This window comes from Lactuca serriola, chromosome 1, assembly GCF_051521515.1.
Source record: "Lactuca serriola cultivar US96UC23 chromosome 1, Lser_US96UC23_V15, whole genome shotgun sequence".
Classification (NCBI taxonomy): domain Eukaryota; kingdom Viridiplantae; phylum Streptophyta; class Magnoliopsida; order Asterales; family Asteraceae; genus Lactuca; species Lactuca serriola.
Window position 1 is genome coordinate 234,636,783 of NC_136408.1, and position 72,089 is coordinate 234,708,871.

General features: G+C 36.6%; 1 protein-coding gene and 3 long non-coding RNA genes across 6 annotated transcripts; 1 reads left to right on the plus strand and 3 right to left on the minus strand.

Moving 5' to 3' along the window:
• Positions 1–8,586: 8,586 nt before the first annotated feature.
• On the minus strand, positions 8,587–12,579 carry LOC145049884 (uncharacterized). Of its 2 annotated transcripts, XR_013683350.1 has the most exons (5): positions 11,822–12,579; positions 11,540–11,646; positions 11,381–11,463; positions 10,641–11,082; positions 8,587–10,422 (listed from the first exon to the last, which is right to left on the minus strand). It is a non-coding gene; the product is annotated as an uncharacterized LOC145049884 (long non-coding RNA). The 2 variants fall into 2 exon arrangements; XR_013683349.1 differs by having other exon boundaries at positions 11,540–12,579.
• A 1,153-nt stretch (positions 12,580–13,732) lies between these two features.
• LOC145072796 (uncharacterized) lies at positions 13,733–15,418 on the plus strand. Its single transcript, XR_013691151.1, has 4 exons — positions 13,733–14,468; positions 14,544–14,617; positions 14,822–14,907; positions 15,104–15,418. It is a non-coding gene; the product is annotated as an uncharacterized LOC145072796 (long non-coding RNA).
• A 38,118-nt stretch (positions 15,419–53,536) lies between these two features.
• Positions 53,537–55,792, minus strand: LOC145049887 (uncharacterized). 2 transcript variants are annotated; one of them, XR_013683352.1, is made up of 5 exons: positions 55,465–55,792; positions 55,319–55,386; positions 55,062–55,135; positions 54,488–54,572; positions 53,537–53,736 (listed from the first exon to the last, which is right to left on the minus strand). It is a non-coding gene; the product is annotated as an uncharacterized LOC145049887 (long non-coding RNA). The 2 variants fall into 2 exon arrangements; XR_013683351.1 differs by having other exon boundaries at positions 53,537–54,572.
• Positions 55,793–56,677: 885 nt separating this feature from the next.
• LOC145049894 (putative disease resistance protein At4g19050) lies at positions 56,678–67,370 on the minus strand. The gene is made up of 4 exons (XM_078998237.1): positions 67,333–67,370; positions 67,089–67,136; positions 57,060–61,254; positions 56,678–56,985 (listed from the first exon to the last, which is right to left on the minus strand). Exons 2-3 carry the CDS (start codon positions 67,107–67,109, stop codon positions 57,082–57,084), a joined length of 4,194 nt encoding a protein of 1,397 aa, XP_078854363.1. The 5' UTR covers positions 67,110–67,136; positions 67,333–67,370; the 3' UTR covers positions 56,678–56,985; positions 57,060–57,081.
• Between the last annotated feature and the right edge of the window lie 4,719 nt (positions 67,371–72,089).

Below are 72,089 nucleotides of genomic sequence, written 5' to 3' on the forward strand. Positions count from 1 at the left end.
TCGGAGAAAGTGATGACTTGAAGGTACGAGGGTATAGTGACGCCAGTTTTCAAACCGACAGGGACAACTACCGTTCGCAGTCAGGCTGGGTCTTTACCCTAAATGGAGGAGCAGTGACATGGAAAAGTTCCAAGCAGGAAACAGTAGCTGATTCAACGTGCGAATCAGAGTACATTGCAGCGAGCGAAGCGTCGAAGGAGGCAATATGGCTAAAGAACTTCATCGGTGATCTTGGAGTCGTACCTGCCATAAAGGAGCCAATGGAGATTTTCTGTGATAACGAAGGTGCGGTTGCCTTAACCAAGGAACCGAGGGATCATGGTAGATCAAGACATATCGACAGAAAGTATCACTTCATTAGACATCGTGTAGAAGAAGGACAACTCGTAGTTAAGAGGATATCATCAGAAGATAACCCAGCAGATCCGCTTACGAAGGGACTGAGTAGGGTTAAGCACTTGCAGCATGCTAGGAGTATTGGGCTGAAGGATGATATTAGCATAGATTAGATAGTATTAGAAACGTGTAATAGATAAATGTAATTGACATTTGATGATTAAATAAAGGAGTTTTATTTATGAGTAATGTTACTATCTTATGTTAATTATTTAGCTATTGTTTCACTTTGCATGTTTTGACTTCCAGAATAATTGAGGTTATTAGGAATAATCGAATTATTCAAATGGTCCACAATCGTTCATATGTTGGAAGTAGATATGAAAGAAGATTGTCGTGAATTGGTGTGTAGAATGTCTAAATGATGTTAGACATAGCAAAGGATTGCTGCAACGTTCATGAGTGCTTATGAACTAGTTTTGAGCATTGGAATAAACCCGCGCTTGCTGGAATCACTTTATGGAATAAGATATAAAAGGTGATCGCAAGACGATAATATCATATAGTCTTAAAACCTAGATATATGATTTATTATTTGTTAATTGATTGTACATTGATAATACGAAAACGCATCAGTAACTTGGTGTTATAAAACGTATTGTTGTGTATAGTTGGTAAATGAATAAGTAAATGCATATAAGTCGAAGTTTATCTGTAACTTTTATCTAAGAAGGTAAAAGCGATATCTCGGCCGCTCGATGATTTGACTTGACTTATGTGCCGGGCCCGGTCAGAACTAAATTGATGTGTTCGATTAAGTTCTATGTCAAATAAATCAGAGATCGAGAAATCTAAATGCTTGACTAACCATTCCATAGGATTGTCAGCATGATATCTAACAGAGGACTGTACGTTCCCTTATCTAAAGGACAAGATTGATTAGATCAGAGTTGACAGCGTCTTTGAGAGCTACGATTGCAAACCAAATTGTACTTGTATAGTTACTAGACTTATCCAAGTGGGAGACTGTTGGATTAGTGTCTAAGGCTGTAACTATATCCGGTTGTGCATGGTCCTTTTGGGTTGCCTTCACCATAGCAACTTGATAGGATGATTTATTGAGAGAGAATAAATATTATTAATATATTATGGGAATAATATAATGAATAATATATTTGTTATTTGATTAATATAAGTCATAGAATTAATTAGAATTAATTTGGTGACTTAAAGAGATTAATTAAATAAAGGGGTATAAACTGTCAATTGTTTGATAGTTAAGCTTTAAACTATAAATCCATTTGGATATACTATGGACGAATTCTAAGAGGATTAGGATAGCTAAAATCGTCCATTAGAGTTATCTAGGAATGGATTTGGATAGCCTTAAGAGAAGATTATCTGATAGGGACTTATCTGTAATCATTAAGGAATCTACAAGTATAAATAGACCCCATGGCATAGGGAATTCGACACTTCTGATTAAGTAAGAGAATTCTGGTCGAATTCCTTCCCTCTCCTCTCTCCTAAATCATCTTGGTTGCTTTTGGTGTTTGTAAGCCATTAGAGGAGTGACATTTGTGACTCTAGAAGCTCCAAGACCTCAAGATCAACAAGGAACTCAAAGGTATGATTCTAGATCTGTTTCAATGTTCTTGTTTAACCTAATTAGTAATTAGAAGTCTTGGATTCAAAGCATGTTTATTAGAAAGCCTAGATCCGAGCATTAGGGTTTTGCATGCGCACATAGGAAAGTTCTTATGGCAAAAACCCAACACTTTAGTGATATTGAACCTTTCAATTCTTCGATCTTTGGGATGGGGAGAACAATAGGAGGAGGAGGAGGAAGTGAAGCATGATTTCTCGTTCCTCGATTGAATCGTGGAATACCATCTTCATGTGGAATGCTTGTTCCACAGGATTTGGGAAGACCATAGTTGTCGAACTTTGACATCTACAAAACGGGAGAAAAAACAAATTCAAGTTAGTTGATTGATTGAGTCCTTAGTAAATCACCCAAATGAAACACGAAGGCTAGGACCCAACACAATATTCTACAACTCGGGAGAGGGATGCCGTAACCCAAATTGCAGAACATTTGAAGGTAAGTGAATGACGATTCACTAATTTCCACCATGAAAAACGAAAAGAAATTTAAGTTTTAAATCTATGAAAACTCTTGGATCCTTTGAGATTCATTGAACTTTCAATGGCATGTTTAAATCTCGATATGCCCCTCTAGTTTGTGACTGGGATGCCGAGGATCACAAAGCGGGTGTGAATAACCATGCAAACTTACATGGTGCCCTCACATGTTACAGTCACCTATTCGATGTGCCGGTAAACCACACACGCTCCACCGAACTATGACAAACATTGAGTCACCCTTTGCTACCTTTTCTTAGAACCAATTAGTGTGCCGGTAAACCACACACGCTCCACTAACGTCTTCGCAAGGGCACAAAGTGTAATTTCATGGAATTGCATCAATTCACTTTTGCCTAAGTAACTAAGATTGGGAATTTTATGAAAGCATTTAGTTACTTTTATACTTTATCATACTTATAATGGAAGGTTTCGTCATATCCTACCCGTTCGGCTAACGACCCTCCACTAGTCAAGAGTGCGGTGGGTAAGAGTGGATACCCATTCAATCGCCATTTTATAGGCAATTTCCTTAAACACCCCTTATAGACTAGCTTCGTGAATGAGGCCTACTAACGGTAAGACTGACTTTTACTCATACATATATATAATGTTAGACTTTTAATGTTATATATAGTATAGGGTGTATTTTATACTTTCAAAATACTAGGTGGTCTAATTTAACAATTATACCTTTAATTCAATTAAATTGTAAACCTAAACTTTTATGGATTTATTAAATCTCTTTTAATTATACACCTTAATTAATTAATAAAACCATAAGGGTGTGATTTGAACTTTTTCAAAACTATACTAGAGTTTTAGAATTTAACATTCCTAATTAAACTTTTAATCAACTTTTAAATTCCAAAACTTGAGGGCAAGTTTTGAAACATTTCAACACATTAGGGTTTAGAATTTAAATATGCATCAAAATTAAACTATTTAATCAAAATTTAAATTCCAAAACTTGAGGGCAAGTTTTGAAACCTTTTTCAAAACATTAGGGTTTCAACTATTTAAATTTCAAAACAACAAAACTTTTGGGGTTCAAATTTAAACTATAAAACCTAAAGGGCCAAATATGAAACTTTTCACAACAACAAGGATCAAATAACAAATAATTCAAATTAACATTTAATCACATAATTATCCATATTTGATGATTTCTTGCAACATAATTTATCAATTTACTTAAAATAATTAATCAATTATCTTATAAGGAAACTATTATCTTATTAATTGATAAATATCTTCAATTAGATTAAAAATATAGTCAAATATATCATATAATCGGATTAATATTAATCTAACATGATAAGGTAATTATCCCAATGCAAAAACAACAAGAAATCCCGAGATAAGCACTATCTGACGCACCGACTCGCCGAGTCACCCTCTGGAACTCGCCGAGTAGGGCTGACTCGCCAAGTCCAAGAGTGACTCGCCGAGTCAGGTCGAACAGTGAGGTCAAAACACGATTTTCAGTTACATCAAGCATCAATACAATAGAAACCAATCACGGCTCTGATACCACTGATGGGTTTTGGTCATAAGACATCCTATGTGCTCATACAAACCCTAAAGCTTGGATCTAGGTTTCTCTATTGTACATACTTTGAATCCAAGACTTTGAACCCTAATTCTAGCATATGGAAATCAAAATTCACATGTAATTAGGTTTAAGAACATACCTTGATTGTTATATAGCAATAACAATCCAATTCCTCCTTGAATTGACCTTGGAAAGCTGAGAGTCACAAGTGTCACTCCTCTAATGGCTTACAAACACCATAAGCAAGTGGAGAAGGTATAAAGAGAGAGGAGGGAGGTTAGAATTCGTCCTTAGGACCTCTTGGGAAGGGTTAGACGAATTCCTATGCCCTTGGGGATTTATATAGGTGTAAAGATTAAGGTTTTAGTCCTTATCCTTATCTAGTTGCTTGTCCACCAAGCAACCATAAGATAAGTCCTAGAAACCCTTATCGTAGTCGAATTCTAAGGGATTTACACCTCAAATTCGTTCACCATATATATAAGATAATCCTTACCTTATTTTGTAACTATCACATAATTACAATTCAGCCCCTCTAGTTTAATTAATTACACTTGATCACAAAATTAATTCTTAATTAATTATTGACCAATATTAATTAAACAAATATGATTTCTCCTTTAATATATTATTCTTATAACATATTAATAAATCATAATAACCTCTCTCTCTTTATTTATTTCTCCAATCAAGTTGCTTTGGTGAAGGCAACCCAAAAGGGCCATGCACCATCGGGTCAAGTACATACCAAAATAGTTATGGACTTAGACACTAATCCAATAGTATACTCTCGGAAACCTTGAGCAATATCAGGAGATAATGCCATGGTTAGAGTGGCTAAAGCCCTTTCCTGTTCTTCCACCTTTTCAAACTCTTCATCTGTGTAGTTTTAAACAGCTTTGTCAATCACTTGTCCTCCAAACGTCATAGTGATTCTAACAGGACCTCTGATGATGCTTCTACAGAATTTAAAGTCTTTCATTTTAATTTACTTTTCAATCCTGTATTTCCACTCAGGAAAACCATCTACAGACATTAGTCTTGGAATACGCGTAGTTGTGCCCATGACAGTATCAAGTTCGTGAAAGTGGGTTTGCCTTTAAGATTCCATTAGAAATTAAAGAAAAATAATGTCAGAAAGGAGTTTACGGTTGATGTGATTACGACCGTAAACTGCATTTACGGTTGATGAGTTTACGACCGTAAACCGTGTTTACAGTTGATGTGTTTAGGACCGTAAACTGTGTTTATGGTTGATACGTTTACGGATTGGATGTTTACGGTTTAAGTCTTTATGGTTATTGAAGCTTAGTTTACGTTTAACGAAGTTGCTCTGTTTACAGTCCAAGAACACAGTTTATGGTTGACTAATGTTCTTGAGTTTACAGCCGTAAATTGAGTTTACGATCGGCAGTAAACTCCCAGAAGTTCTTCGAAAACACGATTTTGGAGTAGATTAAATCCTTTTAACCACAAAAACACCAAAACCAATCTCGAACAGTAAAGAATGTCAGTCTAAACAACCGAAAACTCGATTGAATGAAGCATTGCACCGGTTTCGCTCTGATACCAATTGTAAGGTCCTAAAACGGATCTTTACCAATGATCAAGCAACAAATAATCAATAGCAATCACAATAACAGTAGAAGAAGAAAAGAAATCAAGCTTGCACATGTTTATTACATAAAACGTCTGGTACAACCCGACAGAATGGACTGTGAACTCTATAGCATCAACAACTAGACAAAGACCTACAACTCCTCTATTTATACAATACTTGGGCCGCAAACTGGGTTTATGACTGTAAACAGGTTTACGGCTGTAAACAGGTTTACGGCCGTAAACTCACTCTTGGCCGTAAACTGCTAAACAACTCCCAAAACACACTAAAAACTCATAATGAACTACTACAATGAAAGCCTAGACCAAACCATTAACTGGTCCCTTCAAAATCTATGTTGGGGTCCACATAGAATTTGTCCAAGGGGTCTTTTGGAAGGATCCTATGGGCTGCTTAAGGACTAAGCAAATGGATCAGGGTTTTGACTGAAACCCTAGTTGCTCGGCTATATAAAGACCCCATGGGACTCCTAAAATCGACACATGTACCCTAAGAAGAGTACCAATCGATTTTGTGATCCCTCCCTCTATCTCTCTCTCTCTCTCTCTCTCTCTCATCCTTCCAACTTGCGCTTGGTGTTTGTGATCTATTAGAATCTTACCTTTCAATTGTAGCTAGCTTGATCTTCAACTTTTGAGAACTTCGCACCTCAAATGTGATGCCACTAATAGATCACAAACACCAAGAGCAATGGAAGAATATTGGAGAGAGGCTAGGGATCACAAAAATTGGTTGGTAATCTTCTTAGGGTTTAAGTGGAGAAAATAAGAGTCCCAAGGGTTCATTATATAGTTGAGCTGCTACGGTTTCAGTCAAAACCCTAATCTGATTGCTTACAATTTAAGCAGTCCACATAATCCTTCCAGAAGGCCCCTATGAATGATTTCTACGTGGGATTCGTCATAGAATTCGTCCATCCATTCTTTAGGGATCCTAAGCCCAACTTTGTAACTATCTTATAATGACATTATCAGTCCCCTTAATTTAATTAATCTCTTTTAACCACAAAATTAATTATTGACCAATATTATTTAAATAATATGATTTCTCTTTTAATATATTATTCCTATAATATATTAATATATCATAATTAACCTCTTTCTCCATAATTCATCCAGTCAAGTTACTTTGGTGAAGGAAACCCAAAAGGACCATGCTACTATCAGGTCAAGTACATACCAAATATAGTTATGGGCTTAGACACTAATCCAACAGTCTCCCACTTAGATAAGTCTAATAACTATAAATGCAAGTACAACATCAAAATCCAATTGGCAATCATAGCTCTCAAAAGCCGTTGTCGACTCTGACACCTCCTATAGATAAGAGATCATGTAGTCCTCCGTTCTCAAGATATCATGCGGAAAAATACATGGAACATAGTCATACTTATTTTCCAGCAGTTTGTTCCCAATTTCTGATTTGTCGGACATAGAACTTAATTGAACACATCAACCCAGTCCTGACCATCCCGACACATAAGTCAACACAAAATCATCAAGGGGCCCAAGATATCGCTTTTAACCTCTTAGGATAAAAGGAACAGATAAACTTCGACTTATATGCTTGTACAATTTACCCATTAAATTGTACACAACAATACGTTTTATAACATCAATTTACTGATGAATTTACATTTTATCAGTGCATAACCAACTCATATATCTCAGTTTCAATACTATATGATATTATTAATCACAATCACTCGTGATTAATTCCATGAAGTGTTTTATGTGAGCGTGGGTTTAATCCAATATTCAAATGTTATTTCAAGAGCACTAATGAACGTTGCGGCAAACCGTTGCTATGTCTAAACGCTTAGACAATCTAGAAGCCAATTCATGACAGTCTTGTCTCAATACCTACTTCCAAAGTATGACCGACTGTGGATAATTTTGAATAATCTTATTATTATGGAAGTCAAAACATGCAAAATGAAACAATAGTAAACAGTTGACACAAAACAATACCTTTATTCATACATAAAACTCCTTCATTTAATTATCAAATGTCAATTAGATTTTATCTATTACAAGTTTCTAAATAGCTATCTAATCAGTAAAACTAATATCGTCCTTCAGCCCAATACTCCTACCATGCTGCAAGTGCTGACGCTACCCTCTTCACTACGAGGATTCCCTCTTCTACCCGATGTTTGATGAAGTGGTATTTTCTGTCAATGTGCCTGGATCTACCATGATCTCGCGGTTCCTTGGTTAAGGCGACCACACCTTCATTATCACAGAAAATATCCATAGGCTCGTTTATAGAAGGTACCACTGCAAGGTCTCCGATGAAGTTCTTTATCCATATTGCCTCCTTCGACGATTCGCTCGTTGCTATGTGTCACAACTATCATTTTAGCTAGGAAATTCTATTCCTGTGTAACCATTCAACTATTATAAAATTTATATTCTAAGTAAATCTCACTCAATGCACATTTAGATTCACCATTCAAGTTTATCAAAGAGTCTGAAGCCCTAAGATCCATGGTGTAAGCCCATATTTGACTAGGAGTTCCTTATTGGTCCTAATGGACCAATAAGCACCCAAATTCAACTTCAATGGACTTAGAATCCCTAATTGGATTCTAATTGGACCCAATTCATTAATTTAAAAAATTTTGGACCATTTTGGGTCTAGAATGATCCATTCTAACCCTAATGGGCCTTATTGGGCCATAACTAATCCAACTAACCTTAGTGAGCCATAAGCCCATTCTTTTACTCGAATTGGGCCGTGAATGCTTCCAAGAGCCCAATGGGTCAGGAAAAACCTTGTGTTTAGGATCCAAATGTACTAGCTAAAGTTAATGGGCCCAAATTACTCCATCATTTCTTCTTTTCCCAAAATGTCGGCCCATGTATGAAACCAAAAAAAGGGGGCAAGAAGAGATTGGGCGGGGGGGGGGGGGGGGGGGGAAGGGTTGACTTTGGAGTGCCACCTCCATAATATCCAACATATATCAAGGTGAAGACCACCCATGCATCCATGCTTGTCACCTCATCTCTCTCTCTCTCTCTCCCATCTCTTCTTCTTCTTGGCCGAATGCAACACACACACACACTACACCAAATTCTGTCCATTCTCTCAAGGATCATCCATCTTCTTCTTCCAAAATTCTCAAGATCTAGCTTAGGTTTCAAGAGGATTTTCTCAAGATAATCATCATTCTTGGTAAGCCTTTACACACTCAAGTTTTATAACTCCATCTTCATGATAGATCACTCTTTTAAACAAAGGTTTTTGGTGATCACACTCCTAGAAATCTTCTTAAGTTCGAGATCCACTCAAGGGAGTTGCTAGGGCCGAAAATCACTTCATCCTTCCACTTCTTCTTCCAAAAACCGAAATATCAAGCAAAGGTGAGTTCATACCCCCTTGTTTCCGGTTTTCATATGATTTTTCAGGGAAAATGCAAGTAAAATGTGTAGATCTATGTGTTATATGCATGTTTTGTGTGAATTCTTAGTTTATTTGGTGAAAATAAGTTAGATCTTAGTGAATCTAGAAATTTTAAGTATGATGTAGCATAGATCTAAAAACTACAACACTATATACATCATATTATCAAGCCAAAAGTAAACACATGTTTAAGATGCAAAAGAATTCAACAAAAAGCTTGTTAAAGGTCAAAATTGTCAAGAAAACAAAAGATAAGGGTAAAAAGTGAAAATTTTGTTTTTAAAAGGGCCAAAAAGGTCCTACATGTAATAAAAGGTATTTTTATGCTAAACATGCTTTTAAAATGGTCAAAAATGAAATTTTAAGCTTACTGGGCAAAACTTTTGGGCCTCACGGCCTTTGGGCCCAATTTGCGAAAAAAATGAATATTTAAGGTTTAAAAATGTTATTTGGCTAAATTTTGAGTCATAAACGTAAATAAACCAAATTTAGAGGTGAAAATATCAATTATTTTCAAATTGGACCAAAAATATAAAGTTTTCCAAAATTGGGCTGAAAGTGTAAACTTTTACCAATAAGGGGCTGAAAATGTATTTTTCTGCGAAACAAGGTTTTAAATGTGAAAATATAACATTTTTGGTTAAAACCGTAAATTTATAGATATTTGGGACAAAATTGCAAACTTTTATAAATTATGTACTAAAGTGTCATTTTTACAAAACTTTGGGCCTAATTTAAAACTTGAGAATTGTTGGCCAAAAATGTCGTTTTTACAAAAAGAGGGTTTTTATCAACCATCTATTGAACTTCAAGTCAAAACAAACAACAGAATAAAACAAAACGAACGAAATACGGCAATAACTATTTATTGGGCCTAATATACACGGTACTTGGCCATTAGACCCTAAGGGTCCAATTAAGTGTATATTGAACCCAATGCTTTCCATGATGTGTTTATTGGGTCTTGCGACCCATTTACATGTTAATTTGGGCCCAAGGTATTAGATTACATGTTATTGGGCTTTTGTCGCCCATTTACATGTCTATTAGGCCTAAATTACCCTCTTACATGTTATTGGGCCTTTGTGGTCCAACTACATGCTAATAGGGCTTTGAATGGAAATTTCACATGTTAATATGGTTGTAACTATACCTTTGAGAAATCATTAAATGTCGAATACTTCTATATGTACCTTTCGAATACAAAAACATACTACATATACGTAAACGTTAAACATAGAACTTTAAGCTATAGATATTATTCAGTTTAAGAGTAAAGTAATTAACTTCACCTGTTCAATGCAATTGATGATGTCGTCGTCTGTTAATTTGTTTCCACCCAAATCAGTCACATCCAAGACTACAGAAAGTAAGATTCAAGATGTTCAATCAACAAACAATTTTAAAAAGAAAAAAAAAATCATTGATTCATATACATAAGTATTAAAGGGTAAGTCAAAAGGCGTCATTTGTAAAAGCATTTCTGCATATATGAAAACCAAAAGAGTACAAAAGTCAAATTGCAATGAAGTTATCTTGTTAAGATTATAAAAAAATGTGTAAATAGTAAATACATACATGCTTTTAGAATAGCTATCCTTGTCTAATATCTTCACTAAAACTTTTGTTTCATACTTCCATTCCATTTACCAACTGGATAGGTTCCCTGTTAAAATGACCAAAATGTCCATATAGTATCATTAATATGATGAAAAGATATAAACTTTGAACTAAATATAAAGCACAAATCACAATCTTGCCTTTGAGATGCCATCACTTTTGCCAAATTGAAGCTCTAGGGGATTGAGTTCCTACTCTGGAACTTCTCTAGGGTTTGCAAGAGTCATTGGGGTCTTTCAAGTTTTCTAGCCGAATTTTAATGTATTAATTATATGATCTCACATTAGAAATTTTCAATATATAAAAGAATTTTAATGGGAAATATCGGAACTTTGGCTCCTCTACCCTTCAATATATTGTAAGTTTCAACGTTTCCATAGTACTTTGCATTAGCACATGCCTGTCATTATGGAAAGTTCTTGAACAAATCAGTAAACAATCATGAAAAAAACTTATTGTTTTAGGGTAGAAAGTAGAAGGAATAGACATATCATATGTGGGAAAAAGAGGAACATGATTTGTCTAACATTTAACCTAATAGATGTCAAATTTCAAACTTTCACCAAACTAATTGGACAAAATTGATGATCGAAAACAAAAATGGAGAGGGAAATTGGTGATTATTTTGATCAGATTGTTATTATTTGAAATGAGTCGAACATGATAACATGATTTCAGTGATGAAAGCATGGATATACCGTGCTTCCCCACCGATCATGGTCATCAATGTTGGCCTTAGGATTCAACAGAAGCTAAACAACCTCAACCTGCCCTTCATAAGCTGCAATTTATGGGCATTCGTTCATCAAATAAAAATTATAAATTGAAATCTGTAGAAGATAGGGGTGAATACATACCTCTGGTATATGAATCATAGAGAATAATCCAACCGAAGTAAAGAGGCCGAAAATCATCGTCCGACTGGTTGATGCTTCTGGATACAAATAAGTGAGGCGGTGATTATCTAGATTACATAAACAAATGGAAAGCTTTAGTAGGGATGGACTAAAATCGAAATCCCCAAAATAAAATCCTTACCTACCTAACTCTGATATCAGCAAACAAAACCCAAGAATAGAAACAAACAAATCACATAAATCAAAACTACATAATGAAAACAGAGGAATTCAGAAACTAACACAACTCGTTCTTTATACTCTCTAGTTGTCAAGAATCGTCCATCTTCGATATCTCCTCTGTTTCGAACTGGGTTACAGAGGAAGCCGACAGAGCAAGTTGGTTGGAGGGCTTCTACGGTGAGGATTGGTGGGTGCAATGAAATTTCTGAACAACTAATTGGGAGGTCGAGAAGGCAGAAGTATATGAAGCATGAAAAATGAAGAGTGATTGAAAGAGGAAAAGGGGGTACCGGCACCTGAGATGTTTTTCAAAAACCATAATCGAGCCCTAATCTGACACGAACTGAAGCAGACGTAGCGATGGCGGTGCTCAATCGCTTCTTACAAACTCTCGGAACGACAAATGGTGGTAGCGGCGCTGATCGATGCTTTTTAGGAACATCGACATGCTGAAGAGGTTGGAGGTGGCAGAATTGAGCCTTAATCTGACACGAACTAAAGCAGACGTGGCGATGGCGGTGCTTAATCACTTCTTACAAAGTCTCGGAACAACAGATGGTGGTAACGGCGTCGATCGATGCTTTTTAGGAACATCGAAATGCTCAAGAAGTTGGAGGTGGCTCATCCCACCAAAGGTTAGTGGAGTTTCGATCGTGTGTGGTTGATGGCAAGAAAGGTACGAAGATAAAAAAATATGAGAAGAATCCAGAACATATCGATCTGATCTATTGAATACAGTGAGGGAAGAAAAAGATGTGGTGGATTGCTAACACGTATACTCAAAGAATATACCTAATGTCAAAATATGCACCCCTTAAAAAAATATACATAAGGGACCACTTTTGCCAAACTGTTCACCAGTTTACTATTCATGTTGGAAGCCAAATTTAATATATATATATATATATATATATATATATATATATATATATATATATATATATAATGATTAGTGATTCTTAAAGAATAAAATTTGTATTCTTTAGAAAATGTTATTATTGATAATATGTTGTATAGTTCTTTAAGCATTTAATTTTAAAAAATATATTGAATGTAACTATATTTAGCAAGAATAATTTAAAAAATATATATTTACTAGCTTATGGTAGCTTTTTTATCATTCTGACAGAATAAAATCGGTTATTATTAAAAATTATATATTAATTAAATTTGAATTAATTTAAAATATTTAGATTTTTAAAAATAAAGAAAATAATTATCCCTAAAAATCCGAATATTTTCTTTTTTAATATAGGTTAATTGACTAAAATGCCCTTATGCTAAAATTTGTGTGATTATATGGTACATGTTATCCTATTGTAATATCATAGACCCTCAGATCATGACCTTTGATTTTATTCTATTTGGTGGTCCAGATCTGTACATTCTGGCACACAATAGTTAGTAAAAACAAAATAACCTAAGCCTATATATATATATATATATATATATATATATATATATATATATATATATATATATATATATATATATATATATATATATATATTAAAAAAGAATACTAATAAATAAAAGGATGATGCCATTTTTAGAAAAATTTAACACTACTTATAAAATAAAAGATAAAAATATTGTATTTGGAATACTTTTTATCCTATTAATATATATATATATATATATATATATATATATATATATATATATATATATATATATATATATATATATATATATATATATATATATATATTAAAGTTGTGAACAAAAAGAATAGTAAACTTGACACATTTTGTCCAGGTTTAGTCCCTTCATTTACATATTTGGCCCCTGTAATTTTGTTTGTCTTCCATTCGATGTGTTAATCCGTCACTAGGGTCAATTTTTTTCTGCTTTTGGTGGTCTTTTGTCATAAGGGATTAGCATAATTGGTCCTCTGTTTATGTCTATATTGTCAATTCGGTTTTCTCTTTACAATGGGTCCTTTTATGTAATTATATTGGACCTCCTCGTAAATGGTCGGTCAATGATGGATACATGTCAAGTTTCTCCTCTAATTTCGTCTTCATCGTCAACACACGTTTCAATTTTTTGTTTCACCGTTTTTCGGCCCAATGAAATCCTTCCAAAGCATCGCCTCCACCACTTCTCTACCGACTTATACTCTAGGATGTTTAACAATCGACCCCCGTTTCTTCTTCCTCAAATATCATCGTTGATTTCATCCTCTTCTCCAGCCCTAGAGTACTTCATCGTTCCTTTCCCTTTACCGCTTCCTCTTCCACCGCTACGTTTACCAATACTTTTTTATCCACCGCTCTGCATGTATACAAAATCGCCTTTGCTTGTCTCAAGCTCCGGAATCGCTAGCCACCGTGGAATCGTCGAAGCTCCAGACACCCTTCCGCCTGTCCATGCCCTTCCGTCAGTCTTTACAACCTTCGTTTTGCTGAAAATCGTCGACTGTTCTTCGACTTCGTGTATACTCGAGTGTGTAAAATCGACCGGCGGTCGCATCCCTTCTCTAAAATCGAACCACAACGCCCAGGTAAGTGGTAATTTATCGTTTTTCTGCCCTAATTTGTCATACTCTATCCAATATTCTGCCATAATTCGTCATTTGTGATTTGCTGACAAAATAAGTAAGAAAATTACTTATTTACCCTTTTGTTCTGAGCATTGCCAAGTAAATCGGGTCCATTAGACCCTGGTGACAAGCATGTCGGCTATTTGGATCCAAGACAACCAGGTTAGGTTTGTTTCTTTCTTTTTAAAAGAATTATTAATGTAGTAATTATGCTAATGACGTCTTTATTATAAATAGTTCATGTAACAATTGCTGACCCATCAAAGGATTTGACTTCATATGGGCTTGGGAATGTGGACTGGAAGATGGAGGTAAAATTAGACATGTCTGCTTTGGTGATTGGGATTGCCTCAAGTAAAATGAGGCCTAAGTTTATGTTAACCAATTATCCTTAATATATCTGCATCGTTACTTCATTACATATGTGGGTCATAATAATGTGGTATTTTTTATGCTAATGAATTGTTGCACCTATGCGAGCATTAAGAAGATCCATGTGCTCTTTTGATTCACAGGAGAATATTAGATTACACCTATCCATTCTAAAGGCACCCAGAAATATGTCCACAAGTGATGTCTCGACAATTGGAGGTCAACTAGGGTAAGTTTTTAAAATATAGTATATGATATTCTAGATTATATGATGAAAATAATCTTGATTATGTAATCAGACTAAAAAAAAAAAAGATTATGTGTATTTGGTTAATATTCCAATGAAGATGACTTTATAAAACGTTATCTTCATGAGTTGTGTAAGGTAATTTTAGTTTCAATAATGAAAGTTTGTCCTTTTGTAGGGTTGATAGTGAAGGATAGCCTTCGCAATTGGCACCTATAGATGTTTTTGTGTGTATAGTGGATCCACTAAAAGAGCCTCCTCTCATCACTTACAAACACAATGCGGAGCATGGGTTCCTTACTATTACAAACACAATGCGGAGCATGGGTTCCTTACTATTTTAAAGTATTAAGAAGAGTAACAAAAATATTAGAAAAGAATTTAGTACATTTCATCTTAAATATAAGATTTTTTTTTTATATAAATGTACCGTTCAAAAACTAAATATTATACAATTTCAAATGTGGTAAAGGCAATATATTTTGTATTTTAATATATATAGTAATTCACTAATATATATATATATATATATATATATATATATATATATATATATATATATAACTTTATTTTTATTAAAGAAAAACTAGTAGAAAGGGATTAGTGATAAAACGAATGATGTTGTATTTAAATAATGTTATAAATGTTTTAAAGCGTAAGAAAGTAATAAAAATACCAAGGAACTAAAATACAATTAAACAAATTCATAAACTTATGTAAATTGATTTAATAAAAAAATATTATATAATTATAAATAATTTATAATTAATAATTAAAGGTGAAATATGTTATAAGGGAAACCATAATGAAAGTAAAGTAATAAAGATTAATTTAATGTTAAAAGTATAACTATTCAAGGGGATGAATTGACATTTAGAAAGTATGAAACATATAAAAGGAACGAACGTTTGGGTGTAAAATGACGATTGCTGAAAGTACAAGGACCATAAATTCAAAATGGTACGTTATATGCAAAAGATAAAAAAACAGCGAGTGGGTGAAAAGAAATAAAAGAAGCACGTGATTAAGGTTTTTTTATGGGGTAATTTTTTGTGTAAACTAGATGAGGAGCCCCGCGTTGCGGGGCATGAAGCTAAACAGATATGATCAAAAGTTTACAGGAAAGACTTTCAATAAAAACAGGAAAGATTTTTTAAATTTGAAGTACAGTGCTATTCACTACATCTATAACCTAAAAATGGAAAACTCACAGTCTCACGGTGTCGTCAATAAGTACTTCAACCTTATATCACGTTGCCGATTGTAGACTTGGAATGTCCCTTGCATTCATCCAAAGTTCAGATGTCTCTGCATGGAATGGAATCAGTCTTTGCATTCCATTGTAAGAATGGGATGAGTTTTTTGTATTAAATATATTAATAGCAATGAGCTTTACCTAAGGATTAGGGACATAAACATTCCCATCTTTGTACATAAGCCAGGCGGAATCATCAATTCTGGAGGCTTGCTGCTGTTGTTTTTGTTGCTGTTGTATCATGGGAATTGTCTTTATAGGAATGGTGTTAGCCATATGAGAACTAAATCCCTGTATGGAAAAAAAAACACACAAATGATCAATTATCAAATCAATCATTTTTTAATCAAACCATCTACATTTTTTATTTTACCCATAAATCCAATAAAATACATTTTGGTGAATTTCGCTTCACGCTGTCAGCGACTTTAATGAAGGCGATGAACAGACACTGGAGATTTGGGAGGAGTTCTGTCATTACTCCTCCCGCCACCCTAATGGAAAATCGAGGGTTGCATTGGCAGCAAACTCGATATCCCAATTTGGCGAAATTTCATCCTCCCTAATAAATAAATTTTCTGCTACTTGTCAATTTCTTAGATTTTTTGTTCGGTTTATTCTCTATAAATATTCTTTCATAAACTATTTGTTTATACTTTGAACACGACATCAGGTTAAAGAGGGTGTTTTTGTTTGAGCATCGTTCTTGAAGGAGATTTTTGATGATTTTGTCCTTAGTCATTTGTGCCCACCCAAATAATGGACCATTCATCTTGTTAGTACTTTAGTTGCACGATCGAAGAACACATCGGTTAGCACACACATACATCACACATCACACAACACACAAACAACAGACAAATAAAAAATACCAATGTACTTTGGATATTATAAATAAGGTGCGGTGGTTTGTAGTTTTGAGTATATACCCATATATAGCACTATACTTTTATTTTTCAATATTTGACAAAATAGAAAATGAAAGTATGGCGTTATATTGAACAAAAAAATGAAAGTAAATTGATATTGGTAAAATAGGAAATAAAAGTAGGTTGCTATTTATTCCTGATCTTGTTCCTATTTTTTGATGTGATTCTCATTGGAAAAAGACAATCTTGGGCTTCTACCACGGTTTTCACCTTATGCAAATAAAGCACAAGAGATGTTCTAAACAGTCCAAAATGGAAACTTTTTTTTATCACTATTATTAAAAAAGAGGGGAAAAATGTTATACTTTTGGGTTAATAGATCATTTGGATTTGATCTAGAGTTGCATAACTTTCAAATTAAAAACTAATTGAACTTGGTAATAGGTCCTAAGAAAATATTAAATAAGAACGTATATAACTACAAAATTGAAAAATGGTAAAGAGCTATGAAACTGTGTAATATGTAATCAAATTTTCCAACCTTGAAATAAACAGACAAATATTGAAAAGCAAATATAAAATCAATGAAATCAAGGAATAGAAAAAGTAAGTTGCTATGTGAGCAATGTGAGCAGATGTACCCTCTTCTTTACAACATGAACAAAACATGAATATTAAATTTGGAAACTCCAATTAAACATAAAACTGATTCATAATCTCTTATTAAAAAAAAGGCTTTTGGTAGTATACCTTACTGTAATGATAAAAGTTATGGAAAGCAGCATCAACTGCCATTCGTGGCAATCATATATTGGAGTCCTGTAGTGTACGAGTGAAGAAGGATCTGATTGAAAATTTGTTCCAAAAGAAGAAGATGATGAAGTCGAAAACATTAAGCTTTCAATCCAGGTAATTACAATGTCATCATACATTCATATTTAATCTAGACTAGAAAGGTGCTTACCTGTTCAACATAGGAAAAACTGGAACCTACGAAATCAATAAATAAGACTCGAACCTGGGAAAGAAGAATAACATAATGGTATGAAATCAAAAGAAAATAAATATCAATTGGTAGATAGAAATCATGAAAAGAAGAACCTGACATGATCCATCTTTGGGTATTGACCCTAAAGAAAGATAGTGCAATAATTCAATAAAGGAAAAGATTAATCCATTTTGAGTCACTCCTTTTCGCTTTCCCTCTTTCTGATTGATTTATGTCTATTGAAAAAAATGGTGAACCCCAGAAAAGTGTCTTTTTCGGCTCCTCGCTCATCGCCGTCACCAATCAATGTCGAAGAGTGCTATCTGTTAATTGTTAAAGTACCGGCTTGAATAAGTGAAAGTTTTCAGCAAGAGCAGTAGAAAGTTGGAAGGGTGATCCTCATTGAATCTGAAAAAAAGTAGTCTTTAAAGTAGTTTACAATAATAATAAGAATTAAATCGGTCCTTCATTTCAGAGTTCTTCCTTTTAGTCGGCTCTGATTCGGATTCGTTTAAGTGAAAGAGTAAAGGCAAGCTGGTGAATATGAGACGGGTGTTCCACGTCCGATCTGGAACTACACACATGCAGAAGGAAGGAGGAGCGAGTTGAACCTGCGTAGAACTCTATTGACTCAATGAGAAATAAAATTTTGAATCACCGAAAGGAGAGACGTAAAAAGTTTACCTAAAGATCCACTTGATCCTGGTTCTTAATAGGGCTCACAATTCCAAGTATCCTCCAATCTTGGTGCACGCTGTATAATATTTGTCAATTCTTTGCAAAGGAAACATGTTATGAAATTTACTTTTAGGAGTAATAATCATTCATTAGTGACCTCATTTCAATAATTTGGCTAAATTGTTAGACTTTTCCTTATTAATAGTATCCTTATACATAAAACCCAAGTTTATCAAAGAAAAGTAACCAACCAAATCTGTTATTTGCACCTCTATCACCTTATCCGTTGGTAAAATCCCAACCAAAAAAAGTAACTTTCCAAGAATCCGAGCTACCATAGTTTTACCTATATACAATGCAATTTGGAAATTACAATTTTGCCCCCACAATCCCAAATTACAAATAGAAGGTTGTTGATGGTATATAAGTAATTTTACCTGTTCCTGTTCATGTTGTTGGATTACCAAGGAGGGACATATGAGGTGGTCTACGGGTCCCAACTTTTAAACCAAGGGCTCCTCGCCTTTCATCTAAAAGCATCCCTTTAGCCCATTTTCTAAGTTGTAATTTAAGCTCATGACGCCCTACTAAATTGGATAATTCATTTTCAAGTACATCCATTTTACCTTTTGTTTGACTGCATATGGATGATAAAGATTAATTTTTTTAATCAAGCTTAGATTATATTAAAATTATAATGCTCAATAAATGACATAAACAAAGTACATACATTTGCTTTAGCTTCAGTAGAAGCTCCATGAGTGTCACACCCCAAAACCGGAACGGCGGAAACGTTCTGGGGTGGATGACGTCATGTCAAGTATCACAACACATGCATTATAGTAATCAAAGTACAACAAAACATTGCATTAATAGTAATAATTTTACATGGTTACATTACAATACATCGAAGTAATACAAGTAAATATAAGTAAGTACGGCATGGCACTAAGCAATCTTCATCAACTGCTCCGGGGATCTACCTGTCTAATGCTCACCTGAGAATACAAGTTATTTGAAAAGCGAGTATCAGCATTTTTACAAATGGTGGTGAGTTCATAAGTATTTAGTGACTTTTATTCAAATAACTTTATAGAGTAGTAGTTTAAGTGTTTACTGTGTATTAGAGTTCTTTCCAGAAAATCCTATATTTTCTTTAATAAAGCAGCCTTCTACCAAGACTGGTCAGTGTTATGTGGTAAAAAGTCATTTTCCCTAAATTGTCATCATTATCAAAATACCGAATTTGATTATTGAGGAAAGCAAACGACATCAGGGAATAACATATGCCTCAGCAGTGAGGACTGCTGACTAAGGCAAGGAATCATAGACTCCAGGAAAGTATCGAACGAACGACACGCCCGGTTCAGTCTAACAATGGAGGCACAGACCCCAGAAGGTACCAAATGAAAGGTACAACTGGTAAGGACTGAAACAGTGAATACAGACCCCAGACAGTATCAAATGAAAGATACGTCTTGTAAGGTCAAAACAGTGAATACAGACCCCTAACAGTATCAAATGAAAGATACGTCTTGTAAGGTCAAAAACAGTGAATACAGACCCCAGACAGTATCAAATCAAAGATACATCTTGTAAGGTCAAAACAGTGCGACTCTGAAAATGAGTTACCAACATACAGTGTAAATTGCTGGTGAAATACCGTTACCTTAAGGCCAATGAATTATAAGGTAACCTGGGATACTCGTAACCATACTGACTCGAGTACCAGACGCCCTACAAGCGTCTAAAATGTGACATTTGTCACCCGTTGGCTTGGTAGGCCGGGACTGTAGCTAGCAGTCTGGATGCGGGGTTGTCAATCCCATATAGATCTATACACACAATGTCCGCTCTCCCTACAGGAGACTCTGGTTACCAACTAGACGACGGAGAAGGCCGTGTGCTGAAGATGCATCCCAAATAGTGGGTAGAGACTTCCAAATAGTGGGTTTCTAATGTAAGTGTTGAACTAGAGGTAGAGACTCATAACTGAACTGGCTGAAGTAAACCCATATGTCTATGCTTGTGTAGATAATATATAACTAATGAATCAAACGACCTTCGGATTGACATCCGATCCCACCAGACCACATATTAACGAAGAAAAGGAAATAGGGCGGACAAGCCTTCCTAAGTACTTCAATCATTATTTATATGCATCTATACAAGCACAAACATACATCTAACTACGCTTGAGTGTGTATCAAGTGGAATCATACAGTGGGGAATAACCGACTTGTGAAGTATAAGCGTACAGTGAAATATCCGAGTCGTGAAGTATACGCGTACGGTGAAATATCCGAGTCGTGAAGTATAAGCGTACAGAGTGGGATAATCGAATCGTGAAGTATAAGTGTACCCAGTATAAGTGTATCACGAAGTGGAAACGACAATAAGTGAAGTAAGAGCGTCTATCAGGTATAAGCGACTACAAGTATAAGTGAAATAGAGACAATAACAGGTATAAACGCATCACGAAGTGAAAGCATTACCGAGTAGGAGTTTAAAATACATGAAAGCGAAGCAGCGATAACTAACAAGTAAAAATATACAACGTGCAATGGAACTTTGATGAAAACCTTGGAAAAACCTTTATACTCAGGAAAACTCGCATTTGGTATTCTTTGGTAAAATAAGTGTGAAAACCTTTAGAAATCTTTGGAATCTTTCATAAACCAGTTTAAAATGAATTTAGGTAAAACAGTATAAGTCAGAGTTTTGAAACGATTGAAATCCCTTTTGAAAACCATTATAGTGTCCTACTCGGTTAAACAGTGTACAATGTGGTAAAATCTTGTGCATGCGGGTTATCAATCACATGTGATTGATATGATAAATGGCATGTTTAACTTGTATTCCCCCCTATAAAAACATGTAAAAACATTTAAAACGTTCATTCAGGGATATGAACTCACCTGGTGTAAGTAGGTCCGACGAAGGTGTCGTTTGGGCGTTCGGTGTCACGTAAAGACTTGAACACACTCAATGACCTATTTAACCTATGATAACATATGTTCACATACAATTAGTATATTTAATACTAATTAAACAAATATACGCACTCAAAGGAGCGGAAAACACTTTGGTTAAGTGTTTGGGTGTCCCGGGTAGCGTCTAAAGGTGTGTATGGCTAAGGAATGGAGTTTACTCTCCGAGAGTAAACTCTCAAAGCTATGTTTACGGCCCAGGGACATCTCACCATGAGTTTACGGCCATGAACTCATGGTGAGGGGTTCTAGTGTGTTTCAAAGCTTAATCTTGTTAGTGGGATTTTTCTAAGTCCAATTCCAAAAAGGCATGAGTGGGTTTAAGGCTCCTACGAGCTTCTTTAGGGAGTTTACGGCCCAGGGACAACTCCTAAGGGAGTTTACGGCCGTAAACTCTCATTCTTTGAGTTTTGTGAAGTTTTAAGCCCCTAATACCTTGCTAGTAATTTATAATGAAGTGTGATGCCATTTTGGGGGATTAAAACTATCATTTGGGTGTGTTTAGGGGTGTTTACGGCCCTGGTACATGCCTGGGCCATAAACCCCTTTTGTCCCTCCATTTTGATTTGTTTAAATGGTTTAAACCCTGTTAGGGTGCAAAGTCATGCTTGGATGTATTGTTTTAGGCTTTCCTCTTTGTATGTGTAAATGGGTTGAGTATTTCCTATAAATAGGAAGTGAGTGACTCCCATTATGTAAGGAACCATTTGGAGTGTGAGACTAGAGAGAGAATTTGTATACAAACCCATTTGTATAATCTTTCTAGATCTAATATGAGCTTACACAGATTTATTTACTCCTTGTGTTCTTGATTTGTATGATGAATCACTAGATCTTTCTAATTTCGCACATGCCATCATAATCAACACCACAACAATTGGTATCAGAGCGGGTGTTCTTGAATCTCATCAAGAATTGATCCTTGATGGCTATTTTGATTTGGTGATTCTTTTTATTCATTGATCTTCGTGTTTAGAGAGTGTTTTTGTGTTCTAGAAGTCAAATTTTTCTTTGATTTGATCCATAATTCGACTTTTTCTCTCTAGAATACTTGTTTGTATCACTTTATCTCTCTAGAAAACCCATTCATAATCAATTTCTCTCTCTAGAAAATTTCAAGTTCTTGTAATCATGGAGAAATGGATGATACGTAGGGATGATTTTCAAAGTGAATACTCATTTGAATATCTTCTTTATAGCTTAACTGTTGGATTGATAAGTGAATGTGATATTGTTGTAAATGGAGAAAAGAATGAAATTGGAGAATTAATTAGTTGTCCAATTTTTCGAACCAAACATTTGTTTGATCGTTTGATTACAACATATCAAAAGAGACGAAGAAATAGAAGAGATGGAGAAGTCATAAAAGGAATTTCTCGTGCTGATTGCAAATATGGAAGCAATAAACTTGAATATTATGCAAATTGTCGTGAAGCTCGGGATGGTGTTCTTGATGATGATGATGTTCAAGAAAAAGGAGTTCAATGTGATGTTCTTGATGTTCAAGAAAAATGAGTTCAAGTTGATTCTCAAGATGAAAAAGTTTTTTGCTCAATTGGAGTTCAAACCGATGATATTTTGTGTTCTTGTGATTCGTTTGAAGGAATGATTCCTTATCGGAAGCCGGTGGTTCAAGAAATTCACAAATATCAAACTCCAAAAGATTTGATTCAAACTCAAAATGTTAATGTTGTTGAAAGTGGGTTTGTTCATGAAGTCAAGTCTTCAAGATGCAAAAAGATGAGAAAGAAAAAAGAAGAAGAAGATGAATCGGAAGAACAAGCGGGTTTACTCACAAAAATCGTCATATGTTGTGAAGCCAAAATCCGTGAAGCAAATTTGGGTTCCAAAGCAACAATCTCCAAAGGTTAGATTGAATTTGAAGTCAAAACCCAAAAGTGTTGGTTGTTCTTTTGAAGATGTTCTTGGATCGTTGAAGAACACGAAGAACACGAAGAACGAGTTGTACATCTCGCATGGTAGGTGGTACAATGTTCAATTTGGAGATTTTCTCATTCCGACAAAAGAACCAAGATCTTCCAAAATTGATTCGTTCGTTGAAAACGGAACTCGATTCGTCAAAAAGATATCTCAAATTCTCAAATGGATTCCAAAACGTCCATGATTTCGATTCATGCTTTGCGTTTTTCAAATTTTGATCAATTTGACTCATTGGATCAAATTTTTCTTGAAAAACCTCATTGTTGATCCAATATTTTTTTTAAAAGATCATATCCAATAAAAATAATGATGTACTGTTCATTTCCGATTTATTCAAATATTAAATTGTTGGAATAGTGTCTAAGGCTGCAACTATATTAGGCAAGTATTTGACCCGGTTGTGCATGGTCCTTTTGGGTTGCCTTCACCATAGCAACTTGATAGGATAATTTATTACGAGAGAGTAAATATTATTAATATATTATGAGAATAATATAATGAATAATATATTTGTTATTTGATTAATATAAGTCATAGAATTAATTTGGTGACTTAAAGAGGTTAATTAAATAAAGGGGTATAAACTGTCAATTGTTTGATAGTTAAGCTTTAGACTGTAAATCCTTATGGATATGCTAGGAACGAATTCTAGAAGCTAAAGGATAGCTTAAATCGTTCAAGGCTTATCTATGGAAAGGATTTGGATAGCCTTAAGAGAAGATTATCCAATTAGGGTTTAGGTTGTAACCCTTAAGGAGTCTACAAGTATAAATAGACCCCATGGCATAGGGAATTCGGCACCTCTCCTAAAGCAAGAGAACCCTGGACGATTTCCTCCCCTCTCCTCTCTCCTAAATCATCTTCCTTGCTATTGGTGTTTGTAAGCCATTAGAGGAGTGACATTTGTGACTCTAGAAGCTCCAAGACCTCAAGATCAACAAGGAACTCAAAGGTATGATTCTAGATCTGTTTCAATGTTGTTATTTAACCTAATTAGTCATTAGAAGTCTTGGATTCAAAGCATGTTTATTAGAAAGCCTAGATCCAAGCAATAGGGTTTTGCATGCGCACATAGGAAAGTTCTTATGGCTAAAACCCATCACAAATCTCATTATAAGCCAAAATTTGTTTGAATCATGTTACTGTTCATGATTTGTTTTTTGGCCCATAAAAATTTCCAATACTATTCATCTAAAGCCCAATTCGTGAAATGGTGCTCCGATTTTTCTTTTGTTCAAACATCTCGATTATTCTTGATCTGTTTGTCTATCTTCTCGTTCGATTCAAGAAAAATACTCACAAAACCGAAATTCAAAATTGATTCATGTTCTTTTTCATATCCTTATTCATCTCGTTTTCTTGATTTGTATTCTTTGAATCGAAATTGATTCATGTCGTCGATTTAGAACTCTCTTTGGAAATGATTTGAAAGAAAAATTAACATTTTGATTTTGATGTTTGGAGTCGATATTCACTGAGTTTGTTATTTGAATACCAAAAGTGAATATATGAGATTTGAATTGTCGATTGCTTTCACAGTTTTTAAATCCATGATTTAACAAATTGATGAAATCAAATTGTTAATGTCTATGATTTTTCGGAGGCTGATTTAGAATCGATTTTGACTAAGTTTGCAAATCGTTGGCCTCTAATCTAAAGTGGGTATCAATTTTTGTATTGTCGACTGGGAATGAGTCTTGATTTGGGAAAGTGATTTTGAGAAACGAAGTATGGAAATCGATGATTTTGAGTTAACACAGATTTAGAATTGGAAGGATTTGATTTTGGAGTTATGGCCTCATTAATGAATTAAGTGATTGAAAAATCGAAGTATTGTGGCTCATAGTTGGAACGACTTGGGAATCCGTATTCTATAGATTGATTGTCACACCCCCAAACCAGGCGGCGGAAACGTTCGGGGGCTGCCGTGACTCAATTGAATACCATAACATTGTATATATATGAAACGTAACAACATTCGTCACCATGCATTAATACAGTACAACCAGTACAGTTTACATGAAGTACATTGTTTAAACATTACATTCCCAAAATAAATTGTTCGATTCGTACATAAATAAACGGCAAGCCATCACTGAATACGATTTCCTTTGATTCACTGGTTCCCTGAGAATACAAGTATTTTGAAAAACGTCAACATATGAAATGTTGGTGAGTTCATAAGTTGTATTTGAAAAACAATGTTTCGTATCGTTTGAAAACCGCCAGAAAATCCGATATTTTCTGAAAAGAGAAGCTTTTGAAAACGTTTGTGAAAATCTATAAGTATGCTTGTTTGTTTCTATACTTGTAAAAATTGTTTATTGAAGTTGTATGTATTTCGAATCTGTATGTATTGAAAAACCCTAGGAAAACCCGATGTTTTCCTAATTCTTTGAATTCCATGAATTTACATTGAAACCATTGCAACGCATGAAGTTATCATTACCAGACGACATTGGATTATGATTATTTGCTACAGACACGCGTTACACAAACGACTCGTCTATAGCAATACTAACGATCCCGTAGGCGTCGTCCGTACTAATCACGATATCCAACCGCCCTGACTACATGTAGTCCCACATCCGAAGAGAAAGAGGACACGAAGGCCTCGATGACTCCATTAGTCGGTTGGGGATAAAAAGGTACGAGGGGTCCCAGACCCGCCTCGCATAAAAGGCAGACTCTACTAGCGACACTAAAGGACCCTTGGGGACCAGTAGTCTACAAGCCATTGAAAGTCCGGTTACGTCGTGTCGGATCGGTAAAACCCAACACTTCGTAAGATTGAAGTCTTCGGGCCTTAAGATCAGGTCGTTGGGCTAGCTAGGCTCGACGAACAAGATTTTACACTTGTGGGGCCCGAAGATAGTGCGTAGACGTCTGTGCACATTCGCATGTATAATGAATTCCAATCGTTATTTGTATGAATCATAGTGTTGTAGTATCATAGTATCGTCGTGTTAGTAGTTTCAGATTTTTATTGGTTCGAGACCGAACCAATTCGTTTAACAACGACTTTTGGTGTTGTAATGTATTGTATTTTGTCGATAGTCGTGGTACCATTATTTGGTCAAATTGCATGTATTGAATTAGTCTTGAAAACTTTCTGTTTTCAGCCCCTCCTTGTTTGTAGAATTTACTTTTTCAACCCTTTATTTAAATATTTTTCGGTTTGGTCCTTAAATCAATTTTCTTGACATTTTAACACCAAAAATTATTGAAATAAATATTTTCCAGCATATTTTTCATAGAAAACAGCTTAAGTCCCTGAAATTTCAGTTTTCTCGGTTATAACCCTTCTTTTCGCAATTTTGACAATTTTGGCCCAAATTGTAAAATTTTTGCAACTTTGGTCCTTTTTAAATTTAAAAATCATTTTAAACCTTTGAAAAGGACTTGGATCACTTATGGTCCACTGTTTTACAGAAAATCACAGTTTTGGCCCTCCAAAACAGAAAAATTCGCATAATGGGCCTCATTGGGCCGAAATTGTCATTTTTAGCCCATTAAGCTTGAAATTTATGTTTTTAATCCTCTAAATGAGTATATTTCCAGAAATTGTTTTATTGAAACTGTTTTGACACAGTTCATCCATCAGAATTAGTGAAATGTCAATTTGGGCCCTTAATTTTGTATTTTTCACATTTTAGGCCCAAAATTTGTGTTTTAAGCCTAAAGAAAGTTGTTACTAAACCACTTAGCTATTTTTCTTGAAACACTTTGTATGTAGAAATACATTTGATGCTAAAATCATTTAACATAAGATATATCTCGGTTTTGAGGGGTTTTATGGCTAGATCCAACATTATAGCACACAAAAGCACACATGTAAGCATGGAAATCATACAAGGCATACAAACACATATAGATCTACACTTTCACTTGTATTCCCCCCCCCCCACAAAACTCATAAAAACAGAAAATAGGGGGTATGAAGCTCACCTTGGGTGTGGGGGCTCGGTTTTGCAAAGAAAATGTAAGGAAAATGAAGTGATTTTCGGCCTTAGCACCCTTCCTTGGTAGATCTCGAGTTTGGTGTCTTCTAAGGTGTATGATCACAATTTGGAATAGATTTAGAAGAGGTTTTTGATGGAATGAAATAGCTAGATCATATATATAAGTAAATACTTACCTAAGATGGTGATTAGCTTGAATGATCCCCTTGAAAGCTTCTAAAAATCTCGAAATTATGAGGAGGAAAGGAGAGAGTTTTCTTGTATGTTCTTTGAGAGAATTTTGTGAAATGTGTGTGTGTTTGAGATGTGGCCGAGAGTGAGAGAGATAGGAAGAAGAGATGATTTTGAAGTGATGTGCATGGAGGTATGTGAGATATTTTGCATGGAAGTCCTTTGGTTAATTATGAGGTGTCACTTGAAAGTCAACCCTTCCTTTTTCCTTGGGCTTGGGCCGAAAATCTTGAAGGAAAAGGAAAATTTTGGGCTTTTTGCCCCTAAGCCCAATATTAGAGTTTGTTTGGGTATGTTTTAAGCCTAAAAGAATGTGGTAGGATTTTCATATTTTTATTGGACTAGTTTAGGTTATTCATGTATCAAGGCTTTTAATTTATTTCATTCTAGGCCCAATATGGCCCATAATATTGAAATAAATGAATGTGGGTCCAATTAGAGCCCAATTAGGGTTCTAAGCCCATGATAGTCTAATTGGAAGCTTATTAGTCCATGTGGATCCAATATGGGAGTCCTAGTCCAAAATGGACTTAAACAAGGACTTCTAGGGTTTCCAATTGTTTGATGACTATTTGTAGTACTTGTATGATGTATTTACTTGAAGTTTTTGAAGTCATAATCATAGGTGTTACACATGTTCTTAAGTTTTTGATTCACATTAGCTTGAATGAATAGATTACACGACACAAAATTTCCAGTTGTGACATCATTCCCCCGTTAGAGGTAATTTCGTCCCGAAATTCTGTTTGAAAGCTAGATTTGAGAATGCTAGAATAGGTGAGGGTACTTTTGTTTCATTTGATCTTCGCGTTCCCAAGTGAATTCTAGCCCACGCTTCGCGTTCCACCGTACCTTCACGATTGGGATGCGGCTCTGTTTAGTACGCTTCACCTCCCTGTCCATGATTTCGATTGGTTCTTCGACGAACAGGAGATTCTCATTGATTTCGATTTCGTCAAGAGGAATGACAAGGGTTTCGTCTGATAGGCACTTCTTTAGGTTTGAGACATGAAACACGGGGTGTACACCGTTTAGCTCCGCGGGTAGTTGTAGTCTGTAGGCTACCGGACCTATTCGGGCGACGATTTCGAAAGGTCCAATGTATCGCGGGTTCAGCTTTCCCCGTTTTCCAAAACGTATAACCCCTTTCCAGGGTGAGACCTTCAACAATACTCGATCACCGACCTGGAATTCCAAGGGCTTTCGCCGTTTATCAGCGTAGCTCTTTTGTCGGTCACGCGACGCTTGTAATCGAGCTTTGATCTGGACAATCTTTTCTGTGGTCTTGCGAATGATTTCCGGTCCCGTTAGTGCCCTGTTTGACGTATGCGTTTTTGCTAGCTGGGTGTCACCTACTTCCGCCCAACATAACGGTGATCTACATTTACGCCCGTACAGTGCTTCGAAAGGAGCCACCTTGATGCTCGAGTGGTAACTATTGTTATATGAAAACTCGATCAACGGTAGGTGGGTATCCCAAGACTTTCCAAAGTCTATCACACATGCACGAAGCATGTCTTCAAGCGTTTGAATGGTTCGTTCGCTTTGACCGTCCGTTTGTGGGTGATATGCGGTGCTCATATCGAGATGAGTACCCATTGCCTTGTGGAGTGACTGCCAAAAGCGCGACGTGAATCTACTGTCTCTATCCGAGATGATAGATTTTGGCACTCCATGAAGTCTTACGATTTCTCGTAGGTACAAACGCGTCAGTCTCTCCATCTTGTAGGACTCTTTGATTGGTAGGAAATGGGCAGATTTCGTCAGTCGGTCGATTATTACCCATATGGTGTCCAGTCCGTCCGACGTCTTGGGCAGCTTGGTCACGAAGTCCATAGAAATCCCCTCCCATTTCCACTCAGGGATTGTCGGTTGCTGTAACAATCCTGAAGGCTTCTGGTACTCCACCTTTACTTTGGCGCACGTAAGGCACTTACTAACATAGGTCGCGATTTCCGCCTTCATGTTAGGCCACCAATAGTGTTGCTTAATGTCCAAATACATCTTGTCCGATCCAGGATGAATGGAGTATCGTGTCTTGTGGGCTTCCTTCATAACGGTCTCCCTAAATCCTCCGATTTTTGGGACCCAAATACGGTTCATGAAGTAGTATACCCCATTCTCTCTTGCTTCTAGGTTCTTTTCCATCCCGCGCAACGCCTCGCTAGTTCTGTTTTCCGCTTTCATAGCCTCCGGCTGGACTGATGCAATTTGAGTGGCCAGATGAGATTGAATGGTTATCGAGTGCGTTTTCGTACGGCGATTAGTGTACTCCTTCCGACTTAATGCATCAGCTACCACGTTGGCCTTACCTGGATGGTACTTGATCTCGCATTCGTAGTCGTTTAGCAATTCCACCCATCTTCGCTGTCTCATGTTCAGCTCCTTCTGATTCAAGATGTGCTGGAGGCTCTTGTGGTCTGTGAAGATGGTGCACTTTGTACCGTACAGGTAGTGCCTCCAAATTTTTAGAGCAAAGACCACGGCTCCCAGTTCTAGGTCATGAGTCGTGTAATTTATCTCGTGCGTCTTTAGTTGGCGGGACGCATATGCTATCACTCTTCCACGTTGCATGAGAACGCAACCTAAGCCCTGATTCGACGCGTCACAGTAGACTACAAAATCTTCCGTTCCTTCAGGTAGTGATAGTACAGGAGCGCTACAGAGAGCTTGCTTCAAGGTTCGAAACGCAATCTCTTGTCGGTCTGTCCACTTGAATGGCACGCCCTTTTGTGTAAGCAAGGTAAGCGGCTTGGCAATCTTAGAGAAGTTTTGGATGAATCTCCTATAGTAGCCTGCTAGGCCTAAGAACTGACGAATTTCTGTGGGCGTAGTCGGAGTTGTCCATCCTTCCACAGCTTTGACCTTAGAGGGGTCCACATGAATTCCGTCTTGGCTAACCACGTGGCCTAGGAAATTCACACTCCGAAGCCAGAACTCACACTTGGAGAGTTTGGCGTAAAGCTTTTCCGATCGCAGAGTGTCTAGAATTTGTCGTAGATGTTGGCCATGCTCCTCTTTGCTTCGAGAATAGACGAGGATGTCATCGATAAATACAATGACGAAGTTGTCAAGGAACGGTCGACAGATTCGATTCATTAGGTCCATAAATGCGGCAGGTGCATTTGTTAGACCGAAGGGCATTACGACGAATTCATAATGTCCATAGCGGGTTCGGAAAGCGGTTTTGGGAATATCCTCTTCTCGGACCTTGAGTTGGTGGTATCCAGACCGTAGATCTATTTTGGAGAAATAACTAGCTCCTTGGAGCTGGTCGAATAGATCATCGATTCGTGGGAGTGGGTAACGGTTTTTAACAATGAGTTTATTCAACTCTCTGTAATCGATGCACATTCTGAAAGATCCATCCTTCTTTTTGACAAAGAGCACCGGGGCTCCCCACGGCGAGTAGCTAGGTCGGATAAATCCCTTGTCCAGAAGCTCACTGAGTTGGCTGGACAATTCCTGCATTTCAGCAGGAGCCAACCGATATGGTGATTTAGCGAGAGGAGTCGCTCCTGGAACAAGATTGATTCGGAACTCAACCTGTCTCTCTGGGGGTACTCCTGGAAGATCTTCAGGAAACACGTCCGGGAATTCACACGCTACCGGAATATCTTGGATGTTAGTTTCTTCTTTGGTCCTGTCCACTATGTGAGCCAAGAACGCCAAATTGTTCTTTCGCAGATGTTTTTGTGCTTTGATGCACAAGATGAGGCGAAGATTCGTACTGGGTTTGTCTCCGTAAATCACTAGGGTTTCGTGATTCGGAAGACGAAGGCGAACGACCTTCTCGTGGCACAAAATCTCAGCATGGTGGGGGCTTAACCAATCCATGCCGATAATTACATCGAAACTCCTAATTGATACTGTCATTAGGTCTATTCGGAAAACGTGCTGGTTAAGGGTTAGGGTACATCCGGTGTAGATATCCTCAGTGGATTCGGTTTTCCCATTGGCCATTTCCACCGTATATGTTTCATTTAGCTTCTGGGGTTGTTGTTTTAATAAATGTTTAAACTTCTCGCTCACGAAACTTCGTTCCACTCCGGTATCAAATAAGATGCATGCATAAGTGTGGTTTAGGAGGAACGTACCGGTCACAACTGCGGGATCCTGAACTGCATCACTCTGACCCATAGTCAGCATTCTTCCTGCTCCTCTGTTTCCTGAGTTGTTGTTAGGGCAATCTCGGTGGAAATGCCCCGTCCTTCCACACCCGAAGCAGGTGTGGCTAGGCCCTGCATTATTACCGCCGGCATTGGTGTTGTTGTTATTGCGGTAGTTATTGTTGTTGTTGTTGTTCTGGTTGTTTCCCTGACTCTGGTTCCTAGGAGGGTACGTCCTACAGAACCTTGCAGTGTGTCCCCTTCGGTTGCAACTGGTGCAATGGAGTTCCCTGCATTCGCCGTGATGGTGGAGGCTGCACTTATTGCAACTGGGAAGATTACCGGAGTAGGGTCTTGAAGCATTTGAAGCAGCTGAGGCTGGAGCATGTGGTGTGGCTGGAACCGGTGCGGTGACAGCGTTAACTGCCACTGTTTGCTGCCTTTTAGAGGTCTCGGGGCCCTGACACCCCTTCCTCTTGGGGTTCTTCCCTCTCCTGCCATCACCCTCCTTTTTCTTCTCAGTCTCTACTGGCTTCTCACCTCTTTTGTTGTTATGATCGTACAACCTCTTGGCCAATCTCTTCACACTGTCAAACGTTTCAGGGTTCGCAGCTATCACATTCCCTTGAATGGGGGATGTCAGTCCCCAGATGAATCGTTCAACCTTCTTCCCTTCTGACGTGATCATACCCGGGCACAATAGAGATAATTCGCTGAATCTCGAGATGTAGGCGTCGATGTTCGCATTCTGCACCGTGAGGTTCCATAGTTCCTGCTCCATCCTTTGTATTTCGCCTCGGGGGCAGTACTCAGCCATTAACATTTCTTTCATTTCTGCCCATGGGATAGAGTTAGCGACAGGGAGCGTCATAGCTTCCACATGTCCGTTCCACCAAGTGAGGGCTTGGTCTACAAAAGTACAGGCCGCGAATTTCACCTTCATTTGTTCGGGGCAATCGCATATCTCGAACACCGACTCTACCTTCTCGATCCATCGCTTCAAGGTAATCACCCCTCCAGTGCCGTTGAAAGTCCGGGGTTTAGCGTTCGCAAAGTCCTTGTAGGTGCACGTTTTAGTGGGTCCTTGATTCGTCCCATTGTTCGAACTTCCGGAGCCTTGCCCATTGCCTCCTCCGTTGTTCCCTCGGTGAAGTTGTGCCATAGCTGCGGTGATCGCAGCGGACACGGCTGCCTGGAAAGCAGTGGTGTCGACCTCGGGCGAAGTTGGTTCGGGATTTCCGCGAGTAGCTCGGCGAGGCATCTTTCTGTCATGAAACGGAAAGATGTTGAGTGTATGTGGTCTCTGTGAGGTCGTGATCCTTCTAACTAGATGTATGGTACGAACCTAAACATTACTATCATCAAGCATACAATCATAACTTCTCAACACATAACAACTTGTAATATCATAGCAAAACACATAAAAGTTTATTAATATTATCCGCGTTTAGTACAAGAAAATTTGCTCGTAAGAGCATACATAAGTAACACTAATCCGACAGCATAATGGCCCCCATGAGTAGTGTAGTCACTTAAACATAGAGCCGAAGTACATAATATAGTTCCTAATGTCCTACCATGATAAGTCCATCCCTAATCGCGATGTGCTGTGTCTGGAGGTGGTGCCGAAGATGTGGATGCTCCCTGAAGACGAGCCACTAGGCGTTCTGCGTCCTGGAGTCGAGACTCCCACCTTACCTGCCTCATGTGAAACTCCCGGAGGACGTCACGCGTCTCCTGCTCCGCACGCTCGACCCTAGTCCACAACTGGCGCACTTGATCAGCAGTGCCCTGAGCAAGGTCGCCGGTGTCCCGTAATCGTCTCACCATGACCGGTAGGGCTCGGTCGGCCGGTCCTCCGTCCCTCAGATCAAAGAACTCCCGTGACCTGCCAAATGGGGGTCGCTGTCCCTGATGTCTGCTCCATCTCCAAAGATCGATGCCCCAAGGAGGGGTAGGTCCAGTGGGACCCACACGATAAGCAGGCACCCTGATCGGGTAAGGGGGGTCGATGACCTCGGACTCTGCGTCCGAATCACCCCCTTCGCTGTCCTCGAGCTCCTCTTCGAATTGCTCTTCGTCTTCTTCGGGTTCGGCAGGCTCGCCCTCGTCTTCTGCCTCCGGTTCTCCGTCAGATTCTTCTTCGGGGTCTTCCTCAGGTTCCTCTTCAGGCTCTTCCTCAGGCTCCTCCTCCTCTAGCCACCCGTTGTTTCCCTGATTAGGGAAATAGGGGTCTCCAGGGTGATGAAAACCAGCCATGCTGTCTGCGCGAGTACGTAAATATTCTAACATTATTCCTAGGTGCTATGACTATTGTACAGACCAAGCAAAAGTTCTCTTGTTGGTGATAAAGGGTATGGTTTTAGGTTCCCTAGCTATCCCGATCTCATCAAGACGTGTGTTAGTTTTACTTTGGAGAGAATGTAGTTGATCAGGCTACATTCACTCCTTGGTATCACTAAGAACAGTCCCGAATTAACCGAGATACCAGCATTATTGTGTTTGATTCGGCGTTAGGTTCTTATCCCTAATGCAAGCAAGCGTGTTTTATTTACTTGTTTTGTTCAGAGTTCTGTTAGTCCATCTTTTTGGTTTATAGTTGCATATCAATGTGTGGCTCGACATGCTAGTTCACGATAAACAAAGCTCTGATACCAACCTGTCACACCCCCAAACCAGGCGGCGGAAACGTTCGGGGGCTGCCGTGACTCAATTGAATACCATAACATTGTATATATGAAACATAACAACATTCGTCACCATGCATTAATACAGTACAACCAGTAAAGTTTACATGAAGTACATTGTTTAAACATTACATTCCCAAAATAAATTGTTCGATTCGTACATAAATAAACGGCAAGCCATCACTGAATACGATTTCCTTTGATTCACTGGTTCCCTGAGAATACAAGTATTTTGAAAAACGTCAACATATGAAATGTTGGTGAGTTCATAAGTTGTATTTGAAAAACAATGTTTCGTATCGTTTGAAAACCGCCAGAAAATCCGATATTTTCTGAAAAGAGAAGCTTTTGAAAACGTTTGTGAAGATCCATAAGTATGCTTGTTTGTTTCTATACTTGTAAAAATTGTTTATTGAAGTTGTATGTATTTCGAATCTGTATGTATTGAAAAACCCTAGGAAAACCCGATGTTTTCCTAATTCTTTGAATTCCATGAATTTACATTGAAACCATTGCAACGCATGAAGTTATCATTACCAGACGACATTGGATTATGATTATCTGCTACAGACACGCGTTACACAAACGACTCGTCTATAGCAATACTAACGATCCCGTAGGCGTCGTCCGTACTAATCACGATATCCAACCGCCCTGACTACGTGTAGTCCCACATCCGAAGAGAAAGAGGACACGAAGGCCTCGATGACTCCATTAGTCGGTTGGGGATAAAAAGGTACGAGGGGTCCCAGACCCGCCTCGCATAAAAGGCAGACTCTACTAGCGACACTAAAGGACCCTTGGGGACCAGTAGTCTACAAGCCATTGAAAGTCCGGTTACGTCGTGTCGGATCGGTAAAACCCAACACTTCGTAAGATTGAAGTCTTCGGGCCTTAAGATCAGGTCGTTGGGCTAGCTAGGCTCGACGAACAAGATTTTACACTTGTGGGGCCCGAAGATAGTGCGTAGACGTCTGTGCACATTCGCATGTATAATGAATTCCAATCGTTATTTGTATGAATCGTAGTGTTGTAGTATCATAGTATCGTCGTGTTAGTAGTTTCGGATTTTTATTGGTTCGAGACCGAACCAATTCGTTTAACAACGACTTTTGGTGTTGTAATGTATTGTATTTTGTCGATAGTCGTGGTACCATTATTTGGTCAAATTGCATGTATTGAATTAGTCTTGAAAATTTTCTGTTTTCAGCCCCTCCTTGTTTGTAGAATTTACTTTTTCAACCCTTTATTTAAATATTTTCCGGTTTGGTCCTTAAATCAATTTTCTTGACATTTTAACACCAAAAATTATTGAAATAAATATTTTCCAGCATATTTTTCATAGAAAACAGCTTAAGTCCCTGAAATTTCAGTTTTCTCGGTTATAACCCTTCTTTTCGCAATTTTGACAATTTTGGCCCAAATTGTAAAATTTTTGCAACTTTGGTCCTTTTTAAATTTAAAAATCATTTTAAACCTTTGAAAAGGACTTGGATCACTTATGGTCCACTGTTTTACAGAAAATCACAGTTTTAGCCCTCCAAAACAGAAAAATTCGCATAATGGGCCTCATTGGGCCGAAATTGTCATTTTTAGCCCATTAAGCTTGAAATTTATGTTTTTAATCCTCTAAATGAGTATATTTCCAGAAATTGTTTTATTGAAACTGTTTTGACACACTTCATCCATCAGAATTAGTGAAATGTCAATTTGGGCCCTTAATTTTGTATTTTTCACATTTTAGGCCCAAAATTTGTGTTTTAAGCCTAAAGAAAGTTGTTACTAAACCACTTAGCTATTTTTCTTGAAACACTTTGTATGTAGAAATACATTTGATGCTAAAAACATTTAACATAAGATATATCTCGGTTTTGAGGGGTTTTATGGCTAGATCCAACATTATAGCACACAAAAGCACACATGTAAGCATGGAAATCATACAAGGCATACAAACACATATAGATCTACACTTTCACTTGTATTCCCCCCCCCCCCCACAAAACTCATAAAAACAGAAAATAGGGGGTATGAAGCTCACCTTGGGTGTGGGGGCTCGGTTTTGCAAAGAAAATGGAAGGAAAATGAAGTGATTTTCGGCCTTAGCACCCTTCCTTGGTAGATCTCGAGTTTGGTGTCTTCTAAGGTGTATGATCACAATTTGGAATAGATTTAGAAGAGGTTTTTGATGGAATGAAATAGCTAGATCATATATATAAGTAAATACTTACCTAAGATGGTGATTAGCTTGAATGATCCCCTTGAAAGCTTCTAAAAATCTCGAAATTATGAGGAGGAAAGGAGAGAGTTTTCTTGTATGTTCTTTGAGAGAATTTTGTGAAATGTGTGTGTGTTTGAGATGTGGCTGAGAGTGAGAGAGATAGGAAGAAGAGATGATTTTGAAGTGATGTGCATGGAGGTATGTGAGATATTTTGCATGGAAGTCCTTTGGTTAATTATGAGGTGTCACTTGAAAGTCAACCCTTCCTTTTTCCTTGGGCTTGGGCCGAAAATCTTGAAGGAAAAGGAAAATTTTGGGCTTTTTGCCCCTAAGCCCAATATTAGAGTTTGTTTGGGTATGTTTTAAGCCTAAAAGAATGTGGTAGGATTTTCATATTTTTATTGGACTAGTTTAGGTTATTCATGTATCAAGGCTTTTAATTTATTTCATTCTAGGCCCAATATGGCCCATAATATTGAAATAAATGATTGTGGGTCCAATTAGAGCCCAATTAGGGTTCTAAGCCCATGATAGTCTAATTGGAAGCTTATTGGTCCATGTGGATCCAATATGGGAGTCCTAGTCCAAAATGGACTTAAACAAGGACTTCTAGGGTTTCCAATTGTTTGATGACTATTTGTAGTACTTGTATGATGTATTTACTTGAAGTTTTTGAAGTCATAATCATAGGTGTTACACATGTTCTTAAGTTTTTGATTCACATTAGCTTGAATGAATAGATTACATGACACAAAATTTCCAGTTGTGACATTGATGAACTGGAACTTGATCGAACGAATCCTTGGTTATATGAATGATGAATTGGAGTCACTGTCAATTTTGAAAACGAAGGGTTAATGATCGATTTGAGTTTGATATTCGAATGATATGTAGATGATTTTTTTTTCACGAGATCTGGATGAAGGAATCGAAGGGGTATAAAGGTCATTGTGAACGAAAGGTGAAGTAGAATTAAAAATGAAACTTTGATTGTGAACAAATGATCTGGAAATCGAAGGTTGATTTTAGATTCAAAGGGTTAAGAATCGATTTGGGAAGAGAAGTCTTGCAAAACGAGATCTGCGATTTTGGAATTGAGGCATACGATCGATTTTGAAGTCGATTTTCGAAGGGATGGTGAGTCACAGTTGATGATGTAGCTTCGAAGGTCTGGAACGATGATCAATGGATCGATTATTGATATTGGTATTGTCGATGATTGATTGGGAACAGATGACGAAAAATCGAACAATTGGATAATTTGATTTTGATGTTGGTTGCATCGGGATTCAATTGTCGACAGTCTGATTCAGAGGGACGATTAAGAGGTTACTGTACATCCAGAGTCTTCGTATGCTTCGCATTCGTGTGTTTTGGGTATAATTGGGAAAAACGAAGGGTTCCTGGAACGAAGACCTGTAAAAAAAAAAAAAACCAGCAAGAATGAAGGTCTAAAAGCGAAGGGTTATATTTTTGGGTGTATTTTTTGAAGGGTGTGAAGTTACGAAGAGGAGAGAGAAAGTAAGACTCTTCGTATGTTTGTGAATTAAAAGAAATTGACTGAATTTTCGAAGGGGGTATTTTGGAAATTCATACGAAGACTTTTACTATTCATTAATGAGTCTTCATATGCTTCGTGCTTGGAAAGAATTGAGCAAATGACATATTTTCGAAAACGGCCCCTGAACCTTCGGATTGTTGACACTTCGAAAATTAACACAAGTTTCGAATGTTTGACACTTTTCACCCAAATTCGAAATTTTTTTTGGAAGCTTCGAATATTTTGGGGAATCTTCGTATGTTTGGAACACAAAGAGCAGAATTTTCGAAAATGGTCCCTAAAACTTCGAATTTTTGGCAGTTTTCACCCAAATTCGAAAAAGGACTAATTTTTGCTGAAAATTGAAGATTGTTCATTTCTGGTCCCTGTAGTTTGTGCAAATTGACGCTTTCTACCCAGCTTTGGAAAAGGGGGAGAGTTTTGCATATTTGGCTGTTTTGACGCAACGGGTCCCTGCAAGTTTCAGAAAGTGACAATTTCTACCCGGATTTTGAAAAATCTTGCAACTTTCACCCAAAAAGTCAAAATTTTTCATAAATTGAAAATTTTTTGTGGCTTTTTCGTGATTGATTTTCCGTGCAAGATTTTTGGTGATTCATTTTTGGTACACATCAAGGGGGAGTATCGTGAAGACTATTCCTCGGGCGCTTCTCATCCTTAGTGGGTTTTATAATCATTTTTTTATTATAAAAAAGGGGGAGAATGATGGGTATTCGAAGCTTCTCGGGTTTGTCGAATATTCATTTGCGGATTTGAAGACCGGTGTTACCTCGAGGGGGAGTTTGGTCTTGATCGCGCTAGCTCGTTGGAGATTAAAGCCGGACATCCAATCCTAACTTTGAGGGGGAGAATGTTAGGGTGCAAAGTCATGCTTGGATGTATTGTTTTAGGCTTTCCTCTTTGTATGTGTAAATGGGTTGAGTCTTTCCTATAAATAGGAAGTGAGTGACTCCCATTATGTAAGGAACCATTTGGAGTGTGAGACTAGAGAGAGAATTTGTATACAAACCCATTTGTATAATCTTTCTAGATCTAATATGAGCTTACACAGATTTATTTACTCCTTGTGTTCTTGATTTGTATGATGAATCACTAGATCTTTCTAATTTCGCACATGCCATCATAATCAACACCACAACAAACCCGAAATGATAAGCCCTTAATTTATGTATGAAGCCCTAGGGTGGTTTGGGAGTGTTTTTGGGGCTTTTTGACATGTTTAAGAGGTGTTTACGGCCTTGGCATATGACTGGGCCGTAAAATCTCTTTTACCCCCTAAAATCATGTGATTTAATGTTTAAACATTCCTAGGCAAATCCCTTAATATATTTCCAAGCCTATAGGGACTTTTGGAGGGACTTTTGGGGGTCCTTTTGGCCTTTATTTTGGGTTTTACGGCCTAAGGAGGAGCTTAGGCCGTAAACTCCATTCTAACAGCTTCTAAGTCCGAATTTTTAGCTATAAACACAAATCAATATGTTTAGAATAAGCTAGGGTAAGCGGACTTACGATTTGGAAGCGTTTGGTTGCGGATTTGGGGCGAAAACGAGTATAGAGAGAGAGTATAGAGAGAGAGGGTGGAAAAGCTCCAAATGGAGTTTACTCCCCCTTATATATGGGTGGGAGTTGGAGCTCAGTGGAATTCTACCCAATACTGCCGTCAGACGGGGCTTTTGGTCGCACCCGATTTAGTGGTCGTAATAATAAAACTTAACATTTTCCAAATAAATGGAAATGTGTGTTATGTGTTTTTATTTCTTTTTATCACGACTTAACGACATATTAAATGTAAACAAACGGAATCTTTATTAAATTGACGACCTCTAATTAACGGAACTTTTATAAACTGGAATATTCCGTTAACGGTAACGGGGAAATGTAACGGAACAACTTGGGTTGTCACATCATCCCCCTGTTAGAGGGAATTTCGTCCCGAAATTCAGGTCTATGCAAGGAAGTAGGTATGAATGGCCAAGTAGAGGTAAGAGAGTACTTCCTATATGGTTTGCCCTCGCATTCCCCAGTGAACTTTAGTCTGTGTTTGTCATTCCAACAGACCTTCACGTACGGGATGCGGATTTCGTCTCGTGTAACTAGTGGGTTCCGACTAGTGTGTCTACGAGGTTAGGTTTCTCAATGGTTTCTATCAAGATAAGTGAGGCACGAAGAGTGTTTTTGGGAAATCACATATCGAGTCTAAGAAGTGGATCGATCATGTGTGAATCTGGTGGTATATCCGAAAGTAGTAGTGGTCTGACGAAGGTTGGACCAAATCACTGTGAGGATTCTCGGATGGTCCTAGGCTCTCGGAAGGGTAGAGCCTTTCAGTACTTAGAACATAGTGTACTTCTACGGCAAGATCCTTACTGGCGTGATCGCCATTTGAAGTTCCTAACGTTCTCACTCGTACTGTGTGTGTGTGTAGTCCTTCAGGTTGGTTCTTAGAATGCTCGTGTGGTCTTTGGTCTCGCGTTTCCTGTCAACTGGCTGATAGAGGCTTTCTAGATCGTTGAGTGGGTTGCGTGACTATGGTTATTGGTTTGCTGTAGAGGGTCTATCTCAAGCTTGTGCAAAATGAATCTGCACTAAAGGCTCTTGAGATGCGGAAACTCTGAGGGTCGGGGAGATAGAGTTTCACCAGACAAGTGTTGGACTATCTAAGGAGGTGGTTCTACTATTTTTGCGTGAGATAGTATCCGTGGAAAACCTAATAGTCCAATTAACCTCTAAGACTTTGGTTTATTCTAGCGTGGAAAGTGCATGCTCCTGCATAACCCTTCGACTAACAACAGGACTGGTGTCAAGTCTATAACCTCTTCGGGATTTGGGTCATGAGGCTTAACGCAACAACTTTCGCACTTGATCAAGTATTCTTGGCTGCGAAGGTTATCCTGTGGATTCTCGGTATCCTAGTGTTCACTTCGGGAATGAAGTCTATCGTCTACGGGACGATGACAATTTCCTCCATGCAAGAGGGTGGAGGATGATAGGCACTACCTGTTTATAACAGGGTGTGCAAGGTGCATGAGTAGTAAGAGCATCTACTGCAACTACTCTTCTGAAGGTTCTGAGTTTCCTCGATCTAGGTCAATTCTAGTGAGTATAGGGTCTCATCACTCAGAACTTTACTAGCTTAACCCGCGGTGATTCTCTTGACTCCGGCTCCTATGTTATGGAATAGGGTGAAAGTGTTTTGCGAAGAGGTTCGTGGTAGAGCTCATGCTTGGCTTAACCACCAGTACTTGGTGTATGCAAGAAGTATACAATTGAGGTCGGCAGGATGTTTAGCTATGCGATTCCACCCCAAACCCCCAACCCAATGAGGAACAGGGAGTAGGGAGGAAACACACACCTTAAATCTTTTTGATCTCAATTGTATACCACCTTACCTGGTTATGGTGGTCATTCCTTATGAGTTCTAATCTCTATGCTTACGAACCTGACGTGCGAGGTGCGAAGGGTCTTTTTGGGGAAACTATGAAGTACGCTTTGGACGGTTGTCGTCTTCTGGAGTATCTGCAGTGTCGTTCACTTCGGTGTCTATCTGACTACGAGGGGTCGATCAACAACGTACAATACCCTCTCTTGGGTACTTCATAAGGTTTGAGATAAGAGGGACGATTGACGGATCGCATTAGGTTTGATTTATTTGTGTTAGGTTTAGGTTCGGGAGAACCTTTATTTGCCGACATGGCTACGGGGAAAGTTCTTTTTACACAGCACTAAGAATGCACACATGGTTGCACGAAGTCGAACCATGATCAATAGAGTCGTCAAAGTTGGCACACTCCGACATGATGTATAATGAAGATCGATAGAGTCATGTGCCGAGCAGGCACACAAGTTCTAGGCGTCTCGGGTTTCATCCTGTGTATCACTACCGCGGATACTTGGACCGATAGAGTCAACGCGGAACTATAGAGAGTTCTAAGTGTTTCCGAATAGAGTACCTTTTCATGAACGGATTCTCACGAGGCATTTCTATAATCGCATCACATGTACTAGTCGTGTATATTTAAGGTGGGGAGGACTGTTGATTGAGCGACCCTGCCCTAAATCCACAACCAAACGAGGAACAGGAAATGAGGCGACATTCGCTCACTCTAGGTTTGTCCATCTTAACTATACATGGCCGTGACGTATATGTTTAGCCATTATAGTTTTACCCAATTGAATTTTTATATTTTAAAACAGTGCTACGACTTTCGCCTTATTGGGGGAAATATTTACATTTGAATTAGTCTTTTATTGTTTTTAGTTTAGTTATCCTAGATCGAGAGACGTACCAAAATCTAACGAGTTCCTTGATGCTTCTCTCTAAGCAGCAGAGTTAGGCTCCTCCTGTGTCCTTGTTGTTTCCTTCAGCTGGGCAATCCTTCTTGAAGTGTCCCATTTTACCACATAGGTGGCAAACTGTACGGGTCGCCACGTTGGTGATTGATGTAATGAACTCAACCGAGGTTCTGCAGAAGCGAGCAATATGCCCCAGCATGTGGCACCTAGCACAATAGAGTTCCCGGCAGGCACCATGATGATGGTAGCTGCACTTGCTGTAGTGGGGAAGGTCTCCTAGGTATGGTCTTCTTGAGGTCAGGAGGGAAGGATTGACAGGGGCATTGGTCGTCTCAGCTCGTTGCCCTTCGGAAGGTCCTTGAGCCGAGGTACTTCCCTCCTCAATCTTGAGTTTTCTCTTTAGTGGGTTCGGTTGAGGTTCTTGGGTGACTGGGTATGAAAGTGTTGGTTGCTGTTGTCCATCGCCACGATTGGAAATCCTGACAGGGCCCTTGCTAACATTGGCGGTGTTAGCATTCAGGTGAGCCATGACAGCTGCTACGGCTGCTGAGACTGCACCTTGGAACGTAGCTTCATTGAATAAGAGAGTAGGTTTCTTGCTTGTTGACTGATTGCATTTCTTTGGAGGCATGGTTTTTTTTCCTACACGGAAAGGAATACAAGATAATGAGAGACAATGGTTAACCTTGGACATTTTTGTCCTGAACGTATTAGGCATAAATTTTTCCTATGCCTTGGGTACTGGTCATCTGAGTGTCGACCTACATCCCTATGATGTAGTCCTGGTAATCGAAATGGGTGTATGAGTATCGGAAAAAAAGGCCATAAGATGCGAGTCATTCCTACTAAGTTACCTTTATACTGGGAAAGGTTTCACTCTCCAGCCTTGAGAGATTTGAGAATAGTTCGGAACGAAACTACAGAAAGAGATGCTCACAGGGGCAAATGACTAAATTCTCTCAATAGAGATGCGGGGATCCGCCCTAGTCGTGTAACTGGCAACGGGAAACGACGATTTACCTAACACATAGCGTGAGTAGTGTAACCACTAGCTCACTAAATTGTATTATTTAAAGGGTGTATTAGCGTGACGAACACGAGGGAAAAGACAACTCTCGGGTTCCATGTACTGGCTCCCTCGGTTTGCCTCGTATCTTTGACTGGAATTGGCGTTGGTTTCCTTCGGGTAGTTTCCTAGGGTTCTCTTCTCGTATGGACATATTGAATTTCTACTCCGCCTTCCTTCTGATTCCGACTCTGGGTGTCACCACTTCATGATGGATGACTGGAATCTCGGAAGTTTAGGCGAATCTCTCACCACTGTCCCTAAAAGATATAGGCACTTGGTGAATTCAATAGTCTCGACCCAGTTCATTTATTTCCGAATAGGAAATCTTCTCAACGAACCTCCTCTGGGTCGGAATCAAATCTTCTGTCAAGCACTGAAGTGGGTAGGGTTTTCTACAGGGTTCGTGCGAGAATGGAAATGTCTAAAGAATCCTAAGAGATTATTAACATTTCACTGTATGATCCATATCGAGTCCTGCTACGATTACACAGGGTATACATATCATATATAACTTAGATCCGATAGGCCTTCGAATATGTGATACTACTCTATATCCACATCCCAACGAGGAAAAGGAAGTAGAGCAAAACCACACATTCTTAGCCTATGGGATCCTTATTATATATAACCTTGGGAGTACACCCTCTTTAGTTGTAGGTAAATCAACACGGATCTTTTTAGTTATTCATGCAAGGTTGTTTATGTTTCCTAAAATACCCTTATGGTATTTTAATTCTTGTTTGCTTCTTATCTTCTGAGTTTCATTTTGGGATTAGTGTGGATCTTTTAGTGTTCTAAAATACTCCTATAGTATTTTAACTTTATGTTTGGCTCTAGCAATCCTAGTTGGTAAGTTTCAGACCTGTTGTACACCACTATCACTCCCAAGCACATGTTCATCGCATCTCAGATAAATGTAGTTGATCAGGTTACATTTATTCCAGCTTATGATTACATAACTGCCTAGGTTTGACGGTAATGCTCAACATCCGAAGACTTTTATTCTTGTTCTTCTTGTGATACATGTGTACGAGTGTTTAGATTCTGGATGTTATTATACTTTGGTAAAATATGGTTATATCTTAAAGTATAATTCTTGGTCAGATTGTTTTATCCCTTTGTGTTTATAGGTTGTATATCTTTTATGAATTGATATACTTAGCTCACTAAAAACAATGCTCTTATACCAATCTGTCACACCCCAAAACCGGAACGGCGGAAACGTTCTGGGGTGGATGACGTCATGTCAAGTATCACAACACATGCATTATAGTAATCAAAGTACAACAAAACATTGCATTAATAGTAATAATTTTACATGGTTACATCACAATACATTGAAGTAATACAAGTAAATATAAGTAAGTACGACATGGCACTAAGCTATCTTCATTAACTGCTCCGGGGATGTACCTGTCTAATGCTAACCTGAGAATACAAGTTATTTGAAAAGCGAGTATCAGCATTTTTACAAATGTTGGTGACTTCATAAGTATTTAGTGACTTTTATTCAAATAACTTTATAAAGTAGTAGTTTAAGTGTTTACTGTGTATTAGAGTTCTTTCCAGAAAATCCTATATTTTCTTTAATAAAGCAGCCTTCTACCAAGACTGGTCAGTGTTATGTGGTAAAAAGTCATTTTCCCTAAATTGCCATCATTATCAAAATACCGAATTTGATTATTGAGGAAAGCAAATGACATCAGGGAATAACATATGCCTCAGCAGTGAGGACTGCTAACTAAGGCAAGGAATCATAGACTCCAGGAAAGTATCAAACGAACGACACGCCCGGTTCAGTCTAACAATGGAGGCACAGACCCCAGAAGGTACCAAATGAAAGGTACAACTGATAAGGTCTGAAACAGTGAATACATACCCCAGACAGTATCAAATGAAAGATACGTCTTGTAAGGTCAAAACAGTGAATACAGACCCCAGACAGTATTAAATGAAAGATACGTCTTGTAAGGTCAAAAACAGTGAATACAGACCCCAGACAGTATCAAATGAAAGATACGTCTTGTAAGGTCAAAACAGTGCGACTCTGAAAATGAGTTACCAGCATACAGTGTAAATTGCTGGTGAAATACCGTTACCTTAAGGCCAATGAATTATAAGGTAACCCAGGATACTCGTAACCATACTGACTAGAGTACCAGACGCCCTACAAGCGTCTAAAATGTGACATTTGTCACCCTTTGGCTTGGTAGGTCGGGACTGTAGCTAGCAGTCTGTGTACGGGGTTGTCAATACCGTATAGATCTATACACACAATGTCCGCTCTCCCTATAGGAGACTCTGGTTACCAACTAGAAGACGGAGAAGGCCGTGTCCTGAAGATGCATCCCAAATAGTGGGTAGAGACTTCCAAATAGTGGGTTTCTAATGTAAGTGTTGAACTAGAGGTAGAGACTCATAACTGAACTGGCTGAAGTAAACCCACATGTCTATGCTTGTGTACATAATATATAACTAATGAATCAAACGACCTTCGGATGGACATCCGATCCCACCAGACCACATCTTAATGAAGAAAAGGAAATAGGGAGGACAAGCCTTCCTAAGTCCTTCAATCATTATTTATATGCATCTATACAAGCACAGACATACATCTAACTACGCTTGAGTGTGTATCAAGTGGAATCATACAGTGGGGAATAACCGACTCGTGAAGTATAAGCGTACAGTGAAATATCCGAGTCGTGAAGTATAAGCGTACGGTGAAATATCCGAGTCATGAAGTATAAGCGTACAGAGTGGGATAATCAAATCGTGACGTATAAGTGTATCATGAAGTGGAAACGACAATAAGTGAAGTAAGAGCGTTTATCAGGTATAAGCGACTACAAGTATAAGTGAAATAGAGACAATAACAGGTATAAACGCATCACGAAGTGAAAGCGTTATCAAGTAGGAGTTTAAAATACATGAAAGCGAAGCAGCGGTAACTAACAAGTAAAAATATACAACGTGCAATGGAACTTTGATGAAAACCTTGGAAAAACCTTTATACTCAGGAAAACTCGCATTTGGTATTCTTTGGTAAAATAAGTGTGAAAACCTTTAGAAATCTTTGGAATCTTTCATAAACCAGTTTAAAATGAATTTAGGTAAAACAGTATAAGTCAGAGTTTTGAAACGATTGAAATCCCTTTTGAAAACCATTATAGTGTCCTACTCGGTTAAACAGTGTACAGTGTGGTAAAATCTTGTGCATGCGGGTTATCAATCACATGTGATTGATATGATAACTGGCATGTTTAACTTGTATTCCCCCCTATAAAACATGTAAAAACATTTAAAAGGTTCATTCAGGGGTATGAACTCACCTGGTGTAAGTAGGTCCGACGAAGGTGTCGTTTGGGCGTTCGGTGTCACGTAAAGACTTGAACACACTCAATGACCTATTTAACCTATGATAACATATGTTCACATACAATTAGTATATTTAATACTAATTAAACAAATATGCGCACTCAAAGGAGCGGAAAACACTTTGGTTAAGTGTTTGGGTGTCCCGGGTAGCATCTAAAGGTGTGTATGGCTAAGGAATGGAGTTTACTCTCCGAGAGTAAACTCTCAAAGCTATGTTTATGGCCCAGGGACATCTCACCATGAGTTTACGGCCATAAACTCATGGTGAGGGGTTCTAGTGTGTTTCAAAGCTTAATCTTGTTAGTGGGATTTTTCTAAGTCCAATTCCAAAAAGGCATGAGTGGGTTTAAGGCTCCTACGGGCTTCTTTAGGGAGTTTACGGCCCAGGGACAACTCCTAAGGGAGTTTACGGCCGTATACTCTCATTCTTTGAGTTTTGTGAAGTTTTAAGCCCCTAATACCTTGCTAGTAATTTATAATGAAGTGTGATGCCATTTTGGGGGATTAAAACTATCATTTGGGTGTGTTTAGGGGTGTTTACGGCCCTGGTACATGCCTGGGCCGTAAACTCCTTTTTTCCCTCCATTTTGATGTGTTTAAATGGTTTAAACCCGAAATGATAAGCCCTTAATTTATGTATGAAGCCCTAGGGTGGTTTGGGAATGTTTTTGGGGCTTTTTGACATGTTTAAGAGGTGTTTACGGCCTTGGCATATGCCTGGGCCGTAAACTCTCTTTTACCCCCTAAAATCATGTGATTTAATGTTTAAACACTCCTAGGCAAATCCCTTAATTTATTTCCAAGCCTATAGGGACTTTTGGGGGTCCTTTTGGCCTTTATTTTGGGGTTTAAAGCCTAAGGAGGAGCTTAGGCCGTAAACTCCATTCTAACAGCTTCTAAGTCCGAATTTTTAGCTATAAACACAAATCAATATGTTTAGAATAAGCTAGGGTAAGCGGACTTACGATTTGGAAGTGTTTGGTTGCGGATTTGGGGCGAAAACAAGTCTAGAGAGAGAGTATAGAGAGAGAGGGTGGAAAAGCTCCAAATGGAGTTTACTCCCCCTTATATATGGGTAGGAGTTGGAGCTCAGTGGAATTCTACCCAATACTGCCGTCAGACAGGGCTCTTGGTCGCACCCGATTTAGTGGTCGTAATAATGAAACTTAACATTTTCCAAATAAATGGAAATGTGTGTTATGTGTTTTTATTTCTTTTTATCACAACTTAACGGCATATTAAATGTAAACAAATGGAATATTTATTAAATTGATGACCTCTAATTAACGGAACTTTTATAAACTGGAATATTCCGTTAACGGTAACGGGGAAATGTAACGGAACAACTTGGGTTGTCACAATGAGAAAGAAATTACAACCGTTTTGGTAGCCATATGCAATGGTGTTTCTCCGTACTCATTAATAGATTATATGAATAATCAAATCCGATAATGAGTGAATAAAGATTGTACACACCATGTTCATTGTTCCAACTCAAGTGTTTCAAGTCCTGCCATGTTCAACAGAAACTTAACTACTTCAACACTGTTATGAGCAGTAGCAACAAGAAGGGATGTATTTGCCATCCGCATGAATAAAGATTCATGAATGTAAATAATCAAATTAAAAGGGTCATGTCACCCCATAGAGAACACCAAGAATCACTAACTATGACATTAGAAGAACAAAAATATGTCAACATTCCACTCAGGCAAAACATCAAACAGGTGGTATGCAATTATGACCAACTTAAAATAGGTTCCTCAATTATTGTCAGTTATGTTTAGTTTCCAAGATTCACGAATAATTAAAAGATTATGGTGAACCAAGGCTGAAAACAGTTTGAAAAATAAGAGATGATGGAAGCAAAATCAACCATGAAGACAGAAAATCAAATGAGCAATGAAAAACAGTGATTATTCGCCCTTTTATACGAAAAAATTAATATTAACAACACAAACACTACTCCTGTTCCGGGTATTTTAGTGGGTTGTGTTGAGGAAGAAACACAACTTAAGAGAAATACACAAAGTAATCAGCAATAATCCGAAAACTGGGGTATTTTCCTGTTACTCCGTATACCCAGGGTCAGACAAGATGTATCTAGATCTCAAGCAACTTTACTGGTGGCCAAACATCAAAGCGGAGATTGCTACATATGTGAGCAAGTGTTTAACTTGTGCCAAAATAAAAATAGAACACCAGAAACCCTCAGGTCTACTCCAACAACCTGAAATACCTGAGTGGAAATGGGAGCAGATTTCCATGGACTTCATAACCAAACTGCCCAAAACTCAGAGTGGCCAAGATACTATTTGGGTAATCGTCGACAGATTAACCAAGTCAGCCCATTTCTTACCGATCAAGGAAACTGATAGGATGGAAAAACTATCAAGAACCTACATCCGAGAGATCGTACGACTTCATGGCGTACCGATGTCCATCATCTCAGATAGAGACAGCAGATTCACTTCCAGATTCTGGCAATCACTGCAAAAATCCATGGGAACAAGGTTGGATATGAGTACGGCATACCACCCACAAACTGACGGACAAAGTGAGAGGACGATCCAAATCTTGGAAGACATGTTGCGAGCATGTGTAATCGACTTTGGCAAGGCATGGGATGTTCACTTGCCTTTGGTCGAGTTCTCTTATAACAATAGTTACCATACTAGTATCAAGACCGCTCCATTCGAAGCCCTTTACGGCCGTAAGTGCAGATCACCCCTGTGCTGGACGGAAGTGGGCGACACACAATTGGCAAAAGGTCTAGTCCCTAATAACACCCTCACTGGTCCGGAGATCATCAGAGAAACGACTGAAAAGATTGTGCAAATACGAGAACGACTGAAGTCCTCAAGGGATAGGCAAAAGAGCTATGCCGACAGGAGACGTAAACCCTTGGAATTCAAGATTGGCGACCGGGTACTACTGAAGGTCTCACCCTGGAAAGGCATGATACGCTTTGGGAAGCGTGGAAAGCTAAATCCTCGGTACATTGGACCCTTCGAAATCATTTCGAGAGTTGGTCCAGTGGCCTACAAACTCCAACTTCCAATCGAGCTTAACAAAGTACATCCAGTATTCCACGTATCGAACCTGAAAAAGTGTTTGTCCGATGAAACACTTGTAATTCCACTCGATGAAATCGAGCTAAACGAAAATCTTAACTTTATGGAAGAACCCGTCGAGATCATGGACAGGGAAGTTAAACGAACTAAGCAGAGTCGCATTCCAATAGTAAATGTCCGATGGAATGCTAAGAGAGGACCCGAATTCACATGGGAACAGGAAGACCAAATGCAACAGAAGTATCTGCACCTCTTCCTCAGTCCCTAAGACTTCTATTTTGTATTAAAATTTCGGGACGAAATTCCCTCTAACGGGGGGATGATGTAACAACCCGATATTTCAACTCTTTGTATTGACCTAAAAAGTCAAGTATTGTAACCATCTTGGGGTAATAAAATTTACTTTGGGAATAAAATGCCCCAAAAAGTATCTATTTAAATTCCTATTATGTGTAATATCATTAAACCGGGATCATACTTAAAGAGAATGCTCAAATCCGGCTTCGTATATTGAAATTAAGATTTTTCCAAGTTCGGCTTAGCAGCAGACAGCTAAAAACTCGAATCGGAGATCGAACGACTTTTGGCCGGAATGACCTAAACGAGAATCGAAGGTCTCGACAATGGTATTTCAGCGGTAAAAAGTCTGGCAAAAACCGACTTCAGATAAAGAAGTTACGAATTTTTAAAGAAATTCCTTAAACACGATGAGTTATAAAATAAATAATAAAAATAATTTTGGAATTTGCCAACGGAGTCTAAACGAAAGTTGTAGAGCGTAGTCTCACCTACGCATGGATATAAAGCCCATCGAAAACGGAGTTCGTATGAAGAAGATATGAATTTTTGAAGTTTATTAAATAAATTATATATTTATTTAATTCAAAAATCGAGTATTATCCGAAGAGGAGTCAGCGTCCTCATCCGAGGTACGCGCCGCGTACCCTTGTACGCCCTGCGTACCCGAGGGCCTTGGCCTCGGATCGTCCACGTCGCCCTATGCGAGGCTACCGACCCGTCCGACCCGCCCGTCCGACCGACCCGCCGTCCCATCCGAAGCCGAGGCAGTCGAGGCTTCGGTAATGCATGACGTATGCGTACGCGCTGCGTACGAGCGTACGCCCCGCGTACGAGGCTTCTCAGACCCCCCTATAAATAGAATGTGAGGCATTCCGAAAAAAATGCTCAATTCTCTCCTTTCTCTCACGATCTTGCCTCGATTTCCGTGCCCGTTCAAACCCGAAGCCCTGGTCATTTTGCTCAAGTCCCGAGGGTCGATTTTACTCCCAAGATTCCCGAGAATCCCGAGAAAAGTCCGTTTCCCGAGGCGAAACTCTGTCCGGTTTTCCATTTCGCTATCTTCAAACTATCAAGTGAGTTCATATCCCCCTTCGAACACTCTTTAAATACATTTTAAATGCTTTTATACTCTTTTAGGGGAGGAATACAAGTAAACATACCGTTATTATCGTGTATTTCATAAAAATCTCCTTTACTCGTTTCTATCAAATGAATCACTTGTGATTTAGTTCTATTATGCGAAAACTCTTGTTATACTTTGCATGCAATAGATTTATACAAAGTATTTGGTAACACCAAAGCATCTTTCGTTGTTAAACCATTTCATATATTCTAAAAACTCGTGATTTATGTTGGTCAAACATTGTGAAAAAGGATAAAACTTTGCATACAAAACTATCACTTTAATACAGACTTAGTTGAGAATCCATGAGACGTGTATATCTTCAAACACTGCCTTTTAGATAAAAGGTATCGCTACAAGTCCTGTCTATAACCAGAGTCTCCCGTTCGGAGAACGTGTCAAATGTGTATAGATCTATACGGGAAGTCATGATCCCGCACCCTGGCTGTTAGCTACAGTCTGTCTTTTGGGGTGACAGTTTGTCATAACGCTACGACGCCTGAAGAACGTCGCTACAGGCATATTATGTTCAGTATGGTTATAAAACTCATCGGATATACAACTATTATAGTAGTTTTGAATAATGAATAAGTAGTTACTACGGTTATTCATTATCTAACAAACTGAAATCTTCTAATAGGTTGATTATATAAATCTATGTTTAAAACTTTTCTAAAGCATGTGGATTGCTTCAAAATGTTAGTCTTGAACATTAAACAAACAACTATTAGGAAAATAAGGGATTTTCTTGTTTCAACTATCTACGTTTCTCAATATCAACATTCTCATGCATTTCACACTTTTATAAGGAAATATGGGATATTCTTGGAAAATATACACTCGTTTTTGAAATGGAATTCAAAGTTTCTAAATCACTTATGAACTCACCAACTTAATTGTTGACACTTTTTCTTTGAAATAACTTGTATTCTCAGGGAATCGTTAAGCAGGTTTGGAAATCAACCTTTGGTGAATAACGCGTTGGCATTATTTACTTCTTTTGAAAGATGTTTATGCATTTATCTTTTGAACATGTAATGAATACAATGATGTAAACATTTTTAAAACATTTATATATGGTGGTGTGTACTTTCCTTTCTATAAACTGTTATGATACTGAATATGACGTCCTCCGCCCCCGAACGTTTTCGCCGTTCTGGTTTGGGGGTGTGACAAGGTGTGGGGATACAATGACCGGGAATTGAAACTATTACCAACACATGTCCACAAAATATATGGATATTGACATAAAATGACCCTAAAGACGATTTGAGCACACATACATAAACGGGGAACCATTTCCACCAAAAAAGACCCAGGTTCACTATTCAGAAAGATGGTCATCTTATATATATATATATATATATATATATATATATATATATATATATATATATATATATATATATATGAATGTTCAGTGTGTGTCTTGGACCACTACTACAAAAAAGAGCATTACCGACAGTCAAAACTCTCGATAATCTGTCGCTAATACTCTTTACCGACAGAATTATAACAGACCAAAATATGTCGGTATATTCTTGTCGCTAATTGTTTGTAACGGATATCCGACGGCTACGTCGACGGATTTTTCCGTCAGAAATAGTAATGGATCACCGACTGAATATTTTTTGTAGCAGATTACCAACGAAATTTGTTTGCAATGGATTATCGACAGAACAATTTACTAACGAATTACCAACGAAATCTCGGAATGAGTCACTAACGGATTACCGACAAATTATTTTGTGACAGATTAGCAAAGGATTTTGGCATTTTTTTAAAAAAATTATAAATTCATGAAGAAATTATAAATTAAAAAAAAAACTACATATTCAACAAGTTTTTTAAACATACATAAAATCTGTATTTTAAAACCAACAAATATAAAAGTAAATCCATAAATTTAAATCCATTACATCCATATTCGACATACATTAAATCCATAAATTTCAATCCATATTCGATATTTAAAAAGCATCAAATTAAAAAATCCATCTATAATTCTCTTGACCTCAACAACCAATGGAGAGTATCCTTCTTGATTAGCTCGTGGATTCCATACGTATCATTGAAAGTTGTTAGCTAGAGAGATATTTATCTATTGTCAAATACCATAAATGCCCTCCAATGTTGACCATAAAGGGGAATAAACAAGTAGCAATTATGATAATACGTAAAACAAATGTGATTTTAAGTACAATTTTCTCCACGTGAAGTTTGAATAAAAAATAGTTAATGGTGATAAATAGCAACGTACTTTTATGAAATTCTTCATTATAGTTTCATACTTTCTAATAATCATAATAGAAACCATTTTCAGTTTTTTCATGATTATACAACATATTTTGTTTTTTACTCATAATAGCAATGTACTTTTGCCATAATTCCCAATTACAACTTATATGAAAGTAGATTGCTGCTTCGTAATGTATGATGCCATAATCGAGAACTTTGGTAAAATACGATTTCATGATTCAAGATTCCATTCCACTGAGCACTTGGTTGTCAATGAACAGAACTCAATTCCAATTCAATCAAAATCTTTCAGATTTGAAGATTCTAATCCAGGTTGTGTTTGGTTTCGAATGGACAGAATCCAATTCCATCAGAATAATGGAATGTGCAAGACTACTTTAATTCCAATTCCATCCATTCAATTTCCAATTCATTTTAGTGATTCTTGGTATGGCGAGTAATGAAGATGATTAAATTGAAGGACGGGAGAGAGAAGAGAAAAAGAAAGACCTCCTGATCTCTTTTTATGCTAGTCATATCCAAATAAAAGCCAATAATAATAAGCACAAATATAATTATAATAATAATCAGAACATACTCATCATGGCCAATCATCAATCTCTTTTGGACGAAAGACCTCCTGATCTCTTCATTTGAACTCCTGGAAGTTGAAGGTTCCTCATCTGCATATGATATGAGTTAAGATTGAATGGAATAAGGTAATAAGCACAAGCTAAATGAATGAATCGTTATATCCATAATCACATTCAGTTGTCCAGATGCATTTTAACTTTTTATTTTATTTATCCATAGTTTCAACTCTACTCAATACATTGTTCAACTATTTTGCTTACTTTTGCTTACAACTATATATATAAAAAAACATAAATTGAACATAACAAAAACCTAAACCCTTGTTGTAAACCATATTCATAAATAAAAGATCAACAAAATTTCTTCTCCAAAATCCATGGCGTTTTGCTAGCTCTATAATCATCAAAATTATGGAAACCATACCAACAAAAAAATAACAAACACTTGGTGGGCAACATTTACAGCTGTTAACACCCTATAACTGAGACTTGGTTTGGGAGCAACATAAAAAGGAATCTGAGAGACTTATTATCATAGTTTTTCTTGCTCTATAATAAGGAAAATTACCAAAACCATACCTTACAAACAGCTAGTGTGCCACTTCAAAAGGTAGATAAGTCCTGATCTTCTTCCTCATGTGGTTGCAGAGTATCTATCTATGCAAAGCACACAATGAGTGATTGAAAAGAAACAAAAAAGCTATCAACAAATTCAATGAGTTGATTGTGGATATGGATAAATATATCTGCAATCTCGAAAAGCTAAGCCACAAAATTTGACAAAATAAAAAATCCACCAATAAATTATCTAATCTTGGGTTCCAAGAAGATTATACGTGTAATTTGATGTCTGTTGCTAGTCCCGAGGAGATGAAGTCATTATCGGCTTATTCGAAATCTCGTGCTAAGAGAACAAACAAACATCATTTGAGTAATGTACATAAAGAATCTAATAGAAAAAAAAGTTAGGGTTTTTTTTTACCAAAACTTGGAGAGAAAAAAAGTGAAATCTGATCCAATGGTATGGTCCACCGGCTACAGCAGCAATTTTAACGGTGGCAGTGGTGGCAGCGACAAAAGAGTGAGGCAATGTTGGTCGTCGTTCAGATAAATGGGAGAAATTTTACTTAGTGAAGGCCTAAAGGGGCAGTGGGTTGCAGGTCAGACCGGGAGGGAGAAGGCATGTCACGTCGATGAATTTGGAGGAGATGGAGGGCTTTGCTGCCGGCGCGGATGGCGGACGTGACGTTGTTGACGGAGGCAGTGGCCAGAGAAGAGGGAAAGTGAGAGTAAGGGAAAATCGGTAGACGACGTTCTTTTTTAGTTCAGTTCAGACTTGTTCAGAAACGCCCTTTTAACACTCGTATATTTACAATATTGCCCAAGCTATTTAAAAATAAAAAAAAAATAAATAAAAAAAAATAAATAAAAAAAAAATAAAAAAGACAAATTTCATTAACGGATTTCGGACGGAATGAAAAATTAAATTGTTGATTTCCGTTGGTGAAGCGTAACGGACTACCAACAAAAATGTATAGTGTTGCTAAACCGTCGCAAAAGTCGTCACTAAAATCCATATAATTAAATTTTTTTAATTTGTCGAAAATCCGCCAGTATTTCGTCTCTGTTTCCGACGGATTTTTTCCGTCGCTAAATGCTGTCGGTAGTGCCCTATTTTTTAGTAGTGGACAGTATTCCAAACCGATATATAAAGCATAATACATATTGGCTAATATTTTGATTGTTTGTCGCACACAATATTCAATGTATTAAAAGAATACATTATATATATATATATATATATATATATATATATATATATATATATTATTTTGATGTTAGAATTTTGAAAAAACTTTTATAAAAATAATTGCTATAAAGTCTGGTACCAAACAAGAAATAATTAAAGAGGCAATGTTAGAAAAAAAAAAATGAGGTATTAATAGTAGCATGTTATTTAATTTCTTAGAACCGCCTATAAACTATCACACATAGCCACACAGGACTTAAAATTCCAATAGATTATAATATAAAAAAACAAATGGCCGAGAGGTTCTTAACCATTAAAAGATGTATTATAATATGCATTAGAGAAGCACTATACAAAAAATTTGCTTAATCATGGAGGTTTTCCCAAAATCACCGTATACATTATTAATCAAGCAGAAATATTAATAAACGATAATAAGAATCGATTGATAACTCAAACCATATTATTAAACAATCAAGATGCATAATAACTAATACATGGATTTATTGTTCTGTCACGTTTTCACGCACATTATTTTACAATGAACAAAGAAAGTGATACCCTTTTTCTACGGATACACAATAGCACAACAGATTAATTAACATACATGATCCAATCAGTAATTAAGCACACACATTATTAGAATCTTCACAAATATATCCAATGCATGACACAGCTTTTATTACCTTCACGAACTAGTAATTTTCTGTCATCTTTTTCAGGAACAAGTAATTAAATGCCACGATATGTAACCTGAGTATCAAAATACATAGTCAATAATTTCATTATTATATAATTGATGTTTTGATGAACTAGATGATACGTACCATGATGCATGTGGAATCATTGCTAGTCAACAATCGTGCCTTTGAGATTCAAATTTGGGCATTCGTAAGTAATTATAGTTACTATTGATGGGAAAGTGACGCCAATCTTTTTCAGCATCGGTAGATCTTCAAAATGGAGTGTGTCTAAATCTGGCATATAGTACATGCGTGTAAACAGAATCTGCAACTTCTCACATGACTTTATCTCGATGGTTTTAACAGAGTCCAGAAAAGAGGCAACATATTCAAGCATCGGGCAACTTTCCAATATAAGAGTAGAAAGACATCTTAAACATGAGATTCCGTCCAAACTCTTCAAACTAGTCGCACCAGTGATCGATAATGTCTCCAAAATATCGGATGATTGAAAGATGCGATCAATTTGCTTCACTTTTGGGCATTCCCAGATTTTGAGAGTTTGTAACTTTGGAAATGAGAGGCCAATGTTCTCTAGTTCTGATAGTTCCCATAAATGCAATGTTTTTAAGCTTGGAAGTATACCTTGATCCGTTTGATCAAAGAGTGATACTATCTTGTCACAGTGTTTGATTTCAAGAACTTCCAAGTTCTTTGGTAGCCATGATGATTGAAATACGACTGAAAGCTTTGGACAACTTTCCAAATACAAACTCTTGAGACTATCGAAGCTCCCAGATGCCTGTTTCCCATTATATATACTTTCCAAACGACGATTATTCGAAATTCCAAGATTCTCTAGGAAAATTGGAGAATTGGAATTTTCATCTCCTTCCTTTTCGGTAAAAATGGTGATTGTTTTATCACACCTGTCGATCCAGCATCCCTTTACTTCCTTGAGCTTAGAGGCATCAAACTCAGATGGCAAACCCTTGAACTTATTATCAATCAGAAAGACCATGTTGACTTTACTGATGATGTTTTCGATACCCTTTGGGAAATGGTTAAAACCACGAATCTGCAACGACTTGTTTCCCTTGTATTGAGGAAACCCGCATGCTTGGAGGTAGACATCTCGAAAAACAAGTTCATGTCGTTGAAGATATCGATCTCCTGTTTCACCTTCCACCATATAAGGAATTGCACATAAATGGCTCTCCTCTTGCAAAGGGTTTTCCTTGAGAATTTCAAGAAACTGAGAACCACTAGTAAATATGGGAGCTTTGTCATCCGCAGACAACCGACAGATGCTCCATTGTTCTTGATTCGCTTCTTCTGATGAAGATTCTTCATGGCTGGTGTCATAATTGACATTTGGAAACTCGATGTGGTCAAGATGACTTAATTTAGACATCGCATCAGGTATTTTTGGGTTGGATCCCAAGAGATCTTTAAACTCGTCATCTTTAGAGGACTCCGCTATAGAACAACCTTGAAGTAGGAGCTTTTGAAGGGTGTGGGACCCACTGAGGTTTGTCAAACGCTTGATGGATGATCCTGAAAGATTCAATACTTCAAGCTTACTTAATGGCTTCAAATCTAGTTCTGCGTCTGAGCATGAGCAACCAGCAAGAGAAAGGCGAGTAAGGTTTGTGAATTTTGAAATGGAGGGAATCTGTTCGAGGGAAGTATTAGAGAGGTCAAGAATTTGAATGTTGCTCATATCCTTCATGAATTCAGCTCCATTAGGTTTCAAGGTGACACCAGAAAGATTTAACTCCTCAAGATTCGGCAAGGATACATTTAATTCAAAACTCTTCAAGGCTTTGCAGTTCTTTAGTAGGAGCTGACGGAGATGGCTTGGATTTGAAAGAGAAGGGAAGGACTCGATCTTTGTTTCAGAAAGATCGATCTTTTGAAGGCGAGTTTTTCCCTCGAAAGATTGATTTCCAATATCATCTAAACCACTACACCATGAGGCATCAAGAATCTCCAATTTTGTAGCAGATTTTAGCGAGGGTAAACGTTTTAATGATGGACAATGTGATAGGTACAATTCACGAAGATTGGAAAGCCATGAGAGGGAAGGAAGATCTACAACATTAGTTTCTGAGAGGTTGAGGACTCGAAGATCTGTGAGTCGATCAAAGAATCCCTCCTCGAACTCTTTAAGATTCTTTGAACCTGAAACATCAAGTACCTCGAGGTCTCGAAGGGATTCGATGCATGGAAGTCTTTCTAACTGAGGGCAACTCTTAAGATAAAGAGAACAAGGGTCGGAAATGTTAGAAGGAAGACGATCAATTGCAGTTTCGGATAGGTCAAGGGTTTTGAGGGATCTTAAGCTTTGTAAAGACGAATCGTGGAACTCTTCGAATTCTATGGAACCAGAGAGATCAAGAGTTTGGAGACTGGTTAAGGAAGTTAGCCCTCGCAATCTGCCTAAACCTTTACATCCTCGACATAACAAATGAGTGAGTGATTCAATGTTTTTGAGCAATGGGGTTGTGGAAACCAAGGTATTAGAAAGATTAAGGCTTTGAAGATTCTTAAATTTCAAGAAGTTTTTATCAACAGTATCCAAAACGATATTACCCGAGAGGTCAACAACCAAAAGATGTTCGAGTTTTGAAAGGCTCTCAAGCTTTTTCAAACGCCGACAATCCTTAATGACTAACCAACGTAGTTCAAGAAGATTATAAAAGGCCTGAGGTAAATAACTGATTTGAAGTCCAGATAGATGAATACTTTGAAGATTCACCATATTCTTGAAAAATATCGATTTTAACGACCTCAAATACCTTCCACCAGAGATCTCAAGAACACGCAAAGCTTTTAAAGGGAGCTTGACATCTTGCAAAAACTCACAACCTCTAAGCACAAGAACACGAAGCTTCTCCATCATATCCAACGAATTTGGCAAAGATTTGATGGTGGGATTGAATAAAGCTAGAACTTGAAGTTCCTTCTCGGATTTAAGGAAGTTCATCATGACTTGATCACTAAAATGGGTCCCGTCTAATAATAAAGTCGAAAGATTCTGACCAACTTCCTTTGATGATGATTCTTTCTGTTCTTGATTCTTCACTTTCGTACGTGTCCTCCGAGGTGTTTTCAACATTCCATCTTCATGCGTGATTCGCCCAAAACCTTCTACATCAGACGTAAACACAGTCGCCAAACCAAGATTTGCGTTTTGGTCAACGTACTGATAGAGATCATCAACGTTTATAAGTGATTTGTCCATGAAAACATAATCACCCTCTAGCCCTTTGAGTACGCCACAATCCATAAGCTCCATTACAATCCCATGACCTTTGTTATACAAACTCGTCATGCTACCAAAACCCAAATACCCTTCCAAGATCCAGTAAGTTATCAGCTCATTGTAGTGAACACTTGCTGAATCACGAAAGAAATGGTGACCACTCCACCATAGATCTTTCAAAATACTAATGGGCAACACATCATGCTTCATGCACAATAACTTGTTTACACTGTATTCGCGAGATGTTTCTTCCAACTCCTTTTCAAGAATAGACATTCTAGTTTCATCTACACCAAAGTAATTCAAGGATTTTGCTATCATAATAACTGTACCAGGAAAACCATCACTTTTTTCCATCAATTTTTTTCCTAGATTTAGGATTCTTTCCTTGTTCCTCAATTGAGCATCAAGTTTTCCTATCAATAAAGCATCAGACTCTTCTTTAGGGAAAGCTTCAACCTCAATAGCATCAGAAATATCTTCATGTTCCCCCTTTAATCTTGATATTAAAAGAGTTTTGAAGTTTTCATTAGGAAACATTTCATTCCATAGTGACCAAAATTTTGTTTCATTCGAATCATGTTCAGTTTCGTGATCTAGGTGAACATCATCTAGAATTAGAAGAATTTCCATTTCTTCAAGTTTCTTTTTTTCCTTTTCTTCAAGTTTATTCTTTTCCTTTTCTTCAAGTTTCTTCTTTTTGTTTTCTTTAAGTTTCTTCTTTATCTCTTTAATCAAAGTTTCTGAGTCTTGAACCTTATCATCATTGTCCTTTAGTTCCTTATTTTCATCCCAATCCTCCCACTCCTCATTAGTAGTAGGAAGTAAGCATAGCTGTTGAGCAATACTTTTTGAGAGAGACTCTTTCGTATACTCTTTGCACATAAACACCCAAAGTGTGACATGGACAATTTTCATCCTGGTGGCAAGCTCACTTACTCTCTTTGCCATCCATGTTTTCCCAACTCCTGGAGGCCCAAACAGATTTACTTTCTTGTGATCTTTTAGGCTTGCACATATTTTGCTCACATGCTGAATTGAACTGAGCACCTTTTCCTTGCCACTATTATTCTACAATTATAATGAATATAAAATAAATTTAGTACTTTAGGAATGTAATCAAAAGTGATCAAGTTATATGATGGTCATTTAAAACCCATGTACTAGATGATGGCATTATTCTTTCAATTGACACATAAAGGTGTTTAGCATAATCCATCAACTTTAATAAAATTGTGGATACTATTTTCTCCCTTTTGCACAATTTTTAAAAAACACAAAGGGTGGTTTTAGAGAGTGATCAATAGAAGACCATATATCCCTAATTTCTAGACTTTTGACTAGAAAAGATTAGTTAGAAAACAAATTTATATATACATTGTCGTTTTGAACTTATTTACCAAACAAAATAGACCCTACCAAATATATACGATGGCGAAAATGCCTATTTGTGTTCCCTTTAATTGTCACACACTAAAACTCTTACCTTGTATCTAGGATAACTTCATGTTAAGAAAATCTCTACGTGCTTTTTCTCCTCATAGAGATGGGAAAAGTATTTAGTTGTAGTAGTGAAAGCACTATATTTTTTTTAATTATTTTAACTCGATTCAATCCATTTGGAAGAGAAGGGAGATGGGAAATAACCATCCATGGCACTAAAATTTTAATGAATCCACCGCCACATAGAATTGTTAACTATTTGAAAACATGTTATATAGATTGTTATAGGATGTGTGGATTCCTAATTTTTTTTCTCCAAATGCGGTCTTGGGTAGATAAGACTGCACTCCGGTATATATAAGGGAAAATGACTCTTGAGGGTAATTAACTTTTGCGTTTGTACTCATTTGTATTCAATATAAGTACAAACGCAAAAGTTAATTACCCTCAAGAGTCATTTTTCTTATATATATATATATATATATATATATATATATATATATATATATATATATATATATATATATATATATATATACCGGAGTGCAGTCTTATCTACCCAAGACCGCATTTGGAGAAAAAAAATTAGGAATCCACACATCCTATAACAATCTATATAACATGTTTTCAAATAGTTAACAATTCTATGTGGAGGTGGATTCATTAAAATTTTAGCTTTTATATATATATATATATATATATATATATATATATATATATATATATATATATATATATATATATATATATATATATATATATAAAAGCTAGGTTCAAGTATTCTAACTAATTATTGTGCGGATATCATATGCTATGAAAATTACTAAGATAATAAGTTGTTTAACAATGTAAATACATTCAACCTTACAAAAATATCGTCATTTTTATGCATTCTCGCTAATTATTATTTATTTTTGTTTTCACATATCGTTTTTCACTCATTTTCATTCTGACAAAATACGACCCAATAAACATTCTGACAGAAATGAGAATAATAATAATAATAAGTGTATAATAATCTTATAGACGATTTAATTAGTGAGAATGTGTGTTAATGACAATATTTATGTAAGATTTAACGTATTTATATTATCAAACAACATATTTTCTTTATCATTCTCATAGCATATGATATTCATACAATAATTAGTTAAAATAGAATAACCTAAGCTATATATATATATATATATATATATATATATATATATATATATATATATATATATATATATATATATATATATATATATATATATATCAAAGCTCGCATGTTTTGACCAAAAAAGTTTGGAGTAACACCGATGGTACAAAATTTTTATTTTCTTGCGAGTTTTGCCCAGTGTGGTTTGAACTTTTTCGTAAAAACAATTTTGCTTTCATTATTTAATTTTCAATTTTTTATTTTATTATCAGCTATTAAAAAACAATTAAAAATGAAACAAAAATAAAATACCCCTCTTTCTCTCTCTCACCGAAGCTTCAATGGCATGTGAAAAAAATTATACATATAAAAAATCGATGTTCTCTTTCTAGCTTTAATCGACAGCTTCAATTGACAGCTTCAATCAGTGCTCTAATGATTGCCAATGGGTTTGTTATCAATACTTTTGGGGTTTCTTATTCTAAAGTCGAAATCAAATCTGATGAAGGGTTTCTTGTTCTAAAGTCGAAATCAAGAGCTGAAGAACATACACACTCACATTCATGAACCCCATATCTGATGAACACACACACACACACACAAAATCTCTTTCTTAAAAGAAAACCCATAAATCAAATCTATAATCGATTTATGTATGTGTGTATGTGTAGGTTTCCTTCTTGAAATCGATTTATGTATGTTCATCCCTAAAGTTCGTCGGATATCCCAGAAGATCTAAATCAAAAAGCTCTACTTGCCTCTCTGAAACTGAAATCGAAGCCAACACCCACTTATCATCCTTCATATCTGCTTCTCCTCTTACTCTGAACCCAGAGAGAATGAATCGATGTCGCCATTGAAGAACGTCAAGTGGGATTTTCAGAGGATTTTTTTGCTATTGCAGGTTGGTTCTTGAGAGATTGACGGTAGTTAAACAATGATTTGAAGCTCTCTCGAGTAAGATTCGTACACCCTTCTCGTTTCTATAATCATTGACTATATATGAAAATCAAAACCACTGATCACTTCAGATTCAGTAAATGAAATATTTTTAGTCTTTATAGCTTTGAAGTTTTTCTGATTTGGGTTTTGTTGGAATTTTTTATTCGTCGATCATGATCTGGAATATGGGGTTTAGATTTAAATATTGATCGTTTTTTGATTTATCTTTCGTTTTAATTTGGTGAAGCAAATGTAATAACTATTGTAATGGAGTTGAATCTCAAAGAAGATGGAGATGAGTTTCGAAGTTGTTGTGCATATGAGGAGGAACTCGATGTGGAAGAGATTACGAAAAAATGTTTAAAATATTGCAGCGATGACGCTTTCTTGATGAATTTTTTGTACGAATGTTCTTCAAGGGTTCCTCGATTTCAAACTTTGATAACAATGGCTTCAATATCTTGTTAGGGTTGTAATGGAGAGAGAGAGAGAGAGAGAGAGGGGGGGGGGGGGAGGAAAGGGGGAGGGTATTTTATTTTTGTTTTATTTTTAATTGTTTTTCTAATGTAGTAACAAAAACAAAATGGAAAATTAAATATTAAAGAAAAACTCGTCTTACAAAAAAAATTGAAACCAAATTAAACCAAGCTCGTAAGAAAATGAAACTTTTGGACCACTAATACTAGTCCAAACATTTTTGGCCCAAACATTTTAGTTTTGACATCCTACATAGACTATTCTTGCAAATTTGTCTAAAATATATAATATTTCATTTTTTTATAACAAGAAAGAAAGGTAAATTTAATATTAAATAATTAATACAACAATCTAAAACAAAATAAATTACAACCTATTACCTATTATCAAGGTTGTAAAAATCGTTTGACGCTAGCTAGTCGGTGGACTATGGTTAATGGATTAATCGGCTAGGCGGAGATTAATCGGGGACCATTAATTGCTAATTTGTTGAATTTTAAAAAAATTAAATATGACTAATATTATATAAAAGTTCATAAATACCCCTAATATCATAACAAAATAGGTTATTATGATTAATAAAAGAGTAATCATACTTTAAATAGTTTCTATTGAGATATAACTTTTTCAAAGTGTTAAAATTTCATCAAGTTCTACTGCTTCACTCATTGTGTATAAATGAATTAATCGTTAGGTGTCCTCTAATCGGTCGAGTATCGCCTAGGGACTAATCGAAGATTAATTAGGACCTAGTCGGGATTTTTACAACACTGTCTATTACCAAAACCTAAAATAAATATTTTTCTATAACTTAACTTATTTTTTAATATAATTTTCATTTTTATTTAATATATATAAACACTTTTTTTTTAATAAATTTATTATCAAAATCATTTCTTGATTAGTCTCAGGGTAATGTTATAAAAACCATCAAGTTTTCAGGGTTTTATCGGTCTTGCCCAAAGTTGAATTTTATGTCCGTTTTTACCTTAACATTTTCGATTTACCCTTTTACCGGTGATAACAGGTTTTCCAGGTTATCATTATATTAAATTCGCAAAAAAAAATCCTAAAGTTTACCGTTTTTTTTGTGTTTTTACCCTTAAGTTTATAATTTTTTTTACACTTTTACCCTAAGTATATTTTTTTTCGTAATATACATATTCATATGATTTTTCTGCTTGAATACGTATAATATGAATAAAAAAATACATAGGGTAAAAGTGTAAAAAAATTATAAACTGAAGGATAAAAATGTAAAAAAACTGTAAAGTTAAGGGTTTTTTTACGAAGTTAATATAATGGTAACATGTTATCACCAGTAAAAGGGTAAAATCGAACATTTTTTGGAAAATGATAGGGTAAAAACAGATATAAAATTCAACTTTAGGCAAAACCGACAAAACCCTAAAAACTTAACGGTTTTTATGATATTAGCCCTTAGTCTCATTTCCATAGTTACTTTCTCTTTTAAAAAATATGTTTTCCTTGTAAAGTTTTATCTTTCTATTTCAATGAACAGTAAACATCATCGTTGGATAGACATACATTTTTTTTAACTGAAAAATCAAAAACTGATTATAATTTGTCATGTTTGGGTTTATCATGAAAATATACGATCGGATAAATACAATAATAAATATTTTTAATTAGATTATGCAATTAAAAAGAATCTAAGATAAAGAAAAATAGTTTTATCTAATTTCTCTTAACAAAAAAATAATATAATATCTAAGAAGTCAAAAACAAAAAATAAATTACGAAAATAAAAGTCTGTTCTGTCTTATGTTCAACAAAACAAGAAGTTGGATTTTGGAATATGATCGTAAGTTACACAATATTAAATATTATCATAACTTATAAATTTGTATATGCCCTAAATCGACATTATTTGTTTTCCAATCTGTTTACAAACATTTTATATAAAATTAATTATAATTAACGTATATAACTAATATTACCATAAGAAAAAATAATGGCCTATAATTGATATTTCATTTTTATAAGAAACTTAAACAAATCTACTTATTATTAAACTTTTCAATAATCATTTTAAAAAATTTAAGAATACATTTTTGCTTATTTTTCCTCAATAAAGTTATATTAAAATTAGGTACCAATAATATGTATTATTGAGATAATTTTGAAAGTATTAAATGTTGATGATTTTAGTGTCATCGATATATTTATTGTAATTGGGATGTTATTCAACTCAAGTTGAGTTCGGTTCGATTATATTTGGGGATAAGAGATATATATGCATTTTCAGACAACTAATTAGGACTTGAGAACGTGGGGGTTCAAGGGCAGAGCCCCTACTTGGGTTGCAAGGCGCATTGCACATTCGGAATTTTCCTACATTTCACCCTTAAAAACGGTCATCGTCTTTATATTAAATCAAGGTGTTGGCGTAGAGAAAGATAGAGAACATTGGAAAATAAGTTTTTATTCAATCTACAAGATTTGTCTTAACATAACACAAACAAAGCAATGTATTTTGAGTTAGGATCTTAAATTTTGTGTAAAATTTGGATTTGTTTTTTCTTTCGTATCCCAAATCGGATTTCATGATACTCCCGCACAATATCCAAAATTACATAGTATTTTGGAAAGTGTATTATGTATATGATCTTTAATTATCAAAGTATTTTCATGGATATTTGAAACCCAAAATCTAATGTTAACTTTGCGTATAAATCAATAGGATACTTGGTTATAGATTTTTAGTTAATTAAGTTGAGATATTAAAAATAAGGCATCTAAGTGGATTCTTTTCTGTTTTATTTTTTTTTCTTTTTGTTGATGAAAAATGTGTAAATAATATATTGCAAGTAACTATGCACAATAAAGTACCATATAAAATAGACGAAACATAGTAAAGTAGCCAAAGTGTAAGAAAAACCTGAGAATTTAGGTCTTCCATTTTGACGTGAATATCCAACGTACAAATCTATAAATTAAAGGAATTGTTAGATAAACCTCAAAAAATAAAACAAGGGCTACAAATTCATGTCAAATTTGCGGCAAAATCCTCTAAATAAATGTTTGGGGATTACCACTGATGGATTATAAGAAATGTTCAATAGATTTATGAGAAAATATATGAAATATTAGAAACACAGTTTGATTTTTTGAGAGGGAATAACCTGGGAATTCGATGGTTTTTATTTTTGGTGATTTGGATATTTGTTGTGGGGGTATTTATAGTGCTCACGCAAGGCGTCAACAAGAAAATTTTAGTGACGAGTATATATCAAGTGTTGGGGAATAACTTCTTTGCTTCCCGGTTAAAAAGGAGAAGTGAATGGAATAAAGACACTAGTTGTACTCTATGCTTCAAACATTTGTACCAAATACACTTATTTTATGAAATATGGAAAAAAACAAAGAATTTTGTGAGGATAACTTCAAATATAGGTAAATAAGACAGACACTAGTTGTACTATATGCTTCAAACATTTGTACCATATACACTTAGTTTATGAAATATGGAAAACACAAAGAATTTTTTAAGCATAACTTCAAATATAGGTAAATTAAGAGCATATTTCTATGTAAGTTTTATCGTGAGCTTTTTATTATATATGGTTGATTTGTAAGATATTATGGGCGGAGCTACTGTAACATCCGGACTTTCAAGTATACTGCTTATTTATTTAATTTTGAGGACTATTGAGCAACTGTACGAGTTGGTGCTACAACTCGTCGAGTAGAATCATGTTGTGCCACATGGGATCAATGATCTACTCGACGAGTCAGAGAGTCGACTCGCCGAGTAGACACTGTGAAGTGAAAACCTAAATCTCCGGGTTTGGGGCCTATTTAAGGGTACTTATAGCCTCATTTGCGGCTCATCGACTGTTTACATTCACTGAGAGAAACCCTAATCGCCCTTTGAGCTAATAGAGAGAGTGTTGAGCTAATATTGAGTATCTTGGTGCATCTTTGAAAAAAAAAAAGGATTTTGTAACGCCCGTCTTTCTGGGCTAAGCATTAATATAGTGATGTAATAGTCAAGCTAACCATTGTAACTTATTTTGAAGTAATAAAGATAAATTATTTTAGTAATACATGAATTATGTGAATTTATGTGCTTATTACTTGTTTATAATGCTATAATAAATAAATGATAAAAATAAGCGTAAAAAATAAAGTGTTAGATAAACCCAATATCGATGAAGAAAGTTGTATTGGTCGTGACAAGGATTCTGGAATATAAAGAACGCCGAAATCCGAATTATAATGAAAAAGTTATGACCTATCGAAGTTTCACGACAAAACCGGCACGACACTGTGTGACGTAAATAGTGAATTTACGATAGAGGAATTTTTGGCCTTAGTAATCTAAACCAAAGTTGTAGTATACGTTAAACCGAGAGCGTGCATAAAAAGAACGCCTAAATCTGACTTCGTATGAGGAAGTTATGGATTTTCTAAGATTTGGCTTAGTAGTGCACAGCCCGAAACTCGAATTTTAGATCGAGTGGTTTTTAGCCTACGCGACCTAAATGAGAATTGAAGATCTCATTAAAAGGAAATCAACGGTAAAAAGACAGACGAAAACGTAGTCTGTATGTAGAAGTTATGAATTTCACACGGACATTTAACAATATAATCTTCTCGTACTGTTAAATTTAAGATCGGCAGAGAATTAGCCGACAGAGTCAAAATGAAAGTTGTAGATCTTATTTTTACCTACGCGTGGATATAACGAATGTCAAAAACGGAGCTCGTATGTGAAAGTTACAGATTTTAGAAGTCGGAAGTGTGTTGTGCGAAAATGGGTGATGTGGCACAATCTTGGCCATTGCTTTCTCTCCAAGTCTTGCCACCAGATGATGACATGTGGCACCAAGTTCAACCATATTTCACCCTATAAATAGAACCTCTCCGACCCTCATTTTCTTCACACCTTTCCCATTATATCTTCTCTCTACTCTCTCTAACCCCCCCCCCCCCCAAGCCCTAGGGAATTCCCCTAGCGCTAGAAGAAAGCCTCGGAGTGCTCGACGACTCCGAGAAGAAGAGCTTTCCGGCTCGGGAGCGCTGCTCCAAGCGAAGCCTGGTTTTCGAGATAACCCGTTGTAAGTGAGCTACGCTTACACTATTTTTATTATAGCTTTTAATTAATTATAGTAACGTTGTTACAACCTTATAATAATTATTTGAGTTATTATTATGAGTTATATAAGTGTCGTTATAATATCTTTATAACTACTCGTGGTACTGAGAATCTGGTTTAAAGGGCGGCACAGGGTTCTTGGATTTCTGAAGTGCTATATGCCAAAATGGTCATGTCCTCCGATTTTTATGTTTGGTCCCTGTCGGTACATAGTGGTTGGAAAATATTGTTCAAACGCTTATATAATAATAATAATAATAATAATAATAATAATAATAATAATAATAATAATAATATTTAGTCACAGTAAATATTAGACTAGAATCTAGTGGTAATAATATTAGGTTTCGTCGAAGGAGATTATTTTTAAGAAGCAAATCGTTGTCTAAGTTCAGAATCACCACTTTTCAGGTGAGTGCATAGTGTCACACCCCAAAACCAAGAACGGCGGAAACGTTCCGGGGTGGAGGACGTCATGTACAGTATCACAATAGTGTAAAATAGTAAACAAGCAACAACATCATCCATTTCATTATAAGTAAAGTTTTAATACATGTGTGTTCTTTCATAATGTATGACAATAAAATGAATAATCAAAATAAGGCGAGTCTTGTCTGTGCTCCATCTTCTCAAAAACATGGCCATCGCACCTGTCTAACTGATGACCTGAGAATACAAGTTATTTTGAAAGCGAATATCAGCTTTAAAGCTGGTGAATTCATAAGTATTTAGGTGTTATTGTCCTGTTTTGGAATACTGTTAAAAATGTCATATAAATCTCTAAATAGAACAGTTGATATAAGTATGAAATGTGGTCTTCTACCAAGACCCGAATGTTTTTGTTATGACAAAGTAAAATGATAGGTTTTTCCTTTCTATCGACTAGTACTAAGAGTACTTAGTCTAACTCATCGATTATGTGAATATATATCACAAAATAAAGTAAAATAGGAAAATGATATGATAGTCTTCTACCAAGACCTAAACGTTTTTTAAGTAAAATGTCTATTGACTAGTACTAAAAGTACTTAGTCTAACTCATCGTTTATGTGAATATATCGCAAAATAAAGTAAAATAGGAAAATGATATGATAGTCTTCTACCAAGACCTAAACGTTTTGTAAGTAAATGATAGTTTTTCCTTTCTATTGACTAGTACTAAAAGTACTTAGTCTAACTCATCGTTTATGTGAATATATCACAAAATAAAGTAAAATAGGAAAATGATATGATAGTCTTCTACCAAGACCTAAAAGTTTTGTAAGTAAAATGATAGTTTTTCCTTTCTATTGACTAGTACTAAAAGTACTTAGTCTAACTCATCGTTTATGTGAATATATCACAAAATAAAGTAAACAGGAAAAAGCATAATCATGTAAGTGTTATCTCTGGGTGACCAGGATTATCATGACATCGCCGAAGCGAAAGGTATACCCTATGAACATCCGAAGATTGTCCCCTCACCCTTTGTAGCGGCAGCACGGTGGAGGGAGGGTTAGTCCCGTATCAGCGTTAACCTAATAATCATCCGAAGACTTTCATCTCATCCCCTGTTGCAACAGTAGGATGGAGGAATGGTTAGTTCTGTAACTGACTCCTAATATCAGTAACAACCTTAGACATTCGTAGATGTTCATCACCCAGTGTTGCTAACAGCTGAGTTCCGGAATGGTTAGTCCCGTCTAGACATCCCGTCGAACAGGGATAGGCAGGAAAATTTACACAGAAGGTACGAATAAATCTTCCTAATATAAGTGATTACCTTAGACCTCCGTAGATGGTCATCTACCACTGGTGTTAATCAGATGGGATTCAGAATGGTTAGTCCCACCGAGATATCCCATTGAACTGGGATAAGAAAGATAATTTATACAAAAAATACTAATAAATCATCCTCACAAGTTGAGATACAAGTATCCAGGTAAGTGAATACAGGATAATATATCTATGTAACAGTGTTCATGTATGGTATTCATGTAAGGGTGTTCATGTATCAGGTAATATACTGGTGTGGACTCATGAATGAACTGACTCTTGTGTGATTCCTTGTAATAGGAATAATGTTTGATATCTTCAAATTATCCCTATGATAATTTACTAAAAGGTAATTGGTTGTTCAAGTAGGTTTATACACTCTTACTACTCAAGGGTGTGGGAAACTAAATGAAAGATGTAAACTATAACAACAATACATATATAAGATTATAAGTGTATATGCATAGTTTAGTTCAAGAATGTAAAATGGTTTTGTAAGACATTTAAGGGTTTTGAACAAATATAAAAGTGACTTGATGTCATTTTGATAAGTATTTTAAAGATAGAAAACCATTTCATGCATCACATTTTGTAGTATGTGAAATCTGTTGAATGAAAACACAGTTATAAAATACATATAGATGATTTAATATCATGCTGTTTTCTACTTGTATTCCCCCCATTAAAGCATTTAAAATCATTTAAAACATTGATTAGGGGTATGAACTCACCTGTTGTGGGTGATACGGATGAACTGAAGAGGTAGGACTGCTAGGTGTCAAGTGAAGTCTTGAACACACTTACGATCCTAGTTAACATATAATTTCACATATATGTAACAAATTAGTCTATAAACAACTAATAAACAAGTCAAGACACCCTAGGACATGCTAAACACCTTTATCAAGTGTTATTAGTTTCTAGGATTGCATCTAAGTGTTTGTAGGGGAAGCTATTGTGTGTAGGGCTCAAGGAAAACTCCACCATGAAGTTCACGGCCCTAATAACACTACCAAATGAGTTTAC

Coding starts and splice junctions, on each gene's coding strand:
- LOC145049894 (XM_078998237.1), bottom strand. CDS start 67,109: ATGGAAGACCTAAATTCTCAG. Junction 61,255..67,088: donor TGGAAGACCTAAATTCTCAG/GTTTTTCTTACA, acceptor TTATAATTGTAG/AATAATAGTGGCAAGGAAAA.